This window comes from Acomys minous (genome assembly GCF_964271855.1).
Source record: "Acomys minous genome assembly, chromosome: 14".
Classification (NCBI taxonomy): domain Eukaryota; kingdom Metazoa; phylum Chordata; class Mammalia; order Rodentia; family Muridae; genus Acomys; species Acomys minous.
The window spans coordinates 73,919,767-73,991,855 of record NC_140496.1 but is presented as its reverse complement, the minus strand read 5'-3'; the positions used below and the strand labels follow the sequence as shown (position 1 = coordinate 73,991,855).

The 72,089-nt window shown below is 38.8% G+C and overlaps 1 long non-coding RNA gene across 3 annotated transcripts; it reads left to right on the top strand.

Annotated features, from left to right (window-relative positions):
• The first annotated feature begins 38,279 nt into the window (after positions 1–38,279).
• On the top strand, positions 38,280–61,613 carry LOC311582690. Of its 3 annotated transcripts, none has more exons than XR_014774191.1 (8): positions 38,280–38,329; positions 39,300–39,471; positions 41,020–41,195; positions 43,569–43,827; positions 47,475–47,567; positions 56,171–56,279; positions 56,421–56,651; positions 60,442–61,613. It is a non-coding gene; the product is annotated as an uncharacterized lncRNA (long non-coding RNA). The 3 variants fall into 3 exon arrangements; XR_014774193.1 differs by having other exon boundaries at positions 38,285–38,417; XR_014774192.1 differs by lacking the exon at positions 56,421–56,651 and having other exon boundaries at positions 38,285–38,417.
• Positions 61,614–72,089: the final 10,476 nt, after the last annotated feature.

Here is a 72,089-nt window from a genome sequence, read left to right as displayed (position 1 = left end):
CATTTTACCATTTTAACTGCATGTGTCATAAGAAGGTTACACTACCAATTTTAGAGTCCACTTGTGTAAATACTAAGTACTACAATAGGGGCTGAGTTTAGAAATGGATACAGTTTCTCATGGTTTTCCTTTTAACACTCTAGTTAGCTATGGGAATTGGCTGGATAGGGCTGAGTTTTCTACTTGCTCTTCGGTACCAGAGCTCTGCCTCTTCCTTTACATGTTTCAGTACAGAAGAGGTTCTACATGGGAAAATATGGTAGTGTTTCTACACACATGGAAACAGTAATGCCTGGAAGCCTGATTATCCCAATTCTTCCAAGGACAAATCTGGTGATTCAGCTGCTAGAAATAAACAACATTAACAAGTCAATCACATAAACTACCAAATAAGTGTCAAAGGTAACAAATGCTCAAAATACTGTATCCTGCTTATTTCAGAACATTTTACCCCCCCATGCTCTTAAAATTATGTCTATGTTTTGTGTCTCCATGACAAAGGTACTTCGTAAAAGTTTTCATGTCCTCCTAATTTCACTTCCATCATGCTAATAACCAACAGTCAGTGATAGCGAGAATGATGGCAAATGATATAAACCATTGCTTGCTTGCTTTAAAGATATAGTTGATAAAAACTTTCTAGAATGTGTCTAATCAGTACCCACAGAGACTAAGAATGAGGCCTCCTAGGTGGATGTACCAAAGCCCCCATACACAGAATAGACATACCTAAACTTTCCTTCTATCTAAGACACCATCAAATTGGAAAGGGGACCAGAAGAAAGGCTGGGCTGCTGCTCTGAATTTCAGGAGCAGAAAAGAAGGTTCTGGAAGGGCAAATGGCTGTAAAAAAAAAAAAAAAAAAAAAAAAAAAAAAGAGGAAGGAAGCATAAGGAGAAGCATGAATATTAAGGAGGCTATGGCAAGATCCAAGGAATATATCAACATACTAGCATGAAAGGAAAATTGACTTGGCAGTGGCAAAGTTAACAAGGAGAAAATGTGGGACGCCAAGGCCAAAGAGTAGGTGACTACGGTAATTAAAATAGGAGCTCTGAGAAGCCTGGGTGGGCACCCTGGCAAGGCCCAGTGTGGAGGGATTATGTGTTTCACTAAGAGTGATAGGGTTGAATACAGCACACCCTTAATCACTTTACAACTAACTGGCATGTGTCTAAGAAAGAGGAATCTAAATGTTTCTAATAAAAATGGAATTCTCAAAAAGCTCAGTCAGGAGATGAAACTGTGAGGTTGAAAAATGAATGAGTTCTGAATGAGTGCAGGCAAATCTTAAGAAAAACAAGGGAGAGAAACCAAAATGGCAAAGTACCCAGCAATTTCACTGGGCTGGTGTTTTTCCTTGTGTTTGAGAGTCTAGATAAGGGGCTTTGTGATTTTGGGGTGGGCTGGGGTGGGGGTGAAGCAATGGAGCTTTAACTGCCTATTAGCTGAGTCTTCCTGATTGTTTCCTTGCCCTTCTCTCTGCCTCAGAACCCTGACTTGGCCAAGACTGGGTCAGCCTGTGCTAAATGGGTCTTGACCAGCTGGAACCACAGCAATTTAAGCTGAAAATTTAGTAGAACCCCAAATCTTCCTAAAATGTGCTTAACAGGATGAAGGTTTTAATTAGTACTATACGCACTAAGAAAAATATCAGGTCAGAAAGCAAATTTAAAACCACCACCACCACCTACAACAACAACAACAAAAAAAAAAAACAATGAAAAAACACTACTACATAGTAAGTGCTAGTGTTCTTAGAATGCCTTAGCTTTTATCTTACTGGAACCTCCCTTTTCAAATTCCCAAATAGTTCAGGCACTAAGATGGTAGTATACAGGATGTTTATGTGGTATGAATTCTCCTGGTGAGCTCTGCAGGAGTATCCTATAAGAGGATTGACTTTGGGGGTTTAATGTTTCATCAGGTTGTAGTCAGTCATGTTTCCTTACTCATTTGTTATACTTGTATCCAGGTGGGTCCTGTGCATATATACTGCCCCTCAAATCAGGACATGAATGGAGTCTGTGGGTCTGTATGCAATTGTTGTTCTTTCATCATGGCGTGTTTTCCGTATCGAGAACATGAAGTTTTAAAAAGTGCGTAGGGCACTGAAGAGAAGGTTATGGCAGTAAAGTACACACCTTGCAGGATCTGAGTTTGCGCCTTAGGAAGTAACAGAAAGAGGAGGCAGGAGAAGCTAAACAAAACCCAGCCCTGTCCCCTGGCTTGCCAATGTGAAAGACCCAAGAAGCCTGCAGTTACTGGAAAAGACATACGGCAATGGGATTTTGCTAGCCGTCTGGTAGCCTGTCTCCAAAAGCTCTGGAAATAGGAAAACCCTGGATGGGTGCATACAATCAGGCTGGCCAACCAAAAGAGCTGGCTCTCTGTACTGAGGACCGCTTCTATACATGAGCTGCTTACACAGCTAGGCACCTGGACCTCCAGGGTAGTACTGGGGTTGGCTCCGTGAACATATTCTGTAGAAGACATTTTAGAAATGGCATCTGGCTCATCAATTTCAGCAGAGGCTCCAAGATGTGAGCTCCTAGGTTTTCAATATCCTGGAAGAGCTAAAATTCGTGGGCAAAGACCAAGACGGTGGCCATAAGCTGAAACTTGCTAACAGGACAGAGATTTGGACAGAAACTCAAGGCAGGGCCAGTAGATGAGAAGAAACATTGCAATAAAGGATCCGGGTCAATTTATTGTGTCATTAATAAAACAAAGAAAATAAAATGCACACGCCACCGGCAGAATGGAAAGTTCCTATGATCCAAGAAGTGAGGAGACAGAGATACTCGTATCTCTGAGGATTGCTGGAAGACTAGCTGAGTTTAACTGCTACACTCTACACCAGTGAAAACCCTATCTGGAAAATAATATATTTGTGGTTGATGTATATATGACTTCAAGGCTGACTACTCTACCTTGAACAATAATCATGAGGCTATTCCCTGGAAGAAGCTAATTCTCCTTCTCCCAGCAGTTAATAATTGCCTGTACAGGCCTGTGTCTATGAGTAGGACCTGCAAAAACCTCTCCTCATTAATATGCATAGTGAAGGACCATTGTTTCAGTATTGTTTAAGGAACTATTTCTAGGAAAAGCCATTTCACAGCAAGCCAATTCAGAATGGTCATCCTTAAATCTATATACACACCACCAAGAAAATTGGATTCAGCAGGTTGTATTCATGTTATTTGTGCATACATATATAGATAGATATATGTAGATGTGTTTGTAACAATAATAATCAGAGAAAAAAATAAGATATCAACTTGAGAGTGGAGAGTGGATATGTTAAGAGTTGGAGGAATGGTGAGGGGGTAGAGAAAAGTGGCTCCATTCCCATTCAAACCCCCACAACAGTAATGTGCACTTTGGTTAGGTATCATTATATGCTTATGATTTTTGCTTAAATGTAAATGTTTGAATTCAAGAAGAACATGTTGTATATTACCATCTATTTGTTCATGTTGTATACAGAGCAATGGTAACATCATAAGACTCTTACCTCTAAGTCCCTCATAGTACTGCTGTGAACTCTAGAGACCTAAAGTATAGAACATTTAATTATCATAAGTGGATTGGATGGATTTTTTTAACTCTACCATCTAAGTCCAATTTGTTCAAACTCTGCAATATAAATACTTCAAATTTTAATGTTAATTTTAGGAAAAACATTTCATCTTCAAATTTTATTAAAGTGGACAGCATTAAAAACAGCAGGTAGACTTTTATGCTGTATAGGGTGCATAAAGTGTGTGCGTCTTCACCTTGAGAACTCTGCCATTTATAGTGCCTTAAAATGTTACTTTTGGTAGACATTTAGACTACAGAGGTAAAGTAACTACGTCTAAGCTGATGATGCCTGCCTTCCTTTCCCCCCTTCCCGCTGGAACTTCTTGTGATGTGGTCTTTCATTGTGCAAGACCTGATTTCAAGAACTTGTTCAAAGCAGTGTGTCGCTTACAAGTCAATGTCCCTAGGTCAGTTGTTCACCTCTGTCTTAATCTGTCATGGCTATGAGGTGAAATGGCCCGCAAATAGTTGTTAATTCAGTCGATGAGTAAGAACTCAAGCACTTAGATACGAAGGAATTCCAAAGCACCTCTCATATTTTATTCTCCTCATTTATCAGCACATTTTTACAAAAGAAAATGTAGAAATAAAAATAAAAGACAGAAAGTCATGACCGGTGTTTACAAAAGTACAAGGGACTAGAAAGATGGTTCAGTTCATGAACAACTAAGTTTAAATTCCCGGGACACATGCAGAAGTTTATTGATAGGGAAGCAGTTATGCCTGGGAATAGTATGTCCTTTTTCATGTTTATTTTTCAGCTGTATTTCTATCATTTCATTCTTTCTTGGACTGTTTTCACTACATAGCATAATATTTTCTGAATTTATGGAAAAACAATAATTTTAGTTTTAAATCTCTCCTGACTGTAGTAATGTAAGGATAGTAATTTGCACTCTTCTCTCTCTTCTCTAGCTTTCAAAGTCTATACCTCCTCTGTCATGATTTCCCCGAGTCTACTTTCACTAGATAACTAGAAGCCATTCCCTCCTTGATCTTCCCTGGTTCACAGAGCACCACCCCCTCCGTCCCTTCCTCAGTCCCTCCTCCCTCTTCTGTCTCCCTCCTTCCCTCCCTCCCTCCTTCCTTCCATTTTTTTTCACCTGCCCCTTTTATCTTCCCAAATCCATTATTTTTTTTTCTAAACAATTCTGGGTTTCTTTTGTAGTTGCACAACTGTTGTGAATATTAATGGTGTTCTTCAAGGGACATTATTTATGGCAAAAATTGTTAAGTCTTTGATCAATGTTTTTTTCTTAAATAAAAAAAAAAACCTCATGAATTGCAGGTAGACTATGTTACTCTTATCTTATGTTGAGCATTGCATTACTCATTTCCATCTTTACTTATATTATGGAGTTGGAGGCCATAGGAGACTTTTAAGTTGCTCTTTTTCAAAAGCCTCTTTCCTCTTATTATGTGATCTTTCTAATGCTCCCTCTGCGTATGGTGATGCCTGTCCTGGTTGGAAATTCTTTTGCTACACTCCCTAAAGGCAGCAAGTGATTCAGAAGGGAGTGTGTAATTTGTTCTGTACCGTGGAATTCCTGCCATGCCTATATGTATTTAGACCACAGGCAAACCAATAAAGTTGTCATAGAAACAAAGCATTTCATGAATAAATCAATCCATAACAAACTTGTAAACTTCAAACAACCCACTGTGCTTTAACAACACATCCGTTACATACACAAAAATGATCATGTTTATAATGAGCAATGCACAATATTATTCTTTCTCATGTATTTGGTCCTGTTTGCCATCGTATAAATATTCCTTAATGTATTTTTATGCAGCCTGTGGATTCCTACTGAGCTAGAATGAAATAAGTAACTCCAGCTGGCATGATAATGCTGGAAAAACAGACTTTTAAAAATGTGCCTCCTGGTGAACCCTAGTTCAAACAGTGTTTTTGGAATACCTGCTCAGAAGGCCAGAGGGCATTGAAATGACGGCTTAAAAATTTCCCCCATTTTCAGCAAATCCGGTACACTTTTTCCACCTTCTAGTTTTCTTGTTTGATGTTCTGTTTCTTGTTCTGCATTCAGTGAGCATCTTCAGGGAATTTCCTTACAGGAAGAAGGGTGGGGTGAGCTACTTGAAAAGTGACCCTGAGTATTTTTAAAAACCTTGACCAAAAACTGCCATGGCTGGATCAGAGAGAGAGCATGCTTTGAGGAGGCAGATATAGTGTGATTGTGTAAAGCTTAAATTCCTTTGCAGAAGGCTAAAAAAAAAAAAAAGTCAAGGAAGGGGCAGACCTAGAGGAGGTCAGTGTGATACACATCCTCTGGGGCTTGTTCTGGCTCTTAGAACATTTCCTTACTTTCCTTCCCTGTGAAATTCTGTCTGACTATATTTGGGTGTGGTGGTGCCTAGCAGACAAGTTGGATTACATCTCCTTCCTCTGCTCCTCATGGACCTGTTAATGCTTTTAGCTAGACTTCATTTGACGTCAGTTAGACATCTCCCAACTCTCAGTTTCATTATTCATATGTTAAAATACAGAGGCAAATTTTATTTACCAATTAATACTTTCAAAATTATCACATTGACACTAATTTTTAATGGTGTGAGATTTCAAACCATTCAGCCACTGTCCATTATTTAAAAAAAAAAAATAGTTCCATTTAGTTTATAATCTTAATCCTGTGTTTACCTCCAAACTCTCCTATCCGTCATGTCAATGGACAGGCAAGCTTTGGTCAAGCTACTCACATGTTTCTATTGTTCTTGGGGTTTGCATGGAATGTTCTTTCCTGTTCATTTTCAGGTCTGGGCAAGGGGGATAAACACAGAGGGCTAAGATTTTCTCAAGGCTCTGGGAAAACTTTCTAATTCTAACCTCTATACTTCTGGTAGCTTTACCAACTGACTTAACCTCCCATGGGTCTGTGTTGGGCATTCCCATGCCCACCAGCCACCGATGAGACAGACATGAGATAGTACCAGCTTTTTATTTTTTAAAAATTTAACTGATAAATACACACATATATGTATAAATATGGATTTATGTATGTATACATATGAATTAATCATATTCTTCATATATTATACATATATATATTTATGTATATCTATTTAGATGTGTGTATACATAAGCATATACACACTTATGGGACTCTCATGTTTTGATATGGGTAGAGACTGAGTGATATTTACATTTGGTTAAATATGTCTGTCTCCCTAATGATTATTATTTTTTCATCATAAAAATGTTCAATATTCTTTCTTCTAGCTCATTTTGAATACTTATAGTATGTTATTGTTATTTGTTGTCACCCTACTGTAATGTACAAATCCATACCGTGGTTTCTTATTAGTGTCCTAGAATAATTTAGTACCCACTAATCAACCTTTCTCCATTTCTCTTTTCATTCTGCTTTCCATATCTGTGGTGAGCACCACTTTATTCCCACCTATGAATGTAACAGTTTAAATTATGTAAGTTAGCATTGTATGTATGTGTGTATGTATGTATGTGTGCATGTATGTATGTATGTATGTATGTATGTTTGTATGTTTAATGACATGATACTTGTAATTTTGCCCCTGGCTTATCACCTCACATAGTGACTTTCAGGTCCATCCATATTTTTGCCAGTGATAGTGTTGTATTCTTTTTAATAGTTCAATAAATTTGTCAAAGTAATACTGTCTGGGATAGTGTGCTCTCAAAATTCACATCCAACGAAACCTGGGAACGTGATCTCATTTTGGAAGATAGAAGCTTTTTTGAGTCATATTAAGCTTAAATAAATTTATTTTGGGTTAGAGTGAGCTGTTCTTTAATGACTAGGGTCTATATAAAGATAAAGAAACTGTGGCACAAAGACATATGGCAGAAGAAAACCCAGTGAATGCAGAGGCAGAGACTAGAATGTAGCATCCTCAAACCTAGAAATGTCTATGGTTTCTGGAAACTCCCAGAAACTGACAAAAGTAAGCAAGGGGTCTGTGCTCAGCACTTAGCAGGTACATGGTCCAGCCAGTACTGACCTTAGACTTCAAAATTATGAGAGAATGTTTCTGAGCTTTTAAATCACCTGGTTGATGGGCCTTCATTATAGCTACTGAAGTTAAATTTTTCTTTACAAACAGTGTTGGCTTTCAAGCATAATTCAACATGCAGTGCATTGCAAGCTGGCTTTTTCTTCTAAATTTGAGATCTCACGGACATAATTAATTCAAGATCTGGTGTACCCTCCCTCTAGGATCCTGCCCTTGCCCCCACTCTTCCTGTTTTCTTACGTCATCTCTCTCCACTTTGTGTGCCTACTTCTCCTGAACTGAAACCTTCCTTCCTGGAGAGAGGAGGGAGGTTGTTAATATTGTATTCAGAAACAAAACAAAGCAGGGCTTTGAAAGTAAATAAATGCCATGTAAATAGTGTCAAGAATTCCTGAAACTTACAAGATTCACAAGCCTCCAGTCCCTAAGCAGTAAAAATTGTTGGTCCAGGCCCAGAGGGTTGCAAAGTACAGGAAGATGCAGGGAGGCTGGAACGGGCTTCTTGGTGACGTAGCTGTCTTTGAAACTTCTGTGACCCTGTAACTAACCCTAATAAATTCACTGATGCACTCAGCTAGACTTGCATCAGATTGTTTCTTTTGTCTGATGAGGCAAATAGATGTTTCTTCACAACACTGGAGGAAAAGGTACATAACACTTACATTTCAGTAATTCTTCCTTTCTTTCAGAAGCCTGTCCAGACTCTTGAACTTTACCTGGCCTTGGTCATTTGTTCCTATCCCAATGACCTAACCTGATGCTACCTGTAAACCCATTTTACCTCTTATGTTAAAGGTCACCCTTCGTCTACCCCCAGCTAAGAAACCTATCCCTTCTTCGTTCCTGTTCTCAGCCATTGATAACATCTTCCATCAATAAACCATGAATGTTTTCCTCTTTGACTCCCAGCCTTGATTACATCATGATATGAGAGAAATGTATGGTATAGATAGAAGTAAATGACAAAAGTTTTAGTAGAAAAAGGATAAAGATTCAAAAAGACAATATGCCTCATAAGAGGTTAACATTCATGGACTTTCATTCCCCATGAGTAGTAAAGGGATTTTCTAAGCGGTGTCTGATACATGCATGATAAATGACGAAAAAAAAAAAAAAGATAACATGCCCAGATGGCTTATGGTGTGCCAGACCTATGTTATACTTTACCTGCATCTCTCAGTTCATCCATAATATAATCTATAACAAATGTTTTTCTCTCTTAATTGTAATGCAAGTGGGACCCTGAAGTTTTAAGTAATTTGGCCAATGCCACATCAAACCCACATATATCTGAATCTGATCACAGCTTCAGCAAATAAAATTTGTCCCAGTTAAGTGATGATAGGCATGTTTCTACAGCTGAGTAATACAGTCTTTTTTTTAAATGGGCAATATCAATCTAAAATCACAAAGGAATATATTCACTGATAAATATTCACACCATAGCCATTTATTTAATCCCTGTGGCTAGGAATGCTTCTCAGCAGGACAGCAACTGCTTTGCGTTTGGAAGATCCTGAGGTTACATCTCTAGGACCACAAGAAAACCTCCCCCAAACTCCTCTGAACACAGCTTTATAAAGCAAGGTTTCAGGTTGTATAGATCAGGTCTGGACATTTGCTTTTCAGAACACCACAAAGAAAGAAGTATGTGAACAGCTTTAGGATAATAGTGGGGAACTTTTTCTTAAGTATTTATGATGTGTATTTCTTTAAACATAAGAGAATTATTATTGAACATGATAATTGTTATATGGAATAATAAGAAATGTTAATATTTTGTCTTTTCTAATGGTTACATGAACTAATAGGAAATTTTAATATTTTATCTTTATTTTGAAAAAGATATCGCATCATAGTAACTAATACTTTATAAAATTATATACTTAATTACATATGGACATACGTATGATATGCTGTTGGTAGTGATTTATATAAGAAGACTCGGCTCCTGAGGGGTTCTCACCCTGAGCCTGTGCCATATATTCTGGAGTGGTCAGTAAAGGTCACCGATTCTGAGTGTACACTCTGCTCTGGGCATCCTCTGTTACCTGGTAACTAACCCGTCGACGCCAGTTGTTGAGCATATCACAGCCAATGCCTATCATCAGGGAAGGGCTTGCCACAGAGAATAGTGCAGATTGACTCATCCTTCTAGCTCACAGCCATTTGGCATTTTATGCTTAACTCCTTTAACCTAAACCTTGTACGTAATTTTAAAAAAACAAAAACAAAAACAAAAACAAAAACAATCTCCATGTGACTCCCAACCTGAGAACATAAATATTTCTTCTCTCCAGAAAATAATCTGTAGGATTCAACCGATTTTCTAACGTTGTTCATGAAGCAGTAATACAGTAATAGTTAGGATTTGTTTTCTTATGACTGTTCTGGGACCCCTATGAACTCCAGAAGTCTGATCATATAAGGTTTCTTCCTCCACTGAAGCCATTTGAAGTCCACTTAACCTTAAAAGCCTTTAAAAGCAGGTCTAGGCTTTGCACAGCTGCTCTGAATTCATTTTCAGGGTGATGATGCTCTTGGCACTTCACCCATTGCTCCGGCCGAGGGATCCCTGCAGGACCTAGCAGGTGTATTAGAGCAGCAGAGACTCTGATTTGCTTTGTGTCTTTTCACTCGGTCTCTTCCATCTTGATACTGCCCATGTTGCCATCTTCCTCACTTAAATTTCTGTGAAGACTGGGTTATAATAAGCATTTACATTTTGAATAAGTTGTCTATGTCTCAGTTACATACTTCCCTGACACATACATATGCAGACTACTTAATTATTTAACTCAGTGGGTCATAAAAATTAAAAAAAAAAAATCAACCTACTTAAGGGACTTGATAGAATGAAGGGTATTAGTGGGAAAGGGAAGGTTATGAGAGAGAGTAAGAAGAATGAAAGAAGCCAAAGTTTATGAGATAAGGAGTTTAGGTACTATTGTTGTTAAGATATTCTGACTAAAGCAACTTAAGAGATGGATGATTTATTCTGGCACCCAGTTGTTCTAGGTGAAAGGTTATCAAGGCAGAAAGCCACAGCTGCCAGACTTTGAAGGAGCTAGTCATATCGCATCACACTCAGGAAGGAGAAAGATGAGAACGCTCCACTATTCTGTTTGAGTTCTCCAGTTATACCATCCAGGGTCATCTGCCATGCCCAGGGAGTAATCCACACTTGAGATGGCTTTTCACATATTGGTTCATTTACTCAACATAATCGCTCATAGGTGAGTCTAGGAAGCCCATCTACCAAGGAATCCTAGATCCTGTTGCATTCATAATGTTATCACCACATGTGTATAAAATGACACAAATTAATAAATTTATGAAACTGTATTAATTGAAAAATAATTACCTCGTAAAGACAGGCCATGAACCTTTATTTGTTTATTAATCGCTGTTGGGCTTGTTTTGTTCTTCCTGTTGGAAACTTGTATTCTCACTTACCACATACTCTGAATTCAGTTCTGCTAATCAGAGAAATCCATAGTCACATTCTATCTTCCATATTGTAGCTGTCTGAACTCACAAATAATGGTCATATCAATAAGATACCCAATGTTCAAGATGGGAGTAGCTATGAAATAACCACAATTATCCTTTTGTTTCAGCCAGGCATATTGACAGGAACCTCACTGACCCCCAAATCTGTGGACCCTAAATTCCTTGTGTAATATGATATTTGCACATCTCCTATTCAGTCTTCTTATATATTCTAATTGTTTCTAGATAATTTGTAATACTTAATACAGTGGATTTGTATAAAAGTGAGGTTTATTCTGTGTTGTTCATGGAGAAACAGCAAGATAAACATTCAAATACCTAGTAAAGACAATTTACATTTTAAAAAATTTTATGTGATAAAATTTACAGATGTAAAAATCACTATATGTGAAACGTGCTGGATTTGCTGATATAAAGCTATCAAGATATGTTAACATTTCAGTCAGGATGTTTACTAAGGTGTTTACTGTTAATATTTTAAATGCCCCATGTTTGGGATAGACAGGACTTGCTCCTTTTGCAGAGAGCCCAGGTTCAGTTCCCAACAACCATATAATTATACAAGGTTGCTTACAACCATCTGTTAGCTCCAGTTCCTGAGGATCTGAGGCCCTCTTCTGGCCTCTCTCGGCACCAGTCTTGTATGTGTTGGACATAAATATATGCAGACAAGCACATAAACTAAAAACAAAGCTTTAAATATTCGGTGTTCAAGGTGAGGATCTTAAGATTCAGAGAGATGGAGAGACGGACTAATATTTCAAGACCCTAGAGAAGCCAGATACACAGTAGTCTCTCAGGGTTTCGGGGAGGGTACTGGCTAGGAAGAGGAAAGATTGCTTTCCTGTTTCTTTTTCTCACGGCTCCCACCCACAGGAAGGCTATTTTCTTAGGGCCCCACCCCATGGCTTCCCCTCCTTCCAGAATTCTCTAGCAAAAGCAGATGTTTTACTAAAAGGCAAGTACAGACATTATCTGGTAATTAGACTCATTAATATCATATGGAAATTTTTTGTTGTTGTTTTCTGTGGGACCACGGTCTCGAAATGCATTATCTCCCTTTTAGGACATCATTTGCCTTGGTGTCAGAGCAGATGAAAGGTAGCGTGCCCTGCTGGGAACAAACATGGTTTCCAGCAGCTGCATTTTGTTTTCCTTAATAATTAACAACGGCTGCTGACTAACCCTCCCAGCATCAAGTGCCCACCTTATCACAAAGAAGTGGGCACTGGCTTGAGGAACTCACAAGGGATGTCAGAAAAAGAAGTGTGATTAAAGGATTAAAGATTTAAAGGTTGGCTTTAGGATGAAAGGTGGAATTACAGTAAATATAATGCTGTTGAACATTAAATGGAATGTGTGCACTTGAAACAGTTGCTCACTTCAACATTAATTATTAAGGGAGCCTGACAACTCATTTTTAATTCGCAACTAAAGACACAATTTCTTAAGATATAAATACAACAAAGGAGTTCAGAGAGTCAGTGCCTCTTTGTCTTTCATGATACCATGTTTTTGTTTTCTTGATATAATCTATAGACGAATTAGAATGAGATGTGCATAACCTACACAAATCAGGCAGGGAGTGTGGTAGGTTGATATCCTGACATTACGTAGATTTAAAATAAGTTAATTACATTGGAAATCATTTTATATAGCACTTTTTTTTTACTTAAGTGTATACTTCTAGAATTACACAATTTATAACAGATTTGAAGCAAACTGCAGTGTCCATTTTGAATCAGTCTTATTCCCGGGGGCAAGACAGTGTACTAATTCTTTGCTTTTATTTTTATTTTTTCTAAAAGGCAAACAGCAGATGAGAGAGCAATCAAATATGCATCGCTTGGTTTCCATGTGAAACTGATAAATATTCAAATTGGGTGTTAAATCTACTGCCCATTAGAATCTGCAGGGTGCTCTGCAAGTAAACCTTTGGAGGAGATTCCTGACCACGTGTCCATGTACAAATGTCTTCACCAAAGCACGGACAGATGGGGTAGTCAACCAGATCGTTGTGGGGACTCTAAGGGCAGCTCCAATCATCCTGTCTGGCAAAGTAGGATCGTAGTTATTTATGCTTCTGTGGGATTTGGATTTATCTTCACTTTAATGGCTATCTAGGGCTTTCATGTTAACATAGCTCAGGCACTTTTATTCCATAATCCAAAATTTTAAATACTTAGCAGTGGCATGAACAATGATTCAATGAATAAAAGGTGGTTGCCAATGCTGAGGATCTGAGTTTGATCCCTGACACAGGAAAGAGGGAGGGAGGCAGCGAACTCCAGCAACTTGTCCTCTTATTCCCATATGGACCTCATTGTGCTAACATCCCTCTCCCCACACCACTGACTAAATGAAGAAATGCAATAATTTTTTAAAAATGGTTTAATCTAAAACTAAATTGGAGAATGAAAAATAAAAAATATTGACAAAATTAGAATTTCACAACTGTGTGACTTTTTGTTTTCCTTTCAGGTGAGTTTCTTTATTATAGCTCAACTTCTTCATCTACCAGCAAGGCGAAATCAGTGCAAATGGATAAGTGCTACATAGTCACACATCCAAGCACCCTGGGATACCGATTACATCATAGTTAAGGGGACAGCAAAGCAGAAAAATCCTGTGATAGCTGCAGAAGCTTCTGCTGGAAAGAAACACATGTCATTTTCTGTTCACATTGCACAGTGAGAACAAAGCTCAGCCATGAGGTCAACTTTGATGCCATAGTATCGGAGGGAGGAATGTAAGTTAGCAAAGGATACCAATGCGGAAAACAGTAGCATGGACTTCCCTTCTTTGTACACAAATCCTGAAATGGCTTCACAGTGATATAACTTGAGAAACATGAGCATAATCAACAATATTTGGAGTATCTCTAGGTAGGTAGCTTGCACCCATGCTCCCTTTAAAAGATAATTATAAAACTGATTTCATAGAGAGATAGTCAATAAAATAATTTATGCAAAAGAAACTGACGTGCCAGGTCGTGTGGCAAGATTGCAGAGAAAACAGAGTTGTGTGAATTGACCCAGGCTGTGGATATATAAGTCAGAAAAATGACACAGGTATGATCAATAAAAGTACTATACAAATGTAAAATAATGCAATCTCTTGCAATTTACTTTGTCCTTTAGACCCAAGACTCCTGAAAAACATTATAAAGGCTATGTAAAACAGTAAAAGGCTATGTAAAACAATAAAAGGCTATGTTTTCTCCAGGACCATAGCTGAAATCACCATGGAGTAACTAGGTGGGTTTGGGTTTTTGTTGTTGATGTTGTTGTTTTTGTTTCTTTGTTCCTCTTTTATTGCTAGCTCTAGAAACTCAAACTAGTTTAGCAGTGCAGATAATGATGCATTAGCTTATAAAACTGAGAACTCCAAAGTGACAACCTTTTCAGATATGACTACTAGGCTAAAACAAGTCACAGAAGGAAGAGTTGTTTGTGGCTCAACAGTGTGGGGTGCAGGCTTTAAGGACAGGGAAGACCTGCGTAGGAGTGGGAGTGTGAGGCAGCTAGCTACAATGCATCTGCAGAGTCAACAGAGATGAACCTTAGAGCCCTCCTCCCTTTCTCTTTCTTATTCAGTCTAGGATCTGGTCCACCTATGTTTTGGCTGGGATTTTCCAACTCACGTAAGCCAATCTAAGTAGGAGGGCACAGGCATGCTCAGAGGGTTAACTCCTAGGTATTTAGATCCTGTGAAAGTCAGAATCAATATCAACTTCTCAGCAATGATTTAGAACTCTGCACCCCCCCCCCAACCTCACCCCACTGCCTTTCTGCTTCTGAACACCTCTTTGCCTCTTTTTTTTTCCCTTCCTTCCTTTCTTTCCCTCTTGTTTACTCTCATTAGTTCCAGAGCTTTAGATTCTCCCAGGGCATCACTGCTGAGCGCACAGGTTGCTTCACAGAACCATCCCTTTTAACACCTAAAATGTGGGATAGAAAGTTCTTTCATCCTAAGGTCTGAGTGAACCAAGCTTTGAAAAAGACTGCAGTGGCTATGGCTTGACCCATCCCTCACTTGGACTCAACAATGGCAAAAGAGATGCCATCTATGACTTGCCAGGCCTTGTGTCACTTTCTCTTTCTGTTTCTTGCATGTGGAAAGCCACTTAAAACCGCACAACCAAGTGTTAGGGAACCCCTGCAGACAGTGGGCTGTTGCCAGGTGTAGGATGGTAGCTAGAAACAAACAATTGGGCTGTCACACGTAGAGTTGCATTCTCAGAAGAGCTGAAGAGAACTTAACCGGAAGCACCAAATTCTAAACTCTAAGAACGGCAACATCATGTACACGTTATACGAATAGGTGCATAGCCCGACCTGTTGTGCTTATTAACCACATCTAGAGAATGCAGTCTTGATGGTGGTGTTCTTAGTTTTCTAAATTATCACGCATATCCACGTGTCCTTTAAGGATAGAGTGGAAAGAAGTAAATTCTTTCAGGATTATTTCTCAAACTATGTTTTCAGGATTTCCAGTAGCTGAAGGTGTTGGGAGATGATCTAAGGTTAAATTCTGGAGGGAAGTATTTCATATTAACATGCCCCAGGAGGTGCAGGATCTATGTTAAAGACCTCCATCATGCAAACATGGTTGTTCATGGGAAACCACACACACACACACACACACACACACACACACACACACACACACACACAGATACACACAAACAGGGGAGAAGAGGGAGGGGGACAGGACAGAATGTTTAATATTATGCTCTGAAAGGGACTCCTTGGAATACATTTTGGGACGCAGTGAGCAAAATCATTATGAAACTGCATGTATTTGTTTTACACTCCTGGTGGGACAGGGAATTCTCTTAGCACTCCCCTGTTTTTCTGACTCAGCAGTTCTCTCAAATTTCAGGGCAATGGTGTTGGTGGGGAGACGACCAATGACCTTTAGCTATTTCCACAGGAAATATAGCTCAAAATTTAACATATTAATATGCCTCTTGATTCAAGTAGAATTTGGGATTTAAAGGAAAACTTCTTTCTGGCAGAAGTTAATCAGTTTGCTTTAAAAAAAATGGTCATTGCATACTGATTGCAAAGATATTACCCACAAGGAAATGTGTATATATAGAAAACAGAGACAAACGAGACAGAGTATCCTTCTTCTTGGGCTAATCAAACAGATTGTGTAGAACAAATTCTGTCTGTTAGAATTTTACTTTCCTTAACTGTAAAATTTAGATAATATTACAGTCTTCAGAATGACTGGGGAAAAATTACATAAAAGTCTCCTGAAAATAAAGCTTTATCATCTTTAAATATATTTCAATTACATTCTTTATTGGCGTTAATTTTATTTAAGGCTAAAATTTCAAAGCATGAATGACCATCTACTGAATGAAAAACTTTCTTTTAGGTGCTGTGGGTACAGCTGGGGGTCTGAATAGAAAGAAAGTCAAACGAGGAAGAAGGTGACAAAGCTCTGGGTGTTTGCATGACTGCTTCTTTTCACAGAGTCAAGTCCAATTTCTTCAATAACTACAACATGGATTTGCCATTATCAGAGAACGGAGAACATTCTTCTGTTTACTTAATTAGCAGATCCACCGAGGCATTGCTCCTTTTTAAGCATAAGCCACCACACGTGGTTCCTAGGAACTAATTCCTCAAGTCCAGGAAAAAGAGGGTCACACAACTCCCTTCACCTTAGGTCACCTCTCCTGCAGGAAGAGACTCTCAGTGCACTGCAGGAATATGCACATCTGTAATGCCTCCCTGGTAACCTGGGATCACGAGAGCTGTGAGACTCTGGCTCAGCTTATGTGGTTTCAATGAGGAAAATAATTAGATCTGAAATAAAGAGACAACTACTAGCTGCTTTTTTCTAAGTTCTAAAGCTTGCAAAGAGCCTTCAAAAAGTACCGCCTTGCTGGCAAGCCCAGTCCCAGACCTGTCCTAATGGATATTTTTGAGCTAGTGGCGCATGCAAGAACAAATCCACTTTGAGTGTGGATGAGTAAACAGCCAGGCCCTACCAAAATATGAATTCCTAAAACAACAACCAGTGTCTTCCTTCCTAGCCCAGTTCTCACCACTGTTTCAAGGTTGGGAAAGCGGCCCAAGCCTGAGCACATACACTTCTATAAACACTTTCTTACTATAATTAGCCCATCCCTCCCCAAAATTAGGACAACACGTACAATTTTCTGCATTTCTTTATACTTTTAAAATTCTCTCCCTTGTGTGTGTCTATGTGATATGTGTGAGTGAATTCATCTTTTTTGCATGTGTGTAGGGACTTTTGCATAAAGTGCTTGTACAGGTGGAAGCTGGAGGTTGGTAACAGGAATCATCCTTAGAAATCATCTTTGATGCCCTTTCAGCATATTCGTTGAGGCAGGGTCTTGGTCCAACCCAGAAATCGTTTGTAAGGCTAGTCTTGCTATCCAGCTTGCTCTGGGGATCTCCTGTTCCTGTCTTCTGAGAGAGTAAGTATAGACAAGCTCCCACTCCCCCCTACCCAATTTCTATAGAGGTTGTGCAAATCTGAATGCAGATCCTCATATTTGCCTGACAAGTGGTTTAGACACTGAGCAACCTCCCCTGTCCCTTGCTTGTTTCTCTCATGGTTGTCATTTGGATGACACCTGTTAAGGAGTGGCGATAAACAACCATTCGCCTGACCGTATCTTCTGTGTTAGATAACCAACACCATCAGCCCAGCTTGTGAAGGAACACAACAGAACAGGTTTCCCTATTGGTTTCTGTCATCAGACGCTACATGAATGTATTGTGATGATCTCTGTGGTTCAAACTCCTTCAGAGGGAGACTCTCTAGCTATAAAAACCTAATTTTAATCCCCAGCTCTCATTCTTTCTCACTATGTGAGCTCAGGAAAATTAACCTACCTTTCATAATCCATTTTTGTCTCTATAACAGACTTCACAAGATTGGGAGTTGATTTTTGTTTTTCCATACTTTATTTACTCAGTTATCTATACGCAGGGTGCCACTAATATGTCCAGGCTGACCTTGAACGTATTCACTGTAGCCTAGGAAGGGCTTGACTTATGAACCTCCTTACTCAGCCTCTTCAGAAATGTAATTAGGGAGTTTAATCCATGGTGTTCAACCGTTTATAACATGCAATGCTTCCCTTAAAAACAAGTTGATTTCTCATAGTCCTTAGCCTTTGAAGTCCATGGGAAAAGATTTGAATCTGATGAGGGCTGCCTTGATACTTAGGACTGTCTTCCAAGTTTTGGGGTAACATAGGGCTTCACATTGAGAGAGACTACAGATGAGATGGCCTAATTGGCTAAGATGTAAGTCCCACTTTGTGAAAAGCAGACTCCTCCCTCTCTCAGTCACCCATTAATCTATTAGGCTGTGGATTGCCTACCTTCCTCCTAAAAGCAGAGCACTCGTTACATATTCACGTCCACCCCAAAGTCCAGTTTCTTAATGCCACCAACACATAACCCTGAAAATTTGGTTTCTAACTCTTGGCTTTCGAAAAGCATTCATTTAAATCACACCTAATTCCCAGACATGGGTTTGTCCACGTGTAAAAATGTGTCTAAGTATAATTGTAACCAATTATGTGAATTAAATGTAAATAGCTTGGGCCTTGCTTGTTAGGTGTCCAAAAATGGAACCTCTTTCTTTTTCTTTCTCTTTTTGTTTTTCAGTTATGAGCATCTAGCTAGTCATCCAGCCATCATAAAAAATTTGAAATATATTTAAAAGTGAATGCTAAATCTGGTGGCGATATGTCTTTCCTGTTCACAGCACACCTGTATATGAACAATTGCTACTAAGCATATATTTGGAAAAATGTGAGTTTTTTGAGGTTTAAAATAAAACTTAGGACGCTTACCTAAATTGACTAACTTTTCAGTGCATGTTAATATGTAACAGGATAAAATGTATGTTTATATATTTACACTAGGTTAAATGTGCTTAAAACTGAACTTTTTAGACTTCTATTTCTTATTAAGTTTCTTTCTTGTACTTCTACACAAACTATTTTACATAACATAATTTGCCCACACAATATGTTCTTATTAAATTTAATTGACAACTAGGAGGGGAAAAATATGAGTTGCCAATTTGAGGGAATTAGCACTGAAGTAAATAAGAATCAACCAAACCTGCTCCCAACATTAAAAACTTAAAAAAAACAAAACAAAAACAAAACAAAAACAAAAAAAAAAACAAGGATTTTCAAACAGCCACAGTCAAAACAAGACCATTAAAATACAAAATGTACTTGGACTATTTATTTTGACCAGTATTGCTGGAGTTTAATTATTTATGATAATAATATCCTTATAAATGTACAGTAGGCTATTTTCTTTGGTAATGAAGTTTAAGTAATGTGAATAGCCAACACATTACTTTCTGTCTGCAAGCCTTTTCTGAGAGAAGCTAGATGTCACTTCTTAGCATATTCCATTTATTTTATGACATCACAGGGTGTTGAATATCTACAGTGACCGGAGTGAAATCTGTCTCAGGCTGTACACAGACTTGTGATAAAGGGCCTCACTAGTCCCTAGAATCACAAGTTTCATCAAATGTTCTGCTATGGTAGTTCATCATTTCCTTTTATCACTCCGTGTCCTGAGGAGACGGTGGCACAAAAAGACAGACTGAGCTCACTGTTGAAGGAAGGCTCCACCAGTACCCTGCCGTTGTTGGATACGTTCCTGAGTGTCTGCAGGCACATAATGAGTAATATGCAAATGATTTGGAAAAGTCCAACTTCATCTTCATAATGCAATACTCTCTATTAACTGAATAACCATTAGACAAATTACTGATGTACTGTAACTTATGCTCTGTGGATTCTTCATGACAAATTGTTTAGTAAGGCTGCTGAATTGTGTTGTTTCTCGCTTCACACCCCCTTTCTGCTCCACTTTTTTTCCATCTTCATCGCTGATCCATCCATAATGTCTCCAGAGCTGAGATTCTGGGAGATTTTTATAAAGCATAATGCTCAACACTATCTAGTGGGATGCAACAGCTTCTCCGGAAATATGTATGCAGAAGGGATAAAGCGAAGCAGCTGAGAACAAGCTACGCAGCTGACCTTCATCCACCACTGAGAGATAGTACCATAAAGAACAAAATAAGTTAGCTGAGGGAGTTTAATGCGTAACTTTATTGAGGAATTCTGTGATTTACTGTTCAATATAGCAAAGCTTATTGTGGAACATAGCTGTGAGTGTCCTGATATACTGTGAAGCACAGTGGGTCTTACCATGTAACTATTATATAAGTGTGTTAGGGAAGACATGGTTAGGGTTTTACAGAGACTATTAAGAATGGCTGACAAGCTTTTCTTCAGTAAACCAAAGCACACATTTACCAGCAAACACAGCTTTTCTTCTCAGTCCCTGAGATTCTACTCCTAAGTGTATTCGGTCCCAATGTTAGGGGTAAGTTATATGCCTACTTTATCATCCTTTCTTCATCTGTAGCTTAGTTTCTGCTTTAAAGTAAATTGCTATCAGAGGTTTACTGACTGGTGGTTCTAACATACAATTCTGCAGGACTTAAAGTCGTTTAAAAGAGATACTGTAGCTGAAGAAGTGTCCTATTAAAACACGTACAGCACTGGGCTTTCCTACCTCACATCAATCACTGATGTAAGTCCTTTGCAGCCTGTCCTGACAGTGAGATAGGATCAGGACTCCATAGCTGCAGACACACGGCCTGTAATTTAAGCTCTGGTGGTGTCCCTTTTCAGTGGGCGGCTACTAAGAGGACAGCCACAACATTGTATAGTGTTGAGGCCTGGTAGGAACTATACATAGAAGTTGTACTATGGGATTTCTCCAGTCCAGGGGATACGTTCCATCTCATTGCAACTTCCTGTGTGTCATTCCAGTTCCTCCACTGGCCGACTTGTCACTTCCCCCTGCTGCTCCAGTTTGAGGTTGAGATTGCTTAGTTCCTTTAGTCTTCCCTTCCATAGAATCCGTGATAGATCTGCATTCTTTCCCAAATTAAATTCTAATTAAGTTAGCATGCCTAGGATTTTTTTTTATTTTACCAGCCAAATATAATCTCTAACTTATATTTTGAGAGAAGTTGGATATTTTCTATGTATTTTAATTGGATAAGCAAACATTATCAGTCATGATTAAGTGGGACTATTTGTGATAATAAATGACAAAACTGACACCATCCCTCTCAGAAAAATAAAAAAACTTGTCTTAAACAACAAATAGAAGTAAGCACGTTAAAGAACAGTATAGTAATTGAGTAATAAATGAAACAGAAAAATGTAAGTAAAAGAATGAAACGATAGCATACTGAATAAAAGCAAGGATTTGAGGACATCAATGCTGATAGATTTTGGGTTAATTTCTTAATTATGTGTATTTCTATGTATCTGTACATGTGGGTCTGTGGAGATGTAAAGTCAGATATCCATGGAATCTGGTAGAGAGTATCAAATTCCCTGGAACTCAAGTTAGAGGTGGTTGTATTGAGAACTAAATTGTGGTCCTCTGCAAGAGCAAGACATGTTCCTAACTGCATCAGTCCTTAGTTCTGACTCTTTTGGAAGAGTATTAAACTTCTCTGTCTCTGAGTTTCTTCACATGTGAGATAAACATTGTGTGCTGCTAGTTTTATGTCAATTTGACACAAGCTAGAGTCACTTGGAGAGGAGGGAACTTTAATTGAGAAAATGATTGGACTATTGACAAGCCTGTAATTGATGTGGGAGGGACCAGACTATTATGAGTAGGGCCACTCCTAGGCAGGTGGTCCTAGGTTCTATAAAAAAGCGACTGAGCAAGTCTTGTGAGGAAACCAGTAGGCAGCACTCTTCCATGGCCTCTGCATCAGCACCAGCCTCCAGATTTTTGGCCTGCTTGAGTTCTTGCCCTGACTTCCTTTGCTAGCAAACAGTGATGTAAAACAAATAAACTCTTTCCTCTCAACATTTCTTTGGGCATTGTGTTTAATAAAATCAACAGTAATCCTAATTAAGATATATGGTAGTCATACATAATCATATTAAGTAGATCTGAAAAGTACGACAAACATCACCTGCCATCTAGACAGCGTTTTGCAGACAATGGTGGTACTGATGACTGGTACACGATATATTTTCCTCAGTCTCTTTAGAAGTTTTGTGCAGTAATCCTGAACATAGCAGTAAATGGTGTCATCCCTAAAGTATTGTCCAAGTGAATGTTGCTGTTTAAAATTCCATTCACTGAAGTTATACTGGAACTAAACAAGATTCAATGCTAAGGGTTGGAGACTCAAATTTCATATGATGAAGAGTTAATAGGGATTTCAGACACGATTTTTACAACTATATCTTTGTTTTTGAAAAATCTGTGATCCTGATTGTGGAATCCGAAACAATGACTCTGGCTTACCCTCATGGAAAGAAGCCAGTTTCATGGTGGAAAGATGAGGCTGCAAAGGTTCCTACTTCCTGTTAAAGAATGAATCAGAATAAAAGTCCAATGCAAATCATAAGCCACACGATTCCACCCTAAATGCTCATCTTCTAAGACCGTGCTTGAAGAGAACAGACTGGTTTGTTCTGTGTAGGACATTTCGAGGGAGTGGCGGCTTTAAGTAAGTGGCAGCGTTGACTGTGGATTGAATGGCTGCTTTAGCCAAATTTAGAAGAACTGAGAGCACAGAGGAACAAACAGACAACAGTCTAGCATCTTGTTATTTAAACAGAAAAAGGACTTAATTAAATGCCCTAAGAATGACATAGATGCTAAAAGATGTGAGCCAGAAAAAGGAAATCCAAATGTCTTTTTATTTTTTTTATTGTTTGAAAATAGTAACGCAACACAGGGCATCTCAAGAATGTGCAAAACCCAACCTATCATATACTTAACGGTGTAAAGGCACAAACTTGTTTCCAAGGTTTCTCATGGCAGAGTCATTTTAAAAATAAACTCTGAAATCCCTGACTGCCTGTGAACGCAATGAGTGTCATTTTACAGAATTTATTTCAGACAGCAATACATTTAGTGCCCACAATAGCCATGAAAGCTGCGAGCCTGGGTATACCTCGAGATGATGACTTATCTTGACCTGGTTTACATGGTACTGGTTTTTCAGTCATAAGAAATGCAAGAGTCATGGGGGTCCCAGAAGTCTCCACTGAGATTTCAAAGGCAAGCCTGTAAGCCAGAGAGCATGTGGCAGCCTCTGAACCTATAAAGGCTGCCCGTGACAGGAAAAAGTATGGTGAAGCTGTGAGAAGAAAGCCAAAGTTTCACTAGAGATTACAGAAAAATTAAAGATACAAGGACCAGGGAATACACACTGCAGGAAGTGGCAGGATATGAATGAGCAAAGCCATCCCAGGGGGGTGTGCATGAATCTTGTTATCATCAGAGCCAAAAAGGCGGGGCCACACAAAGCCTTAGTGGCACATGTCTTATCACAGTATCTCGAGATACAGGTAATGATACAGGATGGGAGTAACCTCCAAAATTTTAATACAAAAATAACCCTTTCTCTTTTTATTTGATTCTCAGATACCTTGCTACAGTAATAGAAAACTAAATAACATTGCACCCCTTGATTTTTACCTTTCTGAATTATTTTAACAGCTTCTTAACAGGTCTACAAGCTTCAACAGTTACTTTAAAATATTTACTGACCTGCCTGTCAGTTACTGCTCTTTGTACAAGTCAGTTGCTCCAAGCCTTCAGCTTAAATGCTCTTCCTAAGCACCTTCATGTCTCTTCACATGGTCCCCAGCAGCATCCTGTAGAAAGCCCATTTCTTGTGCTTCCCAACTTCCCATGAGTTTTCCTTTTCTGAACTTCACAATTTAGTATAGATTATGCATAGGTTCTGACTTACCCTTCCTAAGGTATAAGCTTCATAAGGAGTGACATTCTTATATATTTTATTGATTACATCTCTACCACCTAGAATAGTGCTTGCATACATCATATATTTACAAGCAAAGTATGGTGATTTAATCAACTGAAAGAAAAAAAATAGCCAAAAAAAAGATAAATCAAAAATTTCATCCGTTACAAATGTTTTACATTTTATTATAAGTATATATTTTGGAGATGAAAGTGGGGTGCAAGAGAGTGCCACAGCCAGTGTGTAGAGGCCAGAAAACAACTTGTAGAAGTTTGTTCTTTCTTTCTACCATGTGAGTCCTGAGACTAACTTGGAGATTTCAGACTCGGTAATTAAATCTTTTAAGATATTTCCAGCTGAAGGTAAAATTGGCTTGTTACAAGGATCAGGAGCTGTGGACTAAGAATCAATAGGGAGGGAATCTTTAGAAAAGAAACATGTGAAGGGAGTGGGAAAGAATAGGTCATATAATTCGTTAGCCAATGGGTAAATGTCCTTTACCCTCTAAAGCCATTTTGCTGCCCCTAATGTTAACATTTAAGTAATGTCTCCATTAAGACAAATTTATGTTTTCTTACTCATGATATATATTCTGTATTATACTCAGTCTTCTGTGGCTGTTGGTGAATTGCTACTGTTGAACCCAAAATTATTATTTTCAACCAACCCTCCTTCTGTCTATGTATATGATAAACAACCAGTGGTTACATGCATCACCAGTCATAGACTGTGAAACGTCGATGTGGAATTTCATTATGTACTTCCTCCTCCTTTTTTTTTTTTAAACAGGAGATCACTGAACATAGTGGGAAATACACTTGACTACAGTGTTATACATTTTTTGTGTGTGTTTTTTGTTTTAGCCTTGCCACTATTGCTTGTGTGGGTAAAGGATTGCTCTATGTAGTGTGTTGGGGTATTCTGAATATTTGGGGCAATTATATTTCCCTTGAATGTGTAGTAAAAAAGGATACAAGAAAAGGAGAGAATGCAGGATCAACAGTGATATACTAGGAGGTATGGGTTATGGCTGCCTACAGCGGCTCTGCTTTCCTGGTCCTGAACTTATCTCATGTCTTGAGGAAGTACAAAGAAAGGTGTAACAAACGGAGGATCTGAAAAGAGGTGTCCACGTGTTAGGGAACCGATGCTGAAAGATAAAACCAAGAAAACCAATTAGGTCTCTAAGCTTTAGAAGAAAAGGTCTTGTCCAAAGATTTAATATTTCTAACTTTAGCCCCTAGCGCCTCCCTGTTCTTATTGATCTCTGATAGTGCCAGGTTCACTCTCTTTAACGGTCACCCTAGCAACCCCATATCCCAACAGATCTAAGAATTCTCTTTATGTTTTACACATAACTTAGTTGGGAAAAACAAGGCAGCTGGGATTCCTAACATGAAGAGATTTTCTTTTTATAACTGCTAGTTCCACTCTTTAGAACAAAGATATTGGACTCAGGCTAGAGGTCAATAAAAACTGTAACCTACTTGTAAAGCTGCTGCTCCTCTTTCCTGCTTCCAAGCATCTAGCTGTTCCCGCAGGTGCTATGAAGTGTTCTGAGGATGATGCTTCTGCCATCCTCATCAAACTCTGCCTTTTGTATATGCGATAATATTTTTCAAGGTTATTATCAATTTTCAAGTTCAAGAAATATGAAGGGAAAAAAATCAACAGTTGGCATTTGGGGAGAGAGAACTGTTTTAAATAAGTCTGTAAGTCGGTAGGCAATTTTAAAGTAATATCCAGAAGAATGCAATCAGCGGTTTATTAGATAGTGAAATACTCTAGGTGACAGGATGTGTTATAACAATAAACAAAATTAGAATGAAACATTGCTCTATAGAGCTTAATTTATTAAATGAAAACTTAAAATACAAGGCAAACGTCTGGAAGAAATGAAAACATGGTCCAGGCTGGAAAATCAGAACAAGAATTCCTTGCTGGGCTGGGAAGATGGTTCAGTTGCTGTTGTTCCTTCCTTGAAAGCATTAGGACTAGAGGTCAGATACCCGGCTCTCACTAGCATTCATAATGTTAATACAGGGGGATGGTCCCAGGGCTCAGTAGCATTCCAGCCTAGCTCACTGATGAACTCTAGTCAGTCTCAACATATAAGGTGGACATAATTGAGGAAGAATCCTGCCATGCAATTCTGTCCTCCACACAGGTACACACATAAGTGCACACATGCATACTGTACATGCATATGTACACAAAATAAGTAATACTTTTAAAAGGATGATACTGTTAACATTCAATGTGGGAACTGTATGGCTATACATAACATAAACTACATTTTTAAAGTTTTTTAAATGAATTTTCTTTAGGGTTCCAATACAAAGTCACCTACTTTTTATTTCTCATAATTAATAGTATGTAGTAAACGCTTGGCGACAGTCATTTACTATTCATTGATAGAGGTCCCTTTTTTGTTTACAACATGTTGTAGACATAGATTGATACCTAAATTAACAATAGAGGGTTTTGTGTCATTTATTCATTCTTTATTCCATGTTCCCAATAAATCTCAGTAAGTTTTACAACAAGCTTCCAATTGTGAATTAGGAGCTAGTATAATCTGATCATTTTTATAGTCAAGACAGTCTGATTACCTCCCTCAAATTTTATTTTATAGTATATTTATTTAGGGAGGAATAGGACAGATTTTGGAACTGTGAAGCAGAGCATATATCCATAGGAGTACTTAGGAGATAAAAAGGAAATTATAGAGATAAAATTCTAAAGCAGAGACTTGCAGAACAGAATTTCATTGCTAATGTAGTTTCATACAACTCAAGTCCAGTGTATTAGCGAATGGATCTTTGGAAGTTGCCTGCCCTCAGTTACTCGTAATTTGTCATAATGTGCAGTGGCACAATATGGTGTGAATATAAAATTACATAATATATGTTCAGCACTTGTTTCAGAGCTTTGAAATTCCATTAAATCATCACCAATTCCACTACTAATGTAGTAAGCAGTAAAACAGAAAATATGCTTTGCCCATTCACATATAGACACATTATCATATTTAAGAAAACTAGAAAACCCTTCCTCCTACTTTTTCTTCTTTTTAATGTATAGATTCATCATTGTGTGTCTTTCTGTTCTAAGCTCACAAGTATATAATAACACAGTGTTAAGTCTATAGAGTTTAAGCTCCTTGACATGGCATAAACAGCTATTGTGTTGCAAAACTATATTTCATCTGTTTTAATATGCATCTCCTTTACCCTTAAATACCATCCATGAATTTCTAGATGGCTGCAAGTCCTTGATTTTATAGGATTTCACAATTGAAATTTCCCCAGATTCCTTGAAGATAACATCATTTTTTTTTCATCTAAAATGTGCCTGTGAGTCAACATGTAATGTTAAAACTGCTCAGGAGGACAAGAATGTTGTAAAGATGTCATATTTAGCTTTCATTTTCTCTTTGAAGGTAGTTTTGGTTAATTAGTGTATTTAGGATTCTTCTATGAGCGTAGACTCTGAGCTTGTTATTCTTTTCCAGTCCGTTAACTCTTTCACTTTCTTTGGCTCTTTTACATCATTTTTGGGACATAACCATGTTCACTGCACCACCTTTCTAGCCCAGACAGATTGTTTCTCCATTGTGAATGCTCCTAACATTTCTCTTTTAAAATCATGCTCAATGTCCTGTTAGAAGAATCAATCAAAGTTTGCCATCTGAGCAATCTTACAGTGCAGAGGGATGACAAATTTAGTGTAGCAGACACAGTAGGGCTTGCTGGATATTCCATGTGTCCCTGATTTTCCCCAGGATCTCTTGCAATTTGTTTGAAGTTGGCTAATGAATCCTGGCTTATAGTCTGAGGATAAATTACTTAAAGCATCTGTATTGAGGAACAGGTCCTAGAAGCTACATGGAGTTGTCAGATCAATGTTAGTGAGTCCTTTAGTGGCTACCTGCCCAGCTGTCTACCATAAACTATCACGGTACGTGCAGCTTGATTGTGGAATGTATGCTTGTAGTGTAATGTCTGACATTGCTGATTAAGCATCATTTCTCAATATACCCCGGCTCTGGACATTTAGACCCACTAGCAATTAACTTAGTAGAAAAATTAAGCCACCAGTACCTGTGACAGTACTGAGTCACAGACAATGGCCCTCCATTTCTCAAGCAGTAAGATAATTTCCAGGAATGACTGGTTTTTAATCAGCAGGGTTAGATAAAACATTAACAAGATTTAAAGTAATCAAGAATGCAGGGTTTATGTTGCTATACACACCACATTAGTGCTGTGCTGAGCTGGGGCACTGATGGTTTTTGAACATTTGTAATTACAAGGTAAGTAAGGCACACACAGGAAAACATGACTTCTATCAGCCCACTGACACAGAATGAAGATGTGGGTGAGTCTTGCATTTTCAGAATGTTGTTTGAACTCCTTTAAACATCTGAACCTTGTTCTAAATACAAACTTGGGTTTTACATATGCCATGAAACAGTTTCATCTTTTAGTATTCTGAAAAACAAAGTAAAATAAACTTCTTGGATTCTTCAATTTTAATTGGATTTAGAAAATTTTGCTTGACTATTCTTCATTTAAGAGCAAGGACACCTTCTTAGCTAATCTAACATGTGGAATTTGTGAATGTTTAAGCAGAGAAGGATCCATCCTTCAGCTGCAAAAAACAACAAGTGCTTTGGGAAAGTTGCATCTGCCTGAAGGATTTGCAGCATGAGAAAGGAAAATGCAAAAAATTGGGTCCACTAAAGAAAAAAAAAACAGAAAAAAAAAAGCCATTGGCTAAGTGTACATTTCTTTCTTTTTAACCTTTTAAAGCCACAAATAGGTCCCAGAACTTTATTCCATGTGACAAACCCCATAAACCGTCAAAGTCACTGCCATGTTCTGTAGTTCTGCCTTCTACATCCACACATCACAAGAAATCTTTTAAAAATCACTCTAGGAAAGTGTTCAGCAGACATTGCATTCGGACCAGGTGTTTAACTGATCTTAGGCGAACTTTATCCTAATTTCTGTTCCAATAGCATATATGTTGGTAGTTCATGAAGAGAGCACTCTCATTTGGATATTAAAAGGTAAGCATTTATCACAAGTTGCATCCATAGGTAGTGTCCATTACAAACTTGACCAGGGAGATTATCAGAACCAAACAGATATATCGCCTTCTGATCATATACAGGGGGAGGAAATCCCCCTCAGGAACAGTAATAGGGGAAGGGAAAATGGGAGGGAGGGAAGAATGGGAGGATACAAGGGATGGGATAACTACTGAGATATAACAAGAATAAATTAATAAAAAATTTTAAAAATAGAGAAACTACTCATATTTGTTGCTAAGTGTGCCAAATTCTTGACCTTGAGACACCTACTTTATCCATGTATATAAGTGGTATCCTTGGGACCAGAGTTTTCCCTGTACCTCACTCATGTCACCCATTCTTTCCCATACATATTCTAAAAATTTTCATACATCTTTCTACTCAAGTATCACTGGATCAAAGCTCACTTACCATTTTGTAGCAGCCGTGGTTTCCTCTTAATTAAAATAAAGCTAAACTGTGTTCATGTACCTAAATCCATGACTTCTTACTGGTTATCCCCTACTCAGGGTTCATCTTCCTGTCATCATTCCAGGCACATTGAGCATTTAAAAATATGATTTCCTTTCTCCATGCTTTCTTATACCACAGGGCTTTGGTACATGCTGTCACCTCTTTTGGAATTTGAGTCTCTCTTGCCATACTCAAAACTCTAATCCACCAAAGAAGACTTTCAATTTTCCTTTAAGCAATCCTCAGTGATTCTTGAGAATTTTTTTCTCTGGGCCATGTTGTACCATTTTGTAGACCACTAATCGAAATTAGAATTCCATCCTCCTTTGCATGGATAACTGATCTCTCTCCTTTCTCTCTCTCTCTCTCTCTCTCTCTCTCTCTCTCTCTCTCTCTCTCTCTCTGTCTCTTCTCTCTCTCTCTCTCTCTCTCTCTCTCTCTCTCTCTCTCTCTCTCTCTCTCTCTCCCCCTTTCCCTCTCCTCTCCTTATACCTATACCTATACCTATACCTTTACCTATACCTATATCTAAATGAATGGATCCTGTCTGCTTGTTTCTTTTGGAACTAGAAAATAGTAGATATTCAATAAGTACACTTGAAGCAAATGAGAGCATCTTTGTGAATAAGCCTCTGTCTCCTTGCCTGAAAATCCTCTGTGTTTGCTGTGGGGATATGTGGGATATAGTTCATAAAGTGCTTACCACAGTGCCAGGAACTGCAAGTGTTCTTTATGAATTATAGCGATAATAAAAGTAAAAATGAGATGACCACATGTAATTTCCTTCCTTAAATAGCATCAGACAGTCGGTCTACAGTGTATATGATTGTTGATTTTCCTTTTAATTGAATTTTAATGAGCTAATCATCAATTCCTTTGCACCTAGCCGAGTTCTAAGATAGATAGAAGGGAAGGCAGATGGGGGTAGTGGTGGATGAAGCAGAAACTGAAGAATGAAGCTTAAGTTGAAGACTTAAACAGATCTGTCAGTAGAGAGGATCTGCCCTTCCAGGTAGACACAGCAGGCATTGCAGGGCGGCAGGCTTTCTGCACCTACAGGGACAAGGTTGTGTTATCATTTTTCTTTGGAAGCACTAAACACACAGTAACTAGAGGCTATGCTTTCCATGCAATGGGAAGTCACTAAAACAGTATAGGAAAGAGGCTGAGCTGCGAGTTTACAACTATCTCCTTCACTGCATCTCACTAGTCAGGTAAATCGCTCTCTTGGAATATGAGTAAAGAGGAAGGATAACGTAGAGGCCAAAGTGACGAGTCAAATGAAAATCCTCCCACATAAAAAGAGACATGAACGGGGCTGGGAAGATGGCTCAGTCTGTAGAGAACTCACTTTGCAAGCCGGAAGAATTTGGTTTGATCCCCAGCATATACATCAAAACAAGGCTCAAGAGACAGAAGGATTCCTGAAGTTTGCTGGCCAGCCAACCAAACTGAAGGGGTAAACTCAAGGGTCAAATGATATGCAGACTCAAATAAAAGAGGTGGAGTCAGAGATGCTGGGACACACCTTTGATACCAGTACTTAGGAGAAAAAGGCACCTGGATATCTGTGAGTTCAAGATCAACCTGACATCTGCCCTTCACATATGTGCGTGCACATTTGTTTGCAGAGCCCCACATAAACATGCACACACACACACACACACACACACACACACACACACACACACACACACGAACGAGAGGGGGAGAGAGAGAGAGAGAGAGAGAGAGAGAGAGAGAGAGAGAGAGAGAGAGAGAGAGAAGAGAGGAGATGATTAGATTCTGTCTCTGTAAGATGCAATGTGCATCTTCTTAGAGTCTTCTAACTTTCTTTTTTTTTTTATTTATTCTTGTTACATCTCAATGGTTATCCCATCCCTTGTATCCTCTCATTCTTCCCTCCCTCCCATTCCACCCTTATTCCCCTCCCCTATGACTGTTCCTAAGGGGGATTACCTCTCCCTGTATATGCTCTTTGACCATGTCCCCTGGAGGGGGAGACCTGGTGGCACTCAGAGGAAGGACAGCAGGTTACCAAGAAGAGACTTGATACCTTCTAACTTTCTTTGTGCCTGTGCCTGTTTTCATTGAAAGTCCTGTGTGACCAATGTGTAATGTGTGTTTAGAGCCACAGTGTCATTTCCATGAACTTGATAAGCATGAACCACTGAGAAGCAGTGACCTCATGGGTATGGGGTCTCCCTACCTTTCCATGCTTTTTTTTTTTTTTTTACCTTCAACACCTCTGTCAGTACTACCTAAATCAGAGGGCATTCCTTTAATGCTGTTCTCAGGCTTCCTTTCTGAAGGAAATAGTTTGAAGTATATACGGTATTTAAAATGAAATTCTATGAGCGCATTTGAAAACCTTTTGTCGGAATGTGAGACACTGTCTGCTGCTCCCCATTATCTGTTCTCCTTTTTCTGTATATTAATAGGAGTTTAGTGCAGCACATTTCTCAGATGCTGTTTAAATTGGCTATGGCTATTTAAATTAGGTTCTGGCAAACAGAACAAGAACAGAAATGATATTTATAACTGCAGATTTCTCTGCTTTTAAAGAGTGCATCCCCCCCCCCCTTTCCTGATTCTATCCCCGTTAGCTTAAATTTTAATGCAGTCGCCACATTAAATCAGCCCTTTTCTATCAAAATGTGTAGCTTGATGTGAAGGATGACAGAGAAAGAGGGGACCCACAAAGTGAACCATCAGTCACAGTGGGACTGTAAAACAAACAAACAAACAAACAAACTGCTGTGTACAAGAAATAACCCTTCAGTTAATTTAAATCAGCACCTTTTTAGGTCATTTTTATACAGACTACCTGTAGCCAGTCTTAGAATGTATATTGCATTTATTTTTAATCATTTACTAGAGAAATGTAAATTTAGGCACAGAAATTATTTCTTTCCATTCTATCCTTCCCTCTCTCACTCGTTTCCTCCCTTCTTGACAATCTCCTACTTGTTCCTTTCCCCATCTACCCTCTAAAAACAAAATGACTGTTCAGCTAAGGCAAGAGAAATGTCTCAGTGATTAAGGGGACTCTGCTTTTGCAAACAACCTGAATTTGGTTTCTGATACCCATGTTGGGTGACTCTCGTCTGCTGCATATCCAGCTCCAGGATGATCTAGTGTCATCTGGCTTCTTCCAGCACGAATCAATCATGTGTGTGTGTGTGTGTGTGTGTGTGTGTGTGTGTGTGTGTGTGTGAGAGAGAGAGAGAGAGAGAGAGAGAGAGAGAGAGAGAGAGAGAGAGAGAGAGAGAGAGAGAGAAGTGGGGAGGGAAAGAGTATGCAATATATGAATATTTTTGAATTGTGTCCAACCTTGTACATGTGTGTGTATCTGTCTGTGTGTCTGGTAGAGGCAGGGGAGGTCAGCACACTACTCCAGGATTCAGTTCTCTCTTTCTACTATGTGAGCCCTAAGGATCAAACTCAGGTCATCAGGCTTGGCAGAAAATACCTTTACTCACTGTCTTGATAATTGCTCTACTGCTGTGAAGAGACCACTCTTATAAGAGGAAGCATTTAATTGGGGGCTTGCTTGCAGTTTTGAAGGGTTAGCAATGATCATCATGGTGGAAAGTGGATAAGTATGGTGCTAGAGCAGTAGCTGAAAGCTTTACATCCTGAGTCAACGGCAGCAGGCAGAGAGGGTGGGTGAGCCTGGGCTTTGCATGGGCATTTTAAACCTCAAAGCCTACCACCAATGATTCATTTTCTTCAATGAGACCACACCTCCTGATCCTTATCAAAGAGTTCCATTCCCTGGAGACTAAGCCTTTAAATATATGAAGCTGTTGTGGGGAGGGCCTTTCTCATTCAAAGCATCATACCAGATGGATTTGCTATCACACCAGAATTTGTTTAATGTTCTTTCTTGTTTGTCAAAAAAAGACTTATATGTATGTATGATGTCTATATGTGTGCACTCATGTGAATGTGGAGGCCGGAGATCTACAGCTGGCATCTTCCTTTATTGCTCCTCACTTGATCTTTTAGGTACAAGCCCTGTCAATAAACCCAAAGGTAGCAGTTTCGGTTCAGAAGCTGGCCATAGATGCCTAACTGTCTCTGTCTCACAAAGGTCAGACTATAAACACATATGACTACACTCTACCTTTATGTAGATGTTCAAGATCTGGATTCAAGTCATCAAGCTGGGCAGCAGGCACTTTACTTATTGTACCATCTTTCCAACCCATAAAGACTAAGTTGACTATCTGTGGCCCATAGTCCATGCAGGGTGGGGTACTGGGACAATGTTTAAATTCATTAAAATGTTTGCAACTAAATAATTAACAGTTCAGTAATGCTGTGTGTGGTGAAAACTAAGTACAGTTACACGATTCAACCTTTCAGAAGTCTGAAGTTCTGTAGCTCAATTTTTCCCCAATTCATTAGTCCTGTATTCTTTCTCAAAATCTATTGATTAGACAACCAACCATTGATGATCTATATAACACCTGTGATTGGGTATCAGTTTTTTAGATGTTTCTAAACACACACACACACAGAGAGAGAAGATATACAGCATTCAGTGGTTTTCTAAAACAAAGATCTCAAAGTTTTATTATGCAACCAACACTAACCAGGAAAAAATTATTTAAGATCAGCGTATACATAGACAAAATGAGAAAGATACTTTTTTCTCCAAGAAATGCATTTTTTCCTTTCGCAGTTGATTTTTTTCCCTTATCTGTACCTGACTCACACATTTATTGGGTAAGTATATGGCATCAGTTGTGCACAAAAAAATTCTAAAGTAAGACAGAAGAAATGGGAAGGAAATTGAGAATAAGAGGAGACAGGATGAGGGAAAAGAACATGAGGGAAGTGCAGCCAGAACTTTGTGCAGTGTGAGATACATGAATGCCTGAGTTTGCGAAAGCTAAATTCCCCCAAAGAAGAACAAAGTGTGTCTCTTTCCTAGCTTCCACTATCTGTGAACATGGAGTAGGAGCCATTTTAATAACTTTCAAATGGAAAATGGATCAGGGAGTGATCAATGTCCAAAGTGCACACTGATCACAATCATGAGACCATTACAGAAAATAGATTTTTTTTTTGGTGAAACTTCTTTGTTTCTGACAGAAACTGTGACCACATAGTGCACAGGGCCTCCTGTACATACTTAGTGCTTCTGGTCCCATGGACACATGACCACAGGGGCCAAGTTCCTAGGCTAAAGCACAGCTGTTCCCTTGTCCAGTCTCAATAAACCTTTCTTGGCCATTCCTTATATCCCATCCCATGGAGGTTACAGCTGAGGGCTCCCTGGAATTTGGCATCCATAAAATAATAAATGATGAGTGGGGAAAAAAATCTCAAATTTTCACTTGAAGAAGAATGTAGTGCTGGTTCATTCACACTTCAAATCAGCATCTCTGACTTAGTATATTCAGTTTATCAACCCGAAGGCTCCATATTGAAGGTTTGTCATTGTGCTATGATAGTGGATTTGAAGCACTGAATGAAGATGCAATTAAGATGTACTTATTGCAGAGGGGAACCTGTTACTTGTTTTCTTGGAATAATTACAGATGGTTCTTAAGATGGAGCTGAGTGTAAAGAACCAATATTTAATTTCTTGAGGAATGCTGTCCTTATCTTATGCCTCTAAAATCTACATCAAGATCATTTCATAAAATATCAGGTTTTTTTTTTTTCATTTTAAGCAAGGCTCTATTCAATTGCACATACAAATTTTCATGGTTAACTCATGCCCACCAATCCATTTTTACTATAATTCTAAGATATGTGAGATCTTCAGGTCTTTGCGCTGTAATACAATGTCACATTAGGAAATTTTAATAGGTTTTTAACATTTTACTTCCACATTGCAGAATACTTGGCTTACTCAGAGTTACAGAGAAATTAGTAGCAAGGTGAGAAGTGTAGGGTTCTAAATGGTGTTGTTAATTTTTTTACTTATAGAAAACCTCATTTAAAGTGTAAATTTTTTTTTACCAAAACTGTTTCAGTGTCTTTTGAACTTACTGGGCTTTTTAAAGATGCAGCATGGCCTGTGAATGCCAAGATTCATGAAAGGCACACGGCAAAATCCTCCAGTACAGGGAAGCCAGGCATACAAAGAAGGGTAGTGCAATAACACATGTGTGGACAGAGTGACAGCCAATGAATGCATGGCTCTTCATGACCCTTAGAATCAGGGAGCAGACTCCTGTCTTCCTTGAATTTACTACTAAGTTAGGAAACCTCATTTGCCTAATACAGACTTTTGACATCCAGTTATAACACAATGTCTTACACTAAATAAAATATAACCCTGTTGAGAGATTGCTTGATGATCAAAGAATTGCCCAAGTTAGACTAAAGTGGAAGAGGGCAAGTTCAAGCACTTTTCAGTGGACTACCTGCCTTGGGATGAGGGCTAGAGCAGTTTTATGTGGAAGCTATCAATTTTCTAGTTTCCGGTCCTGCTCACCATGTAAAGGAGGGTAATGCTTAGTAGTTAATGTTTACTGAGGCAGGGGTACAAATTGGTTCACAGAATGGCACATTAGTGGTAAGAGATCCTCACAGGCCATGCTAAGCCATGCCGTTCCCACAATGTCCATCACATTTGGGATAGGCTTGGTAGTTTGGATATTGCCTCTGGCTAGGTGGTAGCTTGATCCATACTGAGCCACTGTTCATTTGCTGATAGCCAAAGGAAGCTTCCTATACTGTAGTATATTGTAGACACCACTGCTAGGGACTTTGCTTCCATTTAAATTCTCAAAAATAATCTTATCATCACAATACATTATCTTTGCAGTATATATTACATAAAGTGCATGTGCTGGTTTGATTGAGAATGACCTCTGTAGACCCATGATTGAATACTTGCTGTCCAATTGGTGTAGGTAAGTGTGGGCTTGTTGAAGGAAGTGTGTCACTGGGTAGAGGTTTGAAATTTCAGAATCTCATGATATTCCCAGTTCTCTCTCTCTGTCTCTGTCTCTCTGTCTCTGTCTCTGTCTCTGTCTCTGTCTCTGTCTCTGTCTCTCTCTCTCTCTCTCTCTCTCTCTCTCTCTCTCTCTCTCTCTCTCTCTGCCTTCCTCTGTCTTCTGTCTTCTGTTGTGAATCAAGATGTAAACTTTCAAGTACTGCTCCAGCTCCATGCTTCTGTGCTTGCAGCCATGCTTGCAGCCATGATGGCCATGGACTCTAACTTCTGAAACTATAACAAACACACTCTTCTATAAGTTGCTTTTGTCATGGAGTCATATCACAGCAAGAGAGAAGGAAGACATTGAGTTGTAATACAGCGTTGTACCTGCTTGGTTTTGCCATTATTGATGTTTATCTCTTACTATTCGTAATTGACAAATTATTTTTTCAAACATATGTATTGCCAGAAATTCATAGTATCATAGCATTTAGTACTATCCTGTGTTTTAAATTTCTGTTACAGTTACAGTACTTGAAACATATGCTCTTGAGTAATAGCCTACTAAACTATATGCTATGGAAAGTATGAAAATATTCTGATAATAACTTCTGGCAATATTAGAAGAGAAAGGAATAACTGCAGGAAAAAGGACACCTCTCATATGGTTTTGCTTCTAATTTTCTGTGCAAATAAAGCAATGAGTAAAGGCAGCTAGGCTCTTGCTTTATACCTAGCATTAAAAGCAAAGAACCTTTCTGTAGGCTATATTGTATAAATCTGAGAGTGGTATGGAAGAATGGTGGCATGGAAGGATCCAGAGGGTTCAGGAGCCCCACAAGGATACCTTCAAAGCTGGCAGATCTGGACCTAGGAGGATGGCTTGCACAAACTGTTGTATCAACCAAGGACAATGCATGGAATAAACCTAGACCCCCCTATTCAGATCTAGCCAATGGACAGCTCATCTCCACTGTTGTGAGGAGAGCAGGAACTGTCTCTGAGATGTACCCTGTTGCCCCAGTTTGATCACTTCCCATTGGTGGGAAGGCCTGGAGGCACACAGAAGAAGGGGAAGGAGGCTATCAGGATGAGACCTGCTGTGCTGTGGTCATATGGTTGGGGAGGAGATCTCCTTCTCTTAGAGGTCTAGGGGAGGAGAACAGGGAAAAGGGGGGAGGTAGGATGGGAACAGGAAGATACAAACGAGGGGATAACAATCTAAATAAATTATAATAAAAATATTCTAGATGAAAAACAAAACCAAAAAAGCCTAAATCTGAATATTGTTAAATGCTTTAAAAAAAGACAGAAAAAAGGAAATGTCTCTATCAGATATATCTTCATATATATATATATATGCATGTATATAGAAAACACATCAATATTCCTGCAAGTTCAATAAACACTTCTTGTCAATTTCTTGCCTTTACTTCTTACTTTCATTAGAAGGGGCTGGATATGGTTAACTCAAAGTAAAGGGAACTTTCCTGAAGGATATGGAGACTGCATAGAGACTATAAGAAGGCATGAAAATGGCCACTGAGCTGTTCTCAGGAATAGCGAAGCTGGAATGCTGGGAATGGTTGTTGCTGGGGCATGAGATGGGTGGGCCTATCTACCACTGCTCTCTGAGTGTCAGATAATCATGTCTAACAGCCAGCCAGGAACTGGCCTTGTCTCTAGGCTGCAACATGCCTGGATGGAGCACATAGCTTCAATCAAGGGTGGTATCTATTCAATAGGAAGATGTTATTCCAACCCAGAGAAACGCAAATGCATCCAGGAACAGGAGAAGGAAACCACCCCACCCCCCAATCAACAACAAACCAATCACCATGGTTACAGTTCAGTGCACTGTATAGAAGGAGGAGCAGGGGAAGCAGCTGTGGATCCTCCCATAAGTTCCTGTGAGTAGATAGAGGCAAAGGGTCTCACTGTGTCCATGTTCTGAGGCCTTAGTTATGGCAAATTTCTCTGAAGATTTATTTCATTAAGGTATGTTTGTGAGAGAGGGTCGTGTGTTTCGTGTGGGCATGTGGCCATTGGAGGAAGAGAAGGAATGTGACCGGCAGAACTCAAAGTCAAACGGTGCTACACTCTGCAGTATCTCTGTAATTCCCAGTGTGGCCATTTTGAGCTGCTGCCTACCTCAGCCATTTCAGAACACCATGCAGTGGCTGATTTCTGAGAGCTAGAGAGATGCAGATCATTCATGCTTATTTCGTAAAAACTCGTCCAATTCTTTACCCCGTATTCCTGTGGGGAAACTAGGAATTCTATGCTGTCAATTTGACACTCCACTTTGTGAGATTTACTTTCTGATGAGGAGGCTGACAGGTTAACATTTCTAAGCCTTTTGCTTCAGAGTCAGGGACTGTGGGTCTTAGCTCTTGAGAGTGATTGTTGTGGCAATCTTTCCCCTCAGCTTCGTCTTCTCTTTAAGTCATACTGTACTTCTTCCATGCCAGTCAAAAAGTGCCTTTGTATTCGAGCTTCTATCATCCTGTTCATTCCGTTGGCCCATTCTGGAGTCTATCTAAGTTGACTTCTTAAGTGGAATTCCTCACTGCAGATTTAGAAGCAGCTCTCCCAGAAAATGTGTAGCTAGTATTTTCTTTCTTGAGTCCCACACTTAGACTCCCAGAGGCTAGGTATGCTGTGAGCGTGCTCACCATGTGACGGTAGAGAAAGTTGATTATCAGCCAGGGCTAGACCTAGCCACATCTCATTAAGATGTCTGGGGGGCACAGAGGAGGAAATGAAAGGAAAACATCAGAAAGCTAAAGATGAAAGGGGAGCAATACAATAATAAGGAAGAGCTTCTAATTTCTCAACTGTTGCAAATTTTTTCTTTAAAGAATCTGTCTTTTTTTTAAGTCTGCTTTGTCTCAAAGCCATTAGTGTGCTGAGCCACAACCACTCAATAACAACAGCAATCAGACCAGGATTGAGAAACATGATGTCAAATTGGATGGTGGGCACATTGGAATTTTATTACCCAAACACTGGATAAAGAATTGACAAGACTTCAAAGTGGATAAAGAAAGAGGTAAGAAAATATTGGAGCACACAGATACACATATAGATGCACTCACACACACAGTTGTAAAATAAGAAGGTACAGGCAATCTCTAGAGGTTAGGGGTTACCTTTCATTACTTTCTTTTGAAACATGATCTTTCCAAATGGCTATTAATTCTATAAACATACAGACTGTTGACACAGAGAGATGGAAGTGAGACATGTCGTGATACAAGAAAAACATTTAGATATTAGAAATATAGAAAGCAAGGCAGACCTTCAGGGGGCTGTGAAGATCCACAGATGTGAGAATCCTCTTTACAAAAAAATAAAATCAAGGAATAACACAGAGAAATGTAGGTTGATATACCTCATGATAATGCTCAGAAGAATGAAATTCATATGACTACAGAAACATATATGTACATACATGTATTATTAGTCATTGGGATACATCTTATAGCCATTGGGAGGACTTCAAAATGAGACATAGTCTATAAATATTAACTAGTAAGAGAATTATAAAATTGTGAGAAAATAATGAGCTATCAAAAGTTTTTTTTTAAATGGGCAGTGTTGCAAAGATATAGGGTGGCTCTAATAATTAGCATTTTATTTATTTTTATTTTTATTAATTTATTCAGATTACAACTCAATTTTTATCCCATCACTTGTATCCTCCAGTTCCTCCCTCCCTCTCTCTCCCCCCCTCCCTCCCTCCCTCCCTCCCATTTTAATAAAAAGGAATGTATGTTACCAGGAGTGACTGTTTGTACACAGCTTAGTTTAGTTTAAGTTATAGATATAGAAAAAGATAGTCTCTTATAAAGTCCAGTCTACTGCCTAATTTTGTAAATGGCTTTTCACTGGGATACAGACATGCCTCTGAGTTTACCTGCTAAGGCTTCTTTGCCTCAAGGTGAGGACAAAAATCTTTACAAAGGTCATGGGGTTCACGAAGCCTATTTATTATCTTGTCTCTTGGGGGAGAAAAATGCTGGTTGATATTTGCTTTTGAAAGTCAGGATGATAAAATTAGTTAAGCATTATTAAGCACTCACCATGGAGCTCAACATGTCACGTGGGCAAGTTCTTCGTGAAAGCACTGTGAATAGACCCATTCAGTGGAAGGGATATTGAACAGAAACTCCTCAAGATGACGTAACTAGTAGTAGAATCTCAAAATGCCAAACTTTAACAAGAAAAAAACATAGGAAATCCATTTCCATGTAAAATCCTCAGGTATCCAATGAGTGACGCCTTACTACATTGGCTCCATGTACAAGTCTTTAAGTACACACTTATACCAACAATTGCTAATTTTTAATGTAAATTCAAAATACGATTGGAAACTTTCTAACCTTAATCCCAGGGCTACACAGGGAAACCCTGTCAGAAAGCACGCCTCTCCCCACATACACGCACAGAACAGTCTTATAAAATTAGTTTTCCTTCATCATAATTATGAACAAAGACGGTACAAGGCATTGGTAGTTAGCTTTTTAACTCTTTGATGGCTTTAAGACTGTTTGTCTAGCCGGGTGTGCTGGTGTACAAGTGTAATCCCTGCACTTAGGTGACACAGGAGGAGGATCAGGAGTTCAAGGTCATCTTCAGCTGCCAAAGAAGACGTTGCCTGAAACAAAAACCAAAACAAAACTGCAACAAACAAGCAAACAAAAGACCAAGAGTCACTTGAATGCAAGTGGTAGTGGAAAATAGGAATAGACCCCATCTCTCAGGACTTCAGATGTGAGTATTAGCTTAAGTTAGACCTGCAAGACTTTTTAAAAAATATATTTTATTAATTTATTCATATTAAATCTGAATTGTTATCCCATCCCTTGTATCCTCCCATTCCTCCCTCCCTCCCGCTTTCCCCCTACTCTCCTCCCCTCTGACTGTGACTGAGGGGGACCTCCTTCCCCTGTATATGCTCATAGGGTATCAAGTCTCTTCTTGATAGCCTGCTATCCTTCCTCTGAGTGCAAGACTTTTTTTTTTTTTGAAAAATTTTTTCCTTTATTAACTTATTCTTGTTACATTTTGGCACAGCAGTACTAAACTGCTAGTTCTAAGTAGAATTTTCAAAATCCTTTCCTTTTCATTATGAAGGTCCAGCCAGAATGGCATTCTCTTCTCTCATCTAGACTTAAGGAAAGCCCACAGGCAGCGCACAGGTCCAGAGGCATGTGGGCCTGACTAGAAAGTAAGCCCTGCCCAGCCTTTCAGTTCTTAGCAAGACGCCCGCAGATGTGGAGAATAGGAAACTGCAAAGCACAGACCATCAAGAGCAGTAACATTCAGCATGGAGAAGGGCTCACTGTTGACTTAGGGGTGTGGTATGCTGCTTTGGAACCATAAGCCTGCTGTAATGGATTGTTTTGTATAAAGCAGCTTGAACGAGGCCAGTGCTAGCTACGGTTATTAGAATCGTTACAGGCAATAGTCCATGAGTCCAATTACATGCAGGCAGTGCCCCAGACACTGATTTTGCTAATTGCTATCCCTCAGACTTGGAATTCCTTTTTATTCCAGTTGCATATTTTTTTTCCAATGAGTGGATATGATTTCTACCATAATGGAGCAGACTGAAACGTTAGCTGCTTCATGATATAATTGCCTGCATTATGGATCATTTGTTGATTCTTTTTGATTGTAGCAAATGTAAAAGACAAAGTATGATTTCTATTTAAAATTACAGGAACCGTTTTTTTCTATATGCTTTTATAACAGATAATTAATGGTTACTGGCAATTTGAAATATATATATGTATATAGACAAATATATATATATATATATGTACATACATTCAACAAAGCAACTATGATGCATCAATCATGTGCCTCATAATGAAGATGCCTAAATAGCAAGTACCTCTTGCTACTAATTTAAAATTAGAGATAGATATTTACACAAATGAACCTTAGGACTTGAGCCACAAGAGGAGCTCCAGGTTAGTGGTTCCTAAAGAGACATGTTTCATGAAGCAGTCTCTGGCAAAACTTAGTCTTGATATTTAACAAATGAAAAAAATAATGGTGAGGGCAGGAACTCATGGTACCTTTGAAGAAACACATTATGGGAAAAAAATGAAAAAAATGAGCAGGATGAAAGAATACAAAACTAGAATGATCAGCAGACAGCAATTTGCAAGCCCAGTGCTTGTTTTGTTTTGTTTTATTAATTTTATTGCATTTATAGTGTGTGTGTTTGTGTGTGTGTGTGAGCATGCATGCATGTGTGTGTGTGTGTGTGTGTGTGTGCGCGCGCGCGCGCTCATGGAACATGTACACTTTTAGAGGTGAGAGAATGGATTCAAAGACTTGGTTCTTTCTGCCATATGGGTCCTTGAGAGCAACTTCATTATCAAACTTAGCAACAGGCTTCTTTTACCCCATGAGCCACCTCTCTGGCCTACACTGCTTTCTTTTATAAAGAAAGTTTCATTGTTCCAAAGCCAAGCTTATCCATTTATAAATGCATCTGTAATCCATAATCAGAACTGAGTAATAGCAAGATACCATATAGCCAACAAATACTAAAATATTTACTGTCCAGTCCTCTTTTTATCCACACACACACACACACAAAAGAGTTTTTGACCCTTAAACTAGGATGTCAGCCTATATAAAAGAAACCAAATTTTTATTCTGAGGATATTAATAAAAATTTGACATATTCAATAATAATACTGTGACTCCTATGTAACAGACAAAGTAGTATCATGAATACCAATAAATAACAACTTCAAACTTCTAAGAATAACAGTGCATATGGGAGAAGATGTTAAATAAGTAGCTACATTAGTTGCTCTAATTAAGAAAACTGATAATGATGAGAGCATCACCTGTCTGCCTTTCTCTCTCTGGGACCTCTTCTTTAGAAAACAAGGCCAGGGTGACACAGGGCATCCTGAAATCTAAGTTCAAGTTCTCATCCCAACACATAGAAATAGAATTTACTTAAATAATGTAACAAAAATCCATTTCTCAATTTCCTTCAATGTAAATAAGTGATCATGCCCATATGTATGAACATGTGTTTATATGATGTAAAAAAAATCACTTCTATATCTTTTCACAAATATAATACTTTGATATTTGCCATTATCTCCCTCCCAGGCACAATTTAGAAGATCTGATCCCACATTAAGATGTCATCTTATTCCTGAGAGTTTAATTTATCCATGGAATCATAGGATTTGGCTCATTTTGCTGCCAAGCTATAGAACAAAATGGAAAATTCCGGTTAATATGAACATGTTGGAACAAAAATGAAGAAAACCAGAAGTAGGCATTAATCTACACTCTTGGGAAAACAACAGTTTACAATGGCTTTGAACTCTATCCTGCCTTCTGGTGATTGGATTCTTTATACCAAGTATGAATGGGTTGATGAAAACTTCACAGATGTATTTGGGTCCACAATAGCCCAGGCTAACCTCAAACTCACTATAGTAGCCATGGGTGATCTTGAACTTCTGATCTTCCTGCCTTTATGTGCCCAGTGCTTAGGTCAAAATTGTGTCACTCTGCTCAGTTTATGCTCTAATGGGGATAAAATCTTGGCCATAGTACATGCCAGCCAAACAGTAATAAGTTTCAAATGTATTTTTGACTGTCTGCTCTGAACCAGGCAGCGCTCTAAAAATGAGGGACTAGTGAGAGTACCAGCCAAGCAGCATAATCTCTGCTTTTTTGAAGTACAGAATCCTGAGAAGTCAACATTTAAATCACTTTTTTAATGCTCAGTTTGTAGTGGAATTTCAGTTACAAAATGGCAGGTAAAGAAGTAAGGAAAGATAGCCACCAGCCCCAAGTTGATTGGGACAATGAGGAATCATAATTCTAATATTCTTCCAGGACACACAAAACAGAAAATACCAACTATCAAAATGAAAGCTTAGGTCGCAAGAGAGATGATCACACTGTTATGAGTTTTTGCTTTTCTATTAAAGGACCATATCTGGTTCCAAGCACCCATGTCTCACAACCCTCTGTACCTCCATCTCCAAGGATATGACACCATCTTCTGTCACATGTATGCACATACTAACAAATAAGGCAGTTCAATAACAGTGTAGATAAATAAGAAAACAATGTTTCTCGTTCATGAAATAGCACAGTAAGGAATTCAGAGGGTGCAGGAAAGTATGTATAATACAGTGTACAAAGAAAGTTTATACTTATCAAAGAAACATGATGTGACAATGAGAACATACATGAAAAAAATTAACAGCAACACTGTAAACAGGTACAATTAAAAGCCTAGATTATGATATAACTTACTTTATAACAAATACAATTTGTAGCACATTGTATTTTTTTACCTTACAAATTCAGTATATCAATATTCAAACATGACCATATGTGGATACAAAAATGCATTATAATAAAAAAACATTGATTTCAAACCAATGTCTTTTTATGAGGATTATTTCATCTCTGTAGATGATGAAGTCTCCTACTGGCTGCTTCTTCTTCATTGCCTGTCCCTTTCCATTCTGCTTTCCAAATGAATCTTCCTAGAGCAGCCCTTAGGAGGAGTTACTCTGCAAGCTTCACTGTTGCCATATTTCTAAGGCAGATTAGAAAAAGGAACTCTCTGTTCAAATGGCCATCTCCCTCCTGTTTGCTAGGGAGGATTTGTCTCTGTTCACTTTAAGATTTCAAGTGTACTGTCCTTGGTTGGTGCAATAGTTTGAGCAGACCCCTCTGGGTCCAGATCTGCCAGTCTTGATGGTCTTCTTGTATGTTTCTAGGACCCTCTGGGTCCTTCTATTTCCCCATTATCCCATATTTCTCTAACCTAGAGTCCCAATAGGTGGTCTTCCCATCTATCCCAATCTCCTTGGGTAAGTGAAGACATTTATGCGACATCCCTTTTGGGCTAGTGTCCAATTATGTGAGTATATACCATGTGAGTCTTTCTGGGTCTGGGTTAACTCACTCAGTATGATCATTTCTAGTTCCATCCATTTTCCCACAAATTTCAAGATTTTCTTATTGGTAATAGCTGAGTAGTATTCCATAGTGTAAATGTACCACAGTTTCTTTATCCATTCTTCGACTGAGGGACATTTAGGTTGTTTCCAGGTTCTGGCTATTATGAATAAGGCTGTCGTAAACATGGTTGAGCATATGTCCTTGTTGTGTGGAGGAGCACCTCTTGGGCATATCCCAAGGAGTGGAATAGCTGGGTCTTGAGGTAGCCCTATTCTCAGTTTTCTGAAAAAGTGCCAGATTGATTTCCAAAGTGGTTGTACAAGTTTGCACCCCCACCAGCAGTAAAGGAGTGTTCCCCTTTCTCTACATCCTTGCCAGCATGTGACTTGAGTTTTTGAAAATTTTATTTTATTAATTTATTCTTATTATATCTCAATGGCTATCCCATCCCTTGTATCCTCCCATTCCTCCCTCCCTCCCATTTTCCCCTTACTCCCCTCCCTTATGACTGTAACTGAGGGAGACTTCCTCCTCCTGTATATGCTCATAGGGTATCAAGTCTCTTCTTGGTAGCCTGCTATTCTTCCTCTGAGTGCTACCAGGCCTCCCCATCCAGGGGACGTAGTCAAATATCTTAGGCATTCTGATGGGTATAAGATGAAATCTCAGAGACATTTTGATTTGCATTTCTCTGATGACTAAGGATGTTAAGCATCTTTAAGTGTTTCTCATCCATTCGATATTCCTCTGTTAAGAATTCTTTGTTTAATTCTGAGCCCCATTTCTTAATTGGACTATTTGGTTTGGTGATGTTTAATTTCTTGAGCTCTTTATATATTTTGGGTATTAGCCCTTTGTCAGATGTATGGTTGGTGAAGATCTTTTCCAAGCCTGCAGGCTGTCACTTTGTTCTCTTGACAGTGTCTTCTGCATTGCAGAATCTTCTCAGTCTCATGAGGTCCCATTTATTAATTGTTGTCCTTAAGGCCTGGGATGTGGAGTTCTGTTCAGGAAGTTGTCTTCTGTGCCAATGAGTTCCAGGCTCTTCCCCACTTTTTCGTCTAACAGATATAGTGTCTCTGGTTTTATGTTGAGGTCTTTAATCCACTTGGACTTGAGTTTTGAGCATGGTGATAAATATGAGTCCACTTGCACTTTTCTACATGTAGACATCCAGTTAGACCAGCACCATTTGTTGAAGATGCTTTTCCACTGAATAGGTTTGGCTTATTTGTCAAAAATCAAGTGTCCATATGTGTGTGGATTTATTTCTGGGTCTTCAATTCAATTCCATTAATCAACAATCCTATTGCTATGCCAGTACCATGTTGTTTTAATTACTATTGCTCTATACTACAGCTTGAGATCAGGTATGGAGATTCCTCCAGAGGACCTCTTATTGTACAGTATTATTTTAGCTATACATGCATTGTATACAAGCATTGAACCCCTGCTCACATCTAGCCAATGGATAGGACATTCTCCACAGTTGTGTAGAGAGTGGGTACTGCCTCTGACATGAACTGTGATGGCCCATATTTGACCATGTTCCTTTGGTGGAGAGGCCTGGTGGCACTTAGAGAAAAGATAAGCAAGCTACCAAGATGAGATTTGATAGGCTGTGACCATATGGTGGGGGAGGAGGTCCCCTTCTGTCACAGACCTGGGGAGAGGAATAGGGTGAAAGAGGACAGGAGGGAGGAATGGGAGGATACCAGTGATGGGATAACAACTGGGATGTAATCTGAATAAATTAATTTTAAAAAGAAAACAAAAAAACAAAAAAACCCTGTTGTTTCATGTTTATACATATGAATAGATAAGTACATACAAAGAAATAATTTAAAGTAATACAAAAAAATCAAATTTAGTTTAATTTCTTCCAAAACTTTTGTCCCTATGTGACCCCTCTTGGTTCAGCCAAATGCTATGCTTTGTATTTCCAACAGGGAGCAGTACTGAGCACCTGCAGTGGGCACTTGACTATAAACTCAGTCTTGTCACCATCTTCTCTTAATGTGAAATGAGCACTTTTGTTGAATTCAGTTGTAGAAAAATAATAAAATTTTTTTGCCCTTCCAGATTACAATTTAATTTTAGTGCCTTCATCTAAGACTCCCCTGAAAATGCCATGAAGTTTAAATGAAGTTCTCCTCTTCCCGCAGCTTAAGTAAAGTATGTGTTTATGTTGTCTATAGGATTAGTGTGGATTAAGGAAACTAGACATCAATTTCTACTCTTTTTAAAACAAGTATTTGGCACTGGGCGACCAATTGGTATGCTCTTCCTTAGAGAAGACTCCTGCTATAGCTCCCAGCTTTCTCATTTGCCTGTAGCTCTTTGTGCAGGGTTAAGGTCTTGTGGGCTTTTCTCCACTCATTTTAATGTGTCTGTTGGTATTGTCCTTGTTCCTCTCATGTTTGAGCGTCATTTTGGAGTGAATAGTTTCTATTTAGAAATACATATGTATATACATAGTGGTAGTTTGAATGAGAATGGCTCCCATAAGCTCACATATCTGACTTTTGGATCTCATTTAGTGGATTTTTATGAAGGATTAGGAGGTGTGGCCTTGTAAGGGCAAAGTGTTTAAAAGCCCACACCAGGCTCAGACTCTCTCTCTATGCCTTGAATTTGTAGATGTAGGTCTTAGCTAAGGCTCTGTTTTGGTCCATGCTTACTTGCTTGATGGAATGCTTCCTTCCATAATGGAATTTGACTAATCCTCTAAAACTGTAAGCAAACCTTCAATTAAACCCTTCTTCATGTAAGTTGCCTTGGTCATGGTGCCTCTTCAAATCAATAGAAAAGTAACCAAGACATACACATATATATACATGCAGGTAAAAACAGTCAGTGAAAAGTGGGGTGTCATGAATTAGAAAGACAATAGGGAGGTACATTATATAGGAATGTTTGTACAGAGGAAGGAAAAAGGAGTAATGCAATTAAAAATAAAAAATGAGAATAATAAATAAATAATACAACATGTTTATGTGCATCTGATCTCTCTCTCTCTCTCTCTCTCTCTCTCTCTCTCTCTCTCTCTGTGTGTGTGTGTGTGTGTGTGTGTGTGTGTGTGTGTGTCTGTCTGTCTGTCTGTGTGTGTGTGTGTGTGTGTGTGTGTGTGTGTACATGCACATGGCCTGTGTGTGGTCAAAGGACAACATCAGGTGTCAATCCTTGCCTCGCACAGAATCTCTTGCTCAGCAGGAATATTTAAACCTGGCTCTCTGGCCTCAGAGCTTCCAGGTATTCCCCTATCTCCATCTCTCCATCATGACAGGACTGCTGGGATTACAGACACTAGATGCATCCAGTTTTAGGTTGGGCTCAAGGCATTCAAATTCAAGTCTTCGTGCCTGTGGCAAGCAGCCTATTTGCTGCACCATTTTCTCAAATCAGAAAATGGAGTACTGCCTAACCAGCAAGGCCTGAGTTTTCCTGAACTCTGGAGTGTCCAAGCTATCTCTGGATATCAGTGACATAGTGAAAATAAAAAAGAATTGAGTTCAGGACTTTTCCTAGAGCCTGCATGGGTTCATTCATGGTCCAGAGAGCAGCTCTTCAGACATAGTGCCTCATTAGACTCCCCTCAGAAACAGTTTCTCAGTGCTCCAATCTTTGACATTGGTGATGTCACCACTATAGAGATGTTGATATATAGACACTAGGTGCTTTGGGTGGATTGGGGGGAATATTTTTATAATATCCAAGTATCATGATTTGCAAAGAAATTGTTTGAATGCAATCATCTTGAAGTAGTACCCTAGTTCCAAGGAATAACTTTTCTCTGCTTATTCCGCTCAAGGTTCACAGAAATAGAAAAGCCATGTGAGATTTCTTGGTACAAATTTCTTCAATATTGAAGTCTCAGATTTAGGAGAAAATGTAAAAGGAGGAAATGGAGGGCTATATTGTGTTGATTGGTTAGCAAATTGAAAAACCACGGGGCGGTTCTGCATTGGCAAATGAGGCCAGCACAGTGGGAAATAAAGCTGTATGTAAATCATTGGTGAAATTAATACACTTTAAAGGTTATCAGAGCCAAACTGCTGAAACCTACAGTTTGTCATCAGTAAATTAAATGTGGGATCTCTAATTTAATTTGTGAGAATTACCAGTTGACTTCTAATGTATAGAATAATAAGAACTAATGTTATTTTATGAGCCAGGAATGAGATTTTTTATTTTCAAAAGAGCAAAAATGACAAGAAATAAAGCTGATTCAGAGCCCAAACAATCTTTTTAGTTGAAGCAGTTTGCGGACTTCTGAAAAAAAAATGAATATGCTTCCTGAGCGTTATTTGCAATTTCTTCACTTAAAATTAACTCATGAACTATCAGATGACAACTGTCTTCTTTGCAAAATTGGTCTGGTTCCAACATAAGAGAAGAGGACCCTAACAGAGGGCATCTGGGCCCATCACAGTTTACCTGACACAACCATCTGTGGGGGACAATTTTATTTCCCTCCTTTCATGGTTTTTGTTGAACATGAAATTGTGAATTCGTAAAGTTGACTGAACAAGAGATGCGATATCTGGCAGATTAAAAGAAATTCAAGTTTTGGAATCTACAAAACTTTGAAGCATAGAATATCAAACTACGAAGGACCTGGGAGGACGCCTTTCTTCAGGTACTTGTTATAAATAATGTAAGAGCCGCTGAGAAAACAGAGAGGTGCCGGAGGCCCTGTAGTTAGTGCCACCTGGACTAAACACCAGCAACCGGAGCTCAGACATCTAACTTTTCATTAATACCCCAATTAAGTGAATTCTGCTTGAAAACAACTCTTTTACAAAAACACTTTATTTATCCCTTATATATACATAATTGTTTTTCTTTGGTTACTTGGGTAATATATTTAGTCCTGAACTTGTAACTAAACTGACCAAGAAGAAGTATATTGTATGATAAGAGGCTGCATGTTTTAGAACCCTGTTTTTCTTTAATAGCTCTTCTTTATATCTACATGATGTTTTTAGTAATCTTCCAGAGTTGAAGGTTTTTCACCTTCAGAAAAATGAGCTACAATGTGGGTTCCTTCTGCCTTACAGACCTCTGAGAGATGAGTTTGCATAGCTTTGGAAGGTATCACAGTGCCCAGAAAAGTGAAGAATAAAAACCCAGGATGAATGAACAAAGAAATAGTAAATTTCATCCAGTTCCATGTGAACTAGTTTAAAGGAGCCAGTGAGTTAATTTACTGATTTCTTATAGAATGACAAAGAGAGTCATTTGTATTGTTGGCACTGTGCTGCGTAGCCCTGAATTTCTCTAGTCATTTCCTTGAAGATGCCATATCTGTGTGATGGTTGCTGTTTTATCTTTTGCAAATGGATTTCTAGCTGTCAAAAACACACACTGATCCTTTTCATACTGAGCTGGTAAAGCTCAGGTTGACACCCAAGTATGAGTCTGACAGAACCACAATGAATACAAGAATTCTATTCCATCCTTTCCTCGGGTGCAGAAGCTGAGTTCGGAGCCCAGAAAAGCTTCTTCAGCCTGATTTCCACAAGCATGGATCAGAACAAGGCTTCCTACTGATAACATGCCCTTGTGTTTTTAAGCAAGGGATTGATTCTCTGACTGCAGGGATGGAGTGATGTAATGAAATGTACAGGCTCTACGTCTGGGTCTGTAATAAAAAATCTCAGCTCTGACAGTTGCTATAATCATTACAGAATTGCTGCATCTGTCTGTGTTGTGTTTTCTTCATCTACGTCGAACACATCAGATTATCTCTATCATATAATGTTGCTGTAAAGATGAATAAACTACCTCAGCATCCAGCTAACACAGTAAGGACCAAATAATTGGAAGAATTTAGGAAGAAGAAGAGCCTGGGAACAAACAACAGTAGGAAATGCTGCTCACAGAGACATATTTATCGAAGTGCTCCCTCAGATCTGCAAAGAAATACCTATAGAATAACAAATACTTTGATAATTAAAGTATAGAAATTTAAATACTTTTCTTAATGAAATGTGTATACACAGGTTAAATATTTAGCACTCTCTTCACTGATTGTTGTACACACCAACTGTCTTTGTTAGCAGTCTCCTTTAGAAATGGAGTCTTCCTGATCAGCTTTACCAGTGTCACACATTTGGCCAGTTTGTCTAACCAGTACATGCATGTACTGGCTGGTTTTGTGTGTCAACTTGATACAGCTAGAGTCAGCAGAGAGGAAGGCGCCTCAGTTGAAGAAATGCTTCCATGAGATTCAAATTGTAAGGCATTTTCTCAATTAGTAACCAATGGGGTCATTGTGGATGGTGTCATCCCTGAGCTGGTGGTCATGTTCCTGAAATTTGTGGATAAATGAATTGAGCTAGAAATGATCAAAATGAGTGAGTTAACCCAGAAGCAGAAAGACTCAAATGGTATATACTCACTTATATCTGCATATTAGCCCAAAGGGCATGTCCCACGAAAGCCTTCACTTACCAGGAAACTGAGACAGAGGGGAGGACATTCTAGTGGGACTCTAGATGAGAGAATCATGGGAGAATGGCAAAGTAGAAGGATCCAGAGGGTCCTAGAAACCTACAAGTAGAACATTATGATAGGCAGATTTGGGCACAGGGGTCCCGCTCAAACTAAGGCACCAGCCAAGGACAATACAGGCGGTAAACCTTAAACCCCTACCCAGATCTAGACAATGGACAGAACATTCTCCACAGTAGAGTGGAGAGTGGGATATTACTTTCTCACATACTCTGGTGCCTCACCTTTGACCATGTCCCCTGGATGGGGAAGCCTGGTGGCACTCAGAGGAAGGACAGCAGATTACCAAGAAGAGACTTGATACCCTATGATCATATAGAGGGGGAGGTAATCCCCCTCAGGAACAGTCATAGGGGAGGGGAACAAGGAGAAAATGGGAGGGAGGGAAGAATGGGAGGATATAAGGGATGGGATAACCATTGAGATGTAACAAGAATAAATTAATAAAGAAAAAAAAAAAGAAAGCAGGCTGAGCAAGCCATGTGATTCAAGCCAGTGTGCAGCACCCCTGCATGGTGTCTGCACAAGCTCCTGCCTCCAGGTCCCTGGCTTCTTTGAGTTTCTGTCCTGACTGCTTTCAGTGATAAATAAACCAAAATGTGGAAGTATAAACTGAATAAACCCTTTCCTTTCCAGCTTGCTTTCTGGTCATGGTATTTTGTTGCAGCAGTAGAAAGCCTAAGAGAGGGCATATAGAAAATCTTCAGACTTGTCCTATTTCCAGGGTTCTCTAGAAAAGCATAGTCATAGAAGATATATCTGCATCAAATTTGTTATAGGAATTGACCTGTGTAATTTCAGAGTATGATAACCAGAAAGGGAGGAGTTATAATTCAATTATAGACAGAATGACCATCTAAGGACAGGAAAAGATAAAATAATTCACTTTCTGCCCTTCCACTATTAATCAAGCACTCACAAGACTGGATCATACCCACCCATCCTTATTAGTGCAAAACTTTTTTGTACAGTCTACCAATTAAATGGTAATTTATTACAAAATATTCTCACATATATCTAGAAATCATGTTTTACCAGCCATCTGGGCATCTCTTAGGCCAATCAAGTTGACATGAAAAAAATAACCGTAAGCTTGTTTTTTTAATCATATTTTCAGGATTTGGGAAATGGCTTAGGTGGCAAAGCACATAGTGAATAACCATGAAGACCCAGATTAAAATGCACAGCACCCATGTGAAAAGCCAAGCATTTTTAATCCTAGCACTGGTGGAGGTGGGTTGTATGAATAGGCAGATGTTCAGAGATCATTGGCTAGCCAGTCTAGTCAACCAGCAAGATCTGGACTCAAGCAAAGTCTTTGTCTCTACGAATAATTCAGAAGGCAATACAGGAAAATATTTGATGTTGACCTATGGCCTCCATATGTACATGAACGTGGGTAAGCAGGAATTACTACACACAGACATTCACATACACAAGAACGTGTACTGACAATTACACTATAGATACACACACACACACACACACACACACACACACACACACACACATGCACACACACATTCTCCAAGAAGAAAACTGTATGCTTTTTTTATGTTTCCCCAACTTAGAAAACCTGTCATCCATATGCTTTTCCAACCTCAAATTAATATATGCTGTTCTAAAAGGGATCTAAACACTCACTTTCCTAGTACTTTCCTCTGCTGGAGCCTGGCAATAGAGACAGAAAGAAGAAGGAAATGATGGTCTGATCACATTCATCCCAGGCTAACTTCTTGAGCATCCTTCATTGCTGTGGCTCATCTCACTGTGAGCCCAGTCAAAGCCAGCACCATCTCATCGGCCATTGGACCACCACTTACGTTCTTTTGTGCTATCCAGATGACATCACAGCTGCTTCTGAAATATAGGGAGGGAGCATTGATTTATTATTCCTTTTATGGTAGTTTCCTTTCTTTCAAGTCCTTCAAAATGTATAAATAATACCCAGTCTATAGGATTTACATATCTTTATCCACATATTACAGCTCTAGCCAAAATAAGTTTACCTAAAACAGAATTACTTCTTAGCTGTCTCTCTTCACCTCCCTTCTGCATATATGTCTATACACAGCATGTGTGCCTGGTGCCCATGGGTGCAGAAGAATTAAAGGCTTATCATAAAACTGCAAACAGATCTACCTAATATTTATTCTAGTGTTTCTATCACTCCACTCATTCTTCTTTTCTCTTACTCATGCTTCTCTGAGGTTGTACATCTGAAGGCGGTGGTAACGTGTGAATGTCTGTCTCACTCAAACTGCTTTCTAGGAACAAAAGGCAATGAGGACTGCTCCCACTCAGCTGGGGAAGCACATCCAGAAGTGCTTACAGGGAGCTCAGAAGAACCAGGGGTGGTTCTGGAAAACCAATGCATAAGAACTAAGTCGCATGAAGACAGACAAATACAGGCAGAGAGGGAGAAGAAAAGCCACAAGCAAGCAGTGTCTGAAATCAAAGGAGAAGAATGTCTGAAACAAGAGGACCAGTCAAAGGGGCAAAGGGGGGCAGTAGTGGTCAGTAGGTCCAAGTAAGGGAAGTGTATTAGTAAGTGTCTTCTAGAGAAACAACTTACAGAATGAATATATGTATGTGTGTGTGTATATATATATATATATATATATATATATATATATATATATATGGATCTCTCTGTCTCTGTCAGTCTCTGTCTGTCTCTATCTGTCTCTGTCTCTCTCTCTATCTGTCTCTGTCTCTGTCTGTCTGTCTCTCTCTCTCTGTCTCTCTCTCTCTGTCTCTCTCTCTCTGTCTCTCTCTCTCTCTCTCTCTCTCTCTCTCTCTCTCTCTCTCTCTCTCTCTCTCTGTGTGTGTGTGTGTGTGTGTGTGTGTGTGAATTTATCTATGTGAAATATTTACTAGAATGTCCTACAGGCTGTGGCCCAGCTAGTCCAACAATGGCTGTCTACTAATGAAAGGTCCAATAATCCAGTAGTTGTTTAGTCCATGAACTTGGATGTCCTCCTTGGTATTCAGTACATTCCAGAATCCCAAGGAAGTACTCTCTAATTCTAGTGAAGGAATGAACTTGCTAGCAAGAGCAAGACCAAGAAGGTAAAGAGAGAGCAAGCTTCCTTCTCTCATGTCCTTTTTATAGGTTGCAAGCAGAAGGTGCCAATATTAGGGGTACATCTTTCCACCTCAGTGATCTGAATTAAAGGTTTCTTTTCTCATCTCAAAGATCTGGATTCAATATCTGTCTTCTCACTTCAAGTATCAGAAAGGCTAAGATCAAAGACTCAAGTGACAGCACATGCTGGCAAGGATGTGGAAAAAGGAAACACTCCTCCGTTGCTGGTGGAAGTACAAACTTGTGCAATCACTTCAGAAATCAATCTGGATCTTTCTCAGAAAATTGGGAATATTGGTACTTCAGGATCCATCAATAACCCTCCTGGCCATATACCTGAAAGATGATCCAGCATACCACAAGAATATATCCTCAGCTATGTTCTTAGCTGCTTTATTCTTAACAGCCATAATCTGGAAACAATGTAGATGTTTATCAACCAAGAAATTGTGATACATTTGCACAGTGGAATACTATTCAGCTATCAAAAACAAGGAAATCTTGAAATTTGCAGGACAATAAGATGGAGCTAAAAAAGATCATCCTGAGTAAGGCAACACAAACCCAAAAATACACACATAGTATATACTCACTTATAAGTGGATATTAGCCCAACATAGAAGTCCTCTGGGAAACTTGACTCAGTGGGGATTTGGGACAGATACTGGCACTTGCAGCCTGAACTTGGATGGAGAACTGGTAGTTTTATGGAAGAGTGGGGGATGGATATAGAAGGACCTAGATGGGATCAGGAGCTCCACAAGGAGGCCATCAAGGCTAGCTGACCTGGACCCAGGGGGCCTGACAAACTGATGCACCAGCCAAGGACAATGCATGCACAGAACCTAGAGCCTCTGTTCAGATGCAGCTGATAGACAACTTATTCTCTATGTGTATGAAGAGGTGGGGAGAAAGGAAACTGCCCCTGGCATGAACTCTGGTGCCTGAATTTGATCTGTGTCACTTGGTGGGGCAGCTGGGGGGCACACAGAGGAAGGGGATACAGGCACTCTCCCCATCAGAGGTCTATGGGAGGTCAATAAAGCAGAAGAGGGAGGGAGAGCAGGACCTGGAAGATAAGAGCAAGGGAATAAAAAGCAGGATGTAATTTAAAATGAAAAAGAAAGCATTCCTCACATATGTGCCCAGCCATTTGGATTTTGGTTAATTCCAGATTCAGCCAAACTGACAACCAACAATCGCCATGATAGGAAGAGGAGGCTATTGCCAACCTTATCCTATGGAAGAAGCAAAACCAAGCTACAGGAGATTACAAAACAAATGTAAGTAGATGAACCATAAGTGACAGGCATAGACAGTTCAATGTGGAAACTATGAAACCAAGAAGGCCAACAGCTGTAGCCATAGCCAGAGTTTAATATTGTCTTGAACTAAGAAATCTTAATTTCTGTTCTTATTTTCAGATTGGAGAAAGCTGCATGTATTTATATCCTGAAGGAAATGAGCACACAGAGCTAAAGGTTCACACAACAGACCAGGCAACAGCACTGGCAGACAACTTGTGACAGAATGAAGCATTTTCCTATTGCTACCCTTGAATGCTGTCACATATGAAGAAATGTGTTTTCCTCCCCAAATTTCCCATTAGAAATTTGGCTACACAGTCTGTCTAGAGCTGGCATCTCTGTTTCTAAGTGAGTCAGACTAGACAGGACAGCAAAGAGAATTGTCTTCTCTGGGCTATTTCAGAGAGAAGTATAGTTACCCAGCTCATGTTTTGACCTTCAACCTTAAAACCAAGTTGGATTTCAGTATTGAGGACAGAGAGTTCATAGGGCCAAGATGGTCCTGCACTTATAGAACATAAGGAATCTTTCTGTGACTCTGCAGCCATGACCTGTGGGAGCTCTAGTGGAAAAGGGAAGGAGAAGTGTGAGTGATGCCATGTGTGTCAATGCTGAACTTTCTTTCAGACACTGATCTCTGAAACACATACACACCAAACACCCATGAACACACACAACCATACATGCATAGGTATGCACACACATACATATAAATATGCATGCACATGCACTCCACATACACAGAAAACACAGACACACACTCATAAACACACATACACACACATGTGCACATACACACACAGAGAGACACACATATGCATACACACATGCATGCAGTGGGTTTACAAACATGCACACACAAAGGTACACAGACACACTCAGGCACACACATACCATGTAAACACATGTACACACATGCATACACACATGTACATGTACCACACATGCACACACACATATATACACTAGCATATAATATTACACACTTATTTGGGCGTACAAAGAGAAACAGACAAGTATTTGTCAAATCACAGATCCTGAGCACTTGGATGATTAGAATAATTTAGTTCGAGTTGAACAAATTGGGGCATAATGAAAACTTGAACAATATCACAGCACAATGACATGAATCATGGTTACAGTGCATTTTCCATACAGTAACTCACTCCCTCCTCAGAGATGGTGGGAGATGGGAGAAAAACCAAAGTAGGTTAAATTTTGTCTCAAGAAAACATTGCCTTAATCCTCACAGTTCCATAAAATAGTGATATTTATCTCTGTCTTCTGCCAGCCACCTTCAGAGTAAAGCAGATGAAAGGAAAGTATATGTCTGATATCAGATAAGCCTCCTTATACTGAAGACCATCTCAGAGCCAACAACAGACCACAAGGTCTTCGATTTCTGAGGCTTCTTCTTTCATTTTCTATGTTGTAGCACTGAATCTTTATCAAGGCCACGTGCAATTCAAAGTTTAATTAATTATGATGAAAACTCTGTGTGTCAGAGGCAGCATGAGGAAAGTGAAAGACTATGAACTGACCTTAAGTACCCTGCATCGTTAAGGACCTACTAACGTAAAAGCAAGCCAGCTCTGAGGATTTCCAGACACCAGCTGTCCCCACTGATGCTTGTTAACTGGAGTCATCAGAGGAAAATTCCAGATGCCTGGGCTCCACTGTAGCTTGACTGAGTCAGACTCTTTGGTCGATGGGCTTTATGCAGGCCTGTAATTTTTTCAAAGCCTTCTGGTGGATTCTTAGTGCTCATGTTGAGAACGGCAGCATATAAGGTTCTGACGGTTTCTTCCATGAGGTCTGTTTTCTTCTTTGATTATAACAGCTATTCTTTTGTTAGCATTCACATAGGATGGGGAATTCATTTTACATCCTCAAAACAGTACTCTGTGTATACAAGTGACTACCCCTTTCTTAAAGCAAAAAGCACATGAAACTAGTCTCACCCTCAGGCTGCTATATGGAAATCAAACATTCTCGGGTCCATGTGACATAGGAGGGTCTGTGCCCTATCACCTGCTTTTTTTTTTTCCAGAAGAAGTGATGCTAGAAGCTCAGTGCCTTTAACTCTTGGCTACTGTGGCTTCCATAGAAGCAGAGACTCCTTGTTTCAGAATGAGGCTCAGAAGGCAGATGAGCACCAAGCCACCAGTTTCTTATGCCAGAGCCCTTGTGTATTATTGCTGTTATTCATGTGTAACAGATAGTATTGTGCACTGAGCTGGAAGATAATAAATAGATGTGAGATGATGATTTACAAAAGGGTGTTTAAAACTCCTTGAACCAGCAGGAGAAGAAAACAGTGTGAAAGAAGGTTGGGCTGTCAAACTCCAAATCCACATATAGACATACTTTTTTTCCTACTCTTCCCTCCAAAGGTCATTTCTTGGAGATATGACTTGATTTCTGCCTTATTATGTGGATAGTTGTTGAATGATTACTAAAATATCTGATCCACAAATTTCTTTCTTATCCCCACTTGTTGATTTTCTTAAAAAAAAATTCCCATTAAAAATTTTTGTTTTAAAGTCTCATTAAAACTTTTTTTGACTTTGAGGGTCCTTCTATAACTATTTCATATCTATTTTAAAGTTTATCCTTCCTTTAACCTATTGCATTTTAAGAAAATTATGTGGCTGTACAAAACTATGTGATTTGAGATCTTAACAGCAACAAGAGGACTAAAATATAAACAGTAAATGCCAGTGAATCTTGTGCATAATTTCCTATGACACAATTGTTTTATAATGTGCTTTGCTTGTTGAGAGAAAGAAACAACACCAGAGCAAGTGATGGTGATAGATGTATTGGGATGATTAATGTATTGTTTGGTTGGTGGCTTATCTGTAGCCAGTGAAAAATAGGTTGCTTATTTATTCAAGGCTATGCTTTTTGAAATCATTTTAATATTAAAAATAATCACAAGACTAAAGTCCTAACTCTCACTGCCAAAAATAGAAAATGATTTATCCGAGGGGTCATTTTAGACCAGATGTTCCAGCAGGAAACAAATTGCCATTCTAGAGTAAGCTTTGCATACGATGGAATGAAGCTAGGCTTCTCCTTTGTCCCACAGGCTCAACAGTTTGGCAGAGTGAGCAAGCACACTGCCCAGTGAGTATATTCTTAGTTCTACCATTTGCTACCTGGGTGGTAGAGAGTGATACTAAACCCTTAGTGCTCAGCATCTTCGTTTGTTAAAAAAAAAAAAAAAAAGATGCAAATAGTTCATATCTTATGGAGATGTTACAACATTCCAAATACCTTAAACTTTAGGTGAAGTTCATAAACACTCGACTGCATTATGAGTCTCAAAATGCAGGGAGTCTTCATTCAAGGCGTCTTGTATTTAGATGCATCCTGACTGGGTATACTGATTTATTATCCAATATTGATCTATATTGGATAAAAGGTAATGTAACTAATGCATATCATGGTTGTATTTGTGTATTTAAGATGTGTGCCTATAAATTTGAGAAAAAAAAAAAGTAAAAAGGCTACATGGGAGGAGCTGGAGGAAGGGAATGGGAGATTGAAGCTATGCAACTATATTGTAATCCCCAAAATTAAAAATAATGAAGAGTTTTCACATTGATAAAAAAAAAAAAAGAAAGAAAGCTCGTTGTGTACTTCTAGGCAGCTATGGCTACTGCTCACATTAGACGTAGTGGAGAGAGCAGCAGAAGCAGGTAGAGAAGGGGTTTCTAGGCAGCGCAAGGCATTTGGTGAGGCCTTAGGTACGGAGGGTTTCATCAACCACTCCATGGCTTTAAGCTAGCTTGTGGAGAACTGTTGCTCACAGCACAGGGTCTGGCCAAGAGCTCAAAAGAGCCATTCACATATAACCCTTCCCAGCAGGTAACCTGAGCATATGAGGACTGCACTGTCCCAGTGGTGCTCAAGTTCACCAAAGGGATCTTCATATAAGCACAGTAATGTCGACCAGTGGCAGAATTATGGGCCCAGTCTGGGCTGGAGAATTTTCACTCTGACCTCTACCTATAAGAACAAATTCTCATCATATTTGATCATATGTGTGTGTGATATAGTGTATGATATATGTATATATTCTTTTTTAGGATTTGTTTTTCACGCTTCTTATCTCTATTTGATTTTCTGTTAGGTCCCAACAACTATGGATAAGCTCTTTGGATGCATGCATTAGGTTTCTGGGAATCAAAATAACCACAGAGATATGGTGGTCGCTAAGCACATAAATATAACATGAACTCCTCCTCCTTCCTCCCTTCCGGGATATGGAGAATGAGCACAGAGAGAAGTCTGCTGAAAGCCTCAGACAGGTGATGGAGACAGAAACACTGTCCTGGACATCTGGGGAGATTATGTAGGCCCTTTCCAGCCCTCTTGCAGCCTTGTCTCATTAAAAGAATGGGCACAGTGAGATTCATCTGATGTGCCAACTCCAACGTATGTGATGTTGTCTTCAAGTTCCGTACAGTTCCCTACCTCAGTGGACCCACGTGTACAACACTCAGAATGACAGCAGCCGGTGGTAGACCAGGCAACTACCAGGAGTTTCTCAGAATTTAGTGAAAAACGAAAAGCAGTTTCTCTTCCAGAGTCGAGGTTCTGTGGTGCTAGAGATGACGCATGTGATGTGGCAGAAGGAAGTGATGATGCTTGGGCACTATGGTAAAGAGTTAGAGGAAGTGAGCCGTACTAAGTCAAAAGAGTAAAGAAAATGTTCACTAATCGTAGAGTTTTTAAAGTGACACTTTTTTTTCTTTCTGTTAGGAAGGTGTAGGCATGCATTGGAAACACTAATTCTAATTATTACTGTAAGTGGGAGTTTTTTGGCACAAGGTCAAGAAATAATAGGAGAATGTGTGAATCTCACTATTGAGCTGCACTGAGCATAATCATTTGAATAAAGCCAGGTTTTTTTTTTCTTGGACCGTCTCTGGGCTGTTCAGTGTTCTGGATGAATCTAACACAATCAGGCTGTTCTCTGGTGTATAACCACTTCCTGCTGACTCAGGGCAAGCTTGCTTCCTTTGCTGTTTATTAAAATGAAACATTCATATTAAACTACCATGTTTTTTTAGTGATGACCAAATATACATTAGTAATGACATTATTAAAACTATTCTGTTTAAAATGAACTTTCACACCAGCATGTTACAAAACAGCACAGACAAATGTGTCTAGTTTCTCTGGAGATAGTTTTTAGAAAGCTTGCACATCTTTCTGGCACCCTTACAGAAGAGGATTTGATGTGTTTCGGGAGACAATGGAAGTTTTTATGGCCATGAAAAATGAATACTGTTTCCACTACTCCACATTTCAAATAATGTATAATTCATGTTTTTTCATTAACATGCAAATGTGAAATAGTGTCTTGTATGTTTGCATCTACTAATAATCTATTAAATATTTAGAAGCATAATAAAAAATACTAAAAATATTTGGTCTGGGTACTGTTTAAGTACACTGTTCCCTTATTTGTTTTTTGGGTTTTTTTTTTTTTGTGTGTGTGTGTGTGTGTCTATATATTTACACAAGTAAATGTGGAAAGAACAGACAAACATATAATCAATACACTAACTGGCATTTGTAAAATAAGATAATAATTTTGTTTATGTAGTTCTTGGTGTTTTTCAGAGCATTTTCTCAAAGACTCTTGGCCAACCATGGCAGCAATCACAAGACGCTGTTATTGGCCCCATTTCTTGCATCAAAAAACCAAAAAATCTTTTATTGGGTTGCTTTGTAAATATTTAGTCTCTCAGACAGCCCAACCTCTTAGCTGTCATGCCTTCTAATTCACTATACTAAAAGACTACAATCAAATCTTAATATAAGATCATAGAGTTTCTAGGTTTAGATAGTTAGCTAAACATTCACACACAGCTTTAGGAGATAGGAGTTTTCAGTGCTAGTTCTAGAAAGGCAGAACTTTTCATCATTCATTTAGCAAAATTTTTAAAGATGTATTTTATTGTTTTGACTATGTGACATATGTCTGTATGAGTGCAAATGCTGGTGGACGCCAGAAGAAGCTGTTGAATCACCTGGCCACAGCCTTACACTGGCTCTGAGAATTGAATCTGAGTCTTCTACAAGAGCACTATTTGCTGTTAACCGCCGAGCCATCTCTCATCCAACAAATATTCTTTGAAGACAGTATCTTGCTCCCTCCTGGCTGTTGTTTTTCCATGACCTTGCTGGGAACTAATGAGGCATTAGGCACTAAGAGGCTATCAATGGTAAGGCTGTAGAGTCCAGAAAGCACGCCCTGAAAGGAAGTTGCTATTGTGAAGGGAGCCCTGCACCAGAAGTCATTAATGTGGTACTGAAAACATGTAAAGATGAAAAAGGGTAATAGCCCAGAGGGAGAAGATCTAGGTAGGCATCATCAAAGAGCTGTGGATTCAGGCTCCTGTGGCTGACAGAAGCCCTATCAGGTGATGTATAAGGAAGTCTAATCTTAGATACTGTATGGGAAAACTAGAGGGAAGGATGACCAATTGACTCTACAAAACTACAGAATAAGAGAATAAATGCTCATACATAAAGACAATGGGAATAGTTTTAGAAGCCTTAAAATTTAACATTCTGTAAAAAAAAGCTCAGGATCAGGTACCTCTCTTCTTTATAGAGTTAAAACTAATTGTAAAGAACCAGAAAATTTAAAAGTATATAGTTAAATAAGGTGCAAAGCCTGTATTTCCACCATTGTGAGATGGGCATGGTGGCACACACCTTTAATCCCAGCACTTGGGAGGCAGAGGCAGGTGGATCTGTTTGAGTTTGAGGCCAGCCTGGTCTACAAAGTGGGTCAGTCAAGACTACATGGAGAAACCCTGTCTAGAAAGCCAAAAAAAATCTAAATTAATTAATTAAAAAATAAAATAACCATTGTGAAACTAGAAAGCCTAACACTGAATCTTACAGTTCCACTGTCAATGGCATTTTTATGTATCTTCCTACCACACAAAGAATAAACTCACTGACAGAGTTGAAACTAGGAAAATAATTAGCTTCGTGTCTTCTTTTATGACTCATGTCTCCGTTACCTGGGTTTTGTCTCTTCTCACCTTCTAATACCATAAGATTACTCAAATATAAACATTGATGATTTTCTAACCTGAGAACTGTCCCCACCTCCTACCATAACCATTAGGACTCAAAATCAATAGAAATAAGACAGGATATGGAATATAGGATACAGGAGAAGAATCAGTGGGCGTTCGGGTTTTTGTTTTTGTAGTTCCCTGGAAATTCTGTCACACTACAAGGCTTAGAAATGAGGAGTCTTGAGCAAGCAGAGCGAACCATTCATGGTCAGCCACATATTATCACCATTTGTGGGGGAAGGGCCTGGGCAACTCGTGCTGTTTGCCATCTCTATACAAATAAAGAAAAAACACAAGATTTTTATTAGCATTTTTATTTCTCATATTATAATATAATTATATTATATCCACTCCCTTTCCTCATATGAACCTTTACCATGAGCTTTGGGTTCTTACTCTCTTTTAAATTCCTAGCCTTCTTTTCTTTAATTCTTGTTATACACACAGGGTTGACCATTTTCTATTGTGTAACTAACAGATGAAATTTTCCCTAGGGTAGAATACTGCTCCTGCCTTGGGAATTGTTAGTTGCTTGTAGTCCTTAATCTAGGGTTGAAGCTTTATGAGCTTTCTTTCTTCCACATTAGCATGTCTATTGGAATCTTTCCTATTCATTTCATGTGTAGGCAGTCATGTCAAGGAGACTTCATTGGTGTAGCTTCTGACATTTGGAAGACATACAATCTTTTTTAAATTATAAATTTATTCAGATTACATTCTGATTGTTATCCCCTCACTTGTATCTTCCCATTCTCACCCTCACTCTTCTGTCCTATAACCCTCCCATAGACTTCTGATAGAAGGGGACATCCTCCCCCAACATATGATCGCAGCCCAGCAGGTCTCATCCTGACAGCCTGCTTTCCCTTCTTCCATGTGTCCAGACCTCTCCACCAAGGGGAAATGATCAAATCACAGGCATCAGCATTCATGTCAGAGGCAGTCCCTTCTCTCCCCACATCTGTAGAGAATGAGTTGTCCATTGGCTATATCTGAACAGGTAGGGTCTAGGTTTATTGCATGCATTGTCCTTGGTTGGTACAACAGTTTGTCCAGGCCCCCGTGGGCCCAGATCCATCAGCCTTAATGGTCTCCTCAATCAAAGAATGGACAAAGAAACTGTGGTACATTTACACAATGAAATACTACTCAGCTATTAAAAGGAAGGAAACTTTGAAATTTTCAGGCAAATGGGAGGAACTAGAAATGACCGTCCTGAGTGAGGTAACCCAGACCCAGAAAGACACATCTGGTATACACTGACTTAGAAGTGGATATTAGTCCAACATAGATGTCCTTTGAGAGACTCCACCCAGCAGGAGATCAGGCCAGATGCTGGTATTTTTGCTGAACTCCAGGTGAGAGTGGTATGGGAATGGGGGATGGAAGGAACCAGAGGGTTCAGGAACCCTACAAGGAGACTAGACTTGTTTTAACTTACTTTAGTGACATGGCTTTCTATGTTTCATCCAACTATATACTGCTATGCCATGTATGCTTACTGCAGTATGTAAAAGTAACTATGTGGATCTAGATATAACTCTCCTTGTTAGATCAAACTAAGGATTTCCATAAGAATACACTGGAGCCCTTCATGGCAATGGGATCAGAGAAAATGTGTAAAACTTAATCAGGAACATTTAAGAGATGAAGCCACTACATGTCATTAGGGAACTTTGCAGATACTCAGCTCCATAGACAAATTGAAAACACATCTTCATCTATTTTCTTGTTTTTTTTTTTTAATCAGGCATACCCATGATGATCTGTCTTATAATTACAAAATAAGTACAGAAATTTAGCAACTGGTAGAGACAAAATGTTTCCAATATCACATTACAAAACTAAAGAAGAACATATTTCTACCTATTGTGCTATGTATTTATTTTGATCCTAGCCCATGAGCTCTTCTTGATTTACATATCACTATCAGCTGAAAATTACATCTGCTCCTCGGGCCCAATTTTGAAGTTCCCAGCATTAGTAGCGTGACCGCAAAGATCTACAATTTGATGCTCTGTTTGATTTTTGTGCGTTTATTTTAATGGAAAAGCAGAAAGGGAGGGGAATATTTGATTTGCTGTCTCGCCAACACAATTCTAAAAAGCACTAAGCTGAAACTGGTACAAGTGTTTATTTTCTGACTCTCCCTTGTATAATGGGAACAGTCAAGAACTGAACATGAGTCAATATAGGGTTTGTGGTTTTTATGATCAGTGCATCATCCAGCAGATACAATAAGCCCCAGTGACAGAGCAGTGATGGTTCTTGGAATCTGACATCCTTCAATCGCATGTTCCCTGTAGTGTGTGGACACAGTGGTAGAATAAGGTCAAGACTTAGGACAGATGTTGAATGTCTCTGAGCTATGTGAAATCTCTCTCTGTGGACCCATGCCTAACAACCATTACATCAAACCACAGGTATAGTGAAGGCCATTTTCCTGTTTGACATGGTACTGCTGTTACTCTGGAGGAAAAGCCTTTTGCTGTTACTGGCTGGGAAAGACATCTCTCCAAAAGCTGAAGGAGTACGGACATAGAATCCAGAACACTTGAGGCTATTTCAGCCGCCAGACTATAAAGCAATGGTTTTCCCTGCTGTTATATATCACTCATTACACTGTAATATCTTTAAATGAGAAAATATAACATAGCAATAACACTATCTAAAAACTACTTTTTGTAGAAATCTTTGGCACATTTCAATGCTCCATGAATACTAACTGTTGTTACAGTGAATACCTCCCACCCTATTTTCATGGCTAGCACACTGATTGATTCGCTGAGCGAAATCTTGCTGTTGAGCAATCAGGCCATCTTTACTTTGAGTCTCTGATAAAAGAATAAAGACCATAAACATCAAGGGTCAGAGTCTCCAAATATCAGCAAAGTGCCAGGAAATCCTAGGTGAGTAGAAATTTTCTAGGTTCTGGGGAGAAATTAAAAAAAAAAAAAAGGAAAACCTATGAACCAAATACACATTGACAGACTGAATAGATTTTAAGAATAGAAATAGGAAAAATACTTACTAAAAAGGTTAAGAAAAATTACAGGATGATGTAAATGATTAATAATTTTAATTTGTAAGCTATAGCCTTCATAGCTTATAAAGATTGCTATATTCTACCTTATTTTATAGCCTCAGAGAATTTCCTAGAGTATACTCCTGTCAGCCAAACCTTGTCTAGTGTCACAACCAGGGTGTTGGACTTTTGGTTTATTGCTGCTGAGCCACAGGGAAAGTGAAACAAAATTCCAAAGAAAAGTTCACCTGAAATTTGAAACAGACTGCAGATGCATTTGACTCTGAGTAAAGTAACATTTATTCGTGTGTGTGTGTGTGTGAAGGGGTGAAGAGAGAGAGAGAGAGAGAGAGAGAGAGAGAGAGAGAGAGAGAGAGACAGACAGAGAGACAGAGAGACAGAGAGACAGAGAGAGACAGAGACAGAGAGAGACAGAGAGACAGAGAGACAGAGAGACAGAGAGACAGACAGAGACAGAGACAGAGAGAGACAGAGAGAGAGAGAGAGAGAGAGAGAGAGAGAGAGAGAGAGAGAGAGAGAGAGAGAGAGGAGAGTGTTTTCTGATCATGAAGTATTCACTTCCACATCATTTTCACACACATATACACACACCAAAAAATGTACACCCCTGTACACTTTAATGTGCATTAGTTCTTTCTTTTCCTAAGCATTTGCTCTATAGTTTATGAAAGCAAATGATCACAAAGTGATGTGTTTGAATAGATCAATAACACTAGAAAGTTGAACAGAGGCATCTTTATATCTTGAACTTTTGTGATCATTTTAAAAAAATGAAACTACACTTGCTGCCTGTAGAAATCAAGTCTGAAGTATGCCCGTGAACAGATTTCTAATTTTAGAAATTAACAAAATTCTGAAATAGCACAAAGTGTCATTCCTTGTGTGCCCATGTGTATGCTGTGCATACACGTGTGGATGCATGTTCCCATATGATGTGTTTTGGGTATGGATGACTGAAGTGGGTTTTAGGTATCAGGTTTCATCTCTTTCTACTTTTTTTTTTTTCTGAAACAAAGTTTTGTAGTGAACTGAAGCTGGTTTAGTATAGCTATCCAAGTGAGAACTCATGTCTCTGCCTCCTCCTGGGTGCTGAGACCAAAGGTGGCCCTCTCACCAGCCAGGCTTCTGATCTGGCTTCTGTCGATCAAAATTTCATTCATCATCTTATGCTTAAGTGCTTTATGCCTTGAGTTGCCACAATTCTTACCATACTCCCATCTGGTAAGCTGAGTGGAAAACTCTGTAGTATTGTTGCTTCCATGACATGTTATATGAGAAACTGAGCTACAACTAACAATAACTCCAGTTTAGATCCAGTTTTCATTGTTCTTGTCCCATATCATAACTTAACTGTTCATCTGAGTAATATTTTGTACGTTCTTCCCAGTGATGATATTTCTGAGGGGAAAAATCTCCTCATCACTGAATGAGAACAGAGAATGTTTTTAAATTATTTTTCTTTTTTTTACATATATACTTATATTATTACACATATATACAATAAACTACCTATAGCAAGAAGGACTTGTATTAATGTTACATTCACAGTGTTTCAGCTATTTGTATTTGGCAACCTTGAAGAAAACATCTTTGCTATCTTGGTGATTCTAAAATTCTGAATGTAAGTCAATATCTATCATATCTCATCTTATCAACTTAAAACATCAATCTAGACCTTAAAAAATCTTAACCCCTAAACAACTAAGCTTAATTGTAAAACTAGACTATCTAGTATTCAATCCCATCAGAGATTTGAGAAGGAATAAAACTCACTTATTTGAGTGAACCAGAAGTTCAGGTTAGCAGTTTCCAAAATGAAAATGACAGAGACAGTTTGCTTCCCAAGCAATCACTGAAAACTCTCTAGAACATTGGAGCATCATCTTCAGCCTTATGGCCCAATATATCTGACAGACATATTTGTGAGTCAGGAACTATTGAGGACATGCTCACCCTGTCTTGGTAGGGTGTGGCTGTCAACTGTGCCTGCATCCAAGCTTGCCCATTTTTAGGCAGAATTCTGTCTGTGGCAGAAACAAGAACATTTTGCCCAGTGGCTGGTCTGCTATGTTTGAAGCCATCTTCATAAGGAAGTTTACTGATGCTTATCATCTTCTTTGAGGTAGGTTGGATATTGCCAGGAGCTAACCTGTCTCATTGTCAAAGAATCTTTAAAATAATAAAAACATCTTTAAATGCTTTATTCCGTAGGTCTCTGAGGCTTTTGAAGAGCTCATCTAATTAATTAATTTACCTTATATATCTATAGAATCATATCTACCTGTTAACCCTAGGGTGTGATATGACCATGATTTGATCAATTAACAGTTATCTTGTATTACTTAATTATCTTAAGCAGCCTGCAATAGTACTTTCAAAATATTGGAAGTAAATCTTGTATTATAGTTGAATTGTGTGGGTACAATGCTTCTATAGATGGTCATTTTCACTGGAAGTTTGTTATAAGTTATTATTGGTCTTATTCAGAGAGAAAACAAGGTTGGACTCAGGGATGTCTCTTTTTTCCTTTATCTTTCTTTCTTAAGTTTGGGGATAGAGGTTGAAAAGAAAGAAGGGAGAACATAGAAATATATAAGGATGATAGGACAAAAATAGATTATTAAATCTACTCCTCAACTTAATGCTTTAATTGTTACTCAAAGGGTTATTTTTAATTCAGTTATACAGAAAGTTGTATATTGGTGAAAAATAAATTTGATTTTGACACATTGGTATAGAATTCAAATTTAAGATCACTGTTCACACACACACACACACACACACACACTATATATATATATATATATATATATATATATATATACACACACACACACACACACACTCTAATAAGAACAGAGAATGTTAAGTGAAAACTCTGCAGGCTTTAGGAGTGTGATCTACGTAAACAGTCCCAGAAGACAACTCTTTCTGAAGCAGCCACACAGCTTTGGCAGATTTCATTTTTCCTTACACAAAATATAAATATGAATTACAATTCCAGATAAACTCACTTACTTCTTTTGCGGGAATTAAATTATTTGGGTTGGTTATCTACATTGATCCAATTAAAGCTCAGACAGCCAAATCCTCCCTTTCATTTTGTGATGCACAGACCCAGTCTTTGTTGTGCGCCCCTGGGAGTTACAGTTTGAAAATGAAAGCAATTAAAGAGTTTCTGGGAATTATTTCACTATTAGGAATTGCATGCTCATCTTTCAGAAGAGAGATGATGGCAGAAAGCTAGAAAATGGCTTCAGAGTTCTAGCCATAAACAGAAAAGTTGGAAATGGAGATAAAAGGAGTTAATGAAAGCATGAGCAATTAGACATGTGTGTCTACCTTGATCCTTCCCACAAGCATCCCTTAGTTCTCTCAGAATCTTATACTAAAGACAAAGAAATTTAGCAAGTTACTAATGCTGCACGATCAAAATGCTCATATTAATGGAAGTTTCCAGAAAATTCTACAGAATAATAGAAAGTTATGAAAGATGGACAATTGGTGTAGATCATGATGGAATGTACCCAGTGCCCAAATAATATGGAGAAAATTTAGAAACAATCCTAAAGATATTGTAAAGCTTGTTTTGATGAAAAGGGATGCTGGTATAAGCTGGATCCTCTGAGGGGGAAAAAATCCAACAGAGGGGAAAATAATCCCTTTCACAAGGGCACAAATAGGTGCAACAATCTGATGTATTTAGTGAAATGTAAACAACATGTTCTCAGGTAGCATTGAGTCGGGAAACTAGTATGTAAAGCATTTACTGAAGTAGAATGTATACTAGAGTTTGGGCTCTTTGCTTCAGACAGAAGGAGGCCATAACATGATTTTAAATTGTGGAGTTGCAAGGTCTGAGACCTAAGTGGAGAGCAGACACTCATCCTTGGGTCCTGGGTCTCATTTGTTAAGACAGTTAGACTCTTTTTTACTGGCTGATGAGTGCTGAAATACTATTCAGTTGGGCTATGTGCTCCATCACCAGGGTCACCTCACAGTACCTAAGGAGATCTGGGCTGATCCTCTGCAAACCAAACCACCAGAAACTAATGATCCTCCTTGCAAATGGAGAAGTTGTGTTACATGAACTTTAAGGTTGTTTTGTCTTGAAGTGTCCATGCTTCTGTCTTTCATTTTGGACTTTACTACTTTTCCCTCTTTTCAAATTGGCATGTATATTATGTGGCTTCATTTTTGACATTTTAAAACAAAAATTTCCTTTTGTTGATTTTTTTCCTCCATCCTTTTCTACCCATCTCCACAGTGTATTCCCCAACACCACGATGTCTATCAAATCCTTTACAGTATAAATGAGTTGCTGAGAAACTGACTGGCTTGATTTGCAGTATTGAAAGGAGGATCGATGTGCCACAGGATAAAATGAACCAGTCTCTGTACTGGAAGGTGGCATGTCCACAGAATGAGGCACACAGGCAGAGTGCAGCTTATAGAACTGCATAGTGTGCTGCTATGTGACAGAAGCCATGAGAGAATGGTACACATGGAAGGAGAATAATTAATTTCCACACCTCCTACTTAAGCAGCAGTCCAGCACTGTGGAGTAAGAATAAAAGTGAAATATTCTAAGTCCATCTGTAGATTTTTGTTTTTGTACTGAAGTGGGCCAATACATTTTAACATCACTGCCAACTTTTACTTTTAAAAATTCAAGTGAAACAATAACAAAAAAAAAAAAGAGGAGAAACAATTCACAACTCCAACTTTGTAGCAGTTTCAATTTTTAGAACAAGAGTGAGAGTTGGGAGGGATGAAGACAGTGCATTGCGGAGCTAAGATTTATTTAAATGGAACTGACAGATTCTCTGACTTGAAATTAAGATGCCATCAATGCAATAAGGAAGCACAATGAGTTCTGCATCCACAGATGACTCACTGAACTTTGAGCCTTGGCCATGGCATATCACATGGTGCATTTTGAACTACCTATGCTGCAGTACAGCCAGCGCACATCCATCTTCAAAGACGTTATTAGGATCTCCACTTTCAACCTCAAACTGTGCAGTGAGCTACAAAGTTCAAGTGGAAGCAAGGTTGCTTGTGCAGTAGGCTAAGGTTTTAAATACTAAAAGAAATAAATAGTCTACTTGAATATTCATTCAAGTTAGGTTAGGACTGAGGAGAATTGTTAAATGCAACAAGATAATCATAAGAGTGAGGCACAGATGCTCACAAGAATGCTCAAAGATAACTGGCTCAGACGAGGATAGGCCACCTCACTTTCCAACCTACATTATTCTAGTGAGTCTAGAATGTTTCTGACATAAAATTTAAATTCGCACAGATTATCAAGTCTTTGGAGTCACCACAGTGACATAACTCATAACTCTGTCTAGCAAGAGAAACCATGAATACGTACAGAAATTTTCTTGGGATGACCACAATGAAACAGGGTCTACCTAATTTCAGACTTCCAGATAATTTGCACTTGGTCAGACATACTTCCATAACTCATCCACTTAAGATTCATCCTGAAAGGAGATCATAAACAACAGCAACAACAACAAAACAAAAAACAGTGTAGCAGTTGTGTGGTGCTGCACATCTTTTATACATTTTTGTTGTTGTTGTTATTGTTGTTTTTCAAGACAGGGTCTCTCTGTGTGG